The 72,089-nt window shown below is 37.7% G+C and overlaps 3 protein-coding genes and 1 pseudogene across 3 annotated transcripts; all 4 read left to right on the top strand.

Annotated features, from left to right (window-relative positions):
* The first annotated feature begins 9,462 nt into the window (after window positions 1-9,462).
* On the top strand, window positions 9,463-10,413 carry LOC123787619 (olfactory receptor 56A3-like). The gene has a single exon (XM_045790425.2). The coding sequence runs from the start codon at window positions 9,463-9,465 to the stop codon at window positions 10,411-10,413; it is 951 nt and encodes a 316-aa protein (XP_045646381.2).
* Window positions 10,414-27,907: 17,494 nt separating this feature from the next.
* Window positions 27,908-28,855, top strand: LOC123782776 (olfactory receptor 56A3-like; annotated as a pseudogene).
* Window positions 28,856-41,470: 12,615 nt separating this feature from the next.
* LOC123782734 (olfactory receptor 56A3-like) lies at window positions 41,471-48,991 on the top strand. Its single transcript, XM_045783016.2, has 2 exons — window positions 41,471-41,506; window positions 48,068-48,991. The coding sequence occupies exons 1-2, from the start codon at window positions 41,471-41,473 to the stop codon at window positions 48,989-48,991; spliced, it is 960 nt and encodes a 319-aa protein (XP_045638972.2).
* A 16,422-nt stretch (window positions 48,992-65,413) lies between these two features.
* LOC123782772 (olfactory receptor 56A3-like) lies at window positions 65,414-66,361 on the top strand. Its single transcript, XM_045783081.2, has one exon. It carries the CDS (start codon window positions 65,414-65,416, stop codon window positions 66,359-66,361), a length of 948 nt encoding a protein of 315 aa, XP_045639037.2.
* The last annotated feature ends 5,728 nt before the right edge of the window (window positions 66,362-72,089 follow it).

Genomic DNA, 72,089 nt, shown 5'->3' with positions numbered 1-72,089 from the left:
AGTCTCTTCAACAAATGATGTTGGGAAAACTGGACAGCAACATTCAGAAGAATGAAACTGGACCACTTTCTTACAGCACACACAAGAATAAGTTTAAAATGGATGAAAGACCTAAATGTGAGACTGAGGGGCCCCTGGGTGGCTCAGTCGGTTAAGTGGCTGCATTTGGCTCAGGTCATGATCCTGGGGTCCTGGGATCAAGCTTGCCTCAGGCTCCCTACTCCATGCCCTGTCTGCTTCTCCCTCTCTGTCTTCCCCTCCCCTTGCTTGTGCTCTCTCTCTCTCCTTCAAATAAATAAAATCTTTCCTAAAAATAATGAAAATTAAATAATATAAATATAAATAAATGTGAGACCTAAAACCATAAAAATACTAGACGAGAACATAGGCAGTAACCTCTTTGATATCAGCTATGCCAACTCTTTCTTGATAGGTTTCCTGAGTCAAGGGAAACGAATCAAAAATAAACTATTGAGACTTCATCAAAATGAAAAGCTTCTACACAGTGAAGAAAACAATCAACAAAACTCAAAGACAACTTAGGAATGGGAGCAAATATTTGCAAGAGAGATATCAGATGAAGGGTTAGTATCTAAAATATATAAAGAATTTAAAATACTCAACACCCCCAAAAAGAATAATTCGATTAAAAAGTGGGCAGAACACATGAATAGACATTTTTCTGAAAAAGTCATACAGTTGGCCAGCTGACAAATAAAAAGATGATCAACATCTCTGATTATCAGGGAAATAAGAATCAAACTACAACTCTACTGTATTTATTTTTACATCTCTGTATAAATGGACCCACCCAGTTCAAAACCATGTCATTCAAAATCTACCGTACTTAGAGAGAAATATATAGCATTAAAGCCTTTATTAGAAATACAAATTTTCAAATCAATGATCAAGTTCCACCATTAAAAGAACTAAAAAACAAAACTAATTTAAACTCCAAATAAGGGGAAGCATTCAATAATAGAACAGAAATCATGAATCAGAAAACAGATTACAACAGAAAAAATCCTTTAAAATATTTTACTTTGAGAAAAGTGATAAAATTTATAAGATGCTTAGATTTACCCAGACAGATTAGGGAAAGACAGAGAGGGTGGACGAGAGGGAGAGAAAATACAAATTATCAGCATCAGGAATGAGCTAGGCGAAACCACAAGAAATCCTATACATATTAAAAAGATAGCCATGGGTATTAAGGAGGGCATGTGACGTGATGAGCACTGGGTGTTATACTGAACTGATGAATCATTGAACATTATATCAAAAACCAAGAATGTACTATACCTTGGCTAATTGAATTTAAATAATTTTTAAAAAGATAGCCATGGATTTATTATGCCTAACTCTATTTCAATGAATTTTTCAATTGAGATGAAATAAACACATTCTTTGAAATGCAACTACCAAAGCTCACTAGAGAAGAAATAACCACCTGAATAGACCTACATCTATTAAAGAATCCATTGAGAGATGAATGGATAAAGAAGATGTGGTATACACACACACACACACACACACACACACACACACACAATGGAATATTACACAGCCATCAAAAAAGTGAAATCTTATCATTTGCAATGACGTGGATGCAACTATGGGTATTATGCTACACGAAATAAGTCAATCAGAGAAAGACAATTATCATATGATCTAACTGATATGCAGAATTTTAGAAACAAGGCAGAGGATCATAGGGGAAGAGAGGAAAAAATGAAACAAGACGAAACAAGAGAGGGAGGTGGGGGTATGGGTGGCTGGGTGATGGACACTGGGGAGGGTTGTGCTGTGGTGAGCACTGGGTGTTGTGTAAGACTGATGAATCACAGATCTCTACTCCTGAAACAAATAATACATTTTATGTTAATTTCAAAATTTTTAAAAATTAATTCATTAATACTTAAAAACCTTTTCAAAAAAAACCAAAAAAATAAATATAACAAGAACAACGACAACAAAACTCTAGGCCTACCAACTTCACTAGTAAATTCAAAGAAGTATCTAAGGAAGAAAGAAAGAAATACTACTCCACACAGAGTTTTCCACAGAAGTAAACGGGAGGAAATACTTCCCCACTCATATAATGAGGCCAACTTTCTCCTATACCAACACCAGACAAACACATTATATGAAAACTCGATGAAGAGATACCCTTCAAAGACAGATCCAAGAAATTAAACAAAATGTCGGCAAATTAAATTGAACAATACACAGAGAGTTTGCTACATCAAAGTGGGTAAGATCCAGTTTAGTTTAATGCAAGGTTGGTTTAACATCCAAAGAACAATTAGTCTCATTCATCACACTAACAAACAAACAATCAAAAGCCCATGTGATCACCTCAGTATACATAGAATAAGAATCTGACAAAATGCAGCCTGCCCCTCCCCCAAACGCTGAGTGTGCTAACAATGTCCGAGACCTTTCTGGATCTCAGAATATAACACAAACCCACATGAACCTTTGAAGTCAGAACTGGTTTGCTCCCTACCACTTAGACCAGCAGAGGATAAGCAATATAGAAAACTGGGTGAGGAGGAGAGACTTTAGTTGCTCCTGTATTTCTCCCGTGCTTTCCCTTGAGAATATCTTTACCAACCCTGAAGCTACTGAGTAGGAAAAAGAACTGCAGAGCACTCGTCATGGCCAGGTACTTGTAAGCACTGAGAAGGCCCCTTTTTGTCCCAGCTGGGATCCATGCAATCTCACTAATTTCACTGAGTAATTCCTGGACAAGAGTAATGCTGGAGCTGGGATAATGGGAGGTTGCCTTGAGGGGCTGGTGAGTGTAGGGTGTAGGAAACAAGAAATAATAAAGCCCAGATAGTAATAAACTTTCTCTGAGGTGATGATCACAAAACCTACCTGGAGGATTTGAAGCCTAGAACTTACCCTTTCTCCTTTCCCTTCCCCCACAAATATTTTATATAGCAGCTAATTCTTGTCCTAGGCACATATGCATACAGGATATAAAATAAGAAAATACTAACACTATGGAAAAAAAGGCAGTGAACTGAACAACCATATCACAACAATCAGAATTAATGGGCTAGAAAAAATAACAACTAAGGGTAAATTAATAATGCTTAGTATGTAAGCCAAACTAAGAATTTATTAGATAAACAAAAGCATTAATGTCTTCAGAGACTTCAAAAAGGGTATTGGAAATATCAAGTTGGACGTTCAGTTATAAAAAGGAACTAGTTGTTCTAAGAAATAAATGGTTTCTATAAAGCATCAGTGGATGAGCTGAATAGCTGAATAAATGCAGCTAAGTAGCATATGAATGAGCTGGATCAGGCCACGGAGATTCGTAGTCCTATTAGATAATTTTCAAAAGATACAGAAAGAAGGAGGAGGAAATGGATAAGAGATCATGGTAAGTATGCCACAATCTAAAGTTAGTCCAATAAGAGTCACATAGGGAAATAAATAACTACATAGAATGGGGATATACTTGAAGAAAGTGAAATGAAGACTACTCATAAATTTAAAAATCATTTAAGACTTTGGATTGAAATGTGTTCAAGAGAGACACACTATTTCTTGAAAATAAAGGCTCCCAGACATAATAGTATCAGAGGAAAACAGTCTATTCTGTAGACTTCGGTGGATTCCTACACAAACTCTGAGATTCTGATATTTGCTCTGGGTATTTTGAGGAGTTGACGTTGAAAATATAAGGTTGGAGTAAAAACAAAAGTAAATCCCAGTAGCAATTTCAGTATAAAAGCCAAACATCATGAAGGATAAAAATTAACAATATGTCTGGAGATCTTATGATGGCCACACATTCATTTAAACTCCTCTCATAAAAAATCCAAGTCTAGTGTCTCTCCTGCTGAATCTGTGGTGATAGCAGAGACTCACCTCTTACCAACAGAATATGGCACAAGTGATGCTGATTATAAAATATATATAGAAAATAAAAATCCAAATATTAAAAAAAATTTTAAATGTTTGGAACTGTAACCTGGTGATAAGTATTAAGGAGGGAACGTGTTGTGATGAGCACTGGATATTATATGCAACTAATTAATCCAGGAACACTACATCAAAAACTAATGATGTACAATGTGTTGGCTAATTGAACATAAAAATAAAAATAAATGTTTGGATAGAATTCAAATGAAAACTCATTCTGCCACGTAATGGTTACAAATTACAAAGCAATAGGAATAAAATAATGTGGGATTGCTTTAAGGAAAACCAAATACACCAGTGATGGAACAGAAATACAGCCATGTACGCATGATACTTGATACATAATAAAGCTGACAACTCAAATTAGTGGGAAAAAGGATCAATAACATATCTCCATATGCAGAAAAAAAGTTATTCAACACTATAAAAATACTTAGTAACCTCCACCACCAACAAAAAAATTCAGACCATGCCCTAGAACCTGGCACTGATGGGCCCCATGCTGCTGGCAGTACCCACACTGCGTGGATCATGGGGAGGTCTAGGCGACACCATGACAGTGCCCAAGGTAGTGCTGAGGAGTTAGGGGACGCAAAATAGAGGGTATTTATAAAAATCGCAACACACTATTTTGTATTTTCAAGCTGTGAACAAAGCAATACGTACTCACTTAATATCACTCCCTACTCTTGAAAATATCAACCACAAACAGATCTAAATACATCAGCATGAAAGATAATGCACTAAGTTTTACAAAAAATTAAAACAACAAAAACAAATAAACAAAAGCACCTTTGCAGTCTTTTGGAATGTTCCCTAAATAAGATCCACAGAAAAAAGCTATTCATAGAAAACTAGTTCGACTTATCAAATTAAAAGATGTCCATTGAATAATGGACACCAGACACTATAATTGAGAGTTTTATAACAGACGAGAGGAGATACTAGCAAAATCTAACCAACAAAGGACTCTAATACTGAAAATATGCACAGAGATTTTGCGAATATGCAAGAAAAACAAAAATTAATAGAAAAAGCAGGTAAAGGATGTCAACATGTAATTCACGGCATAAAAGTCACAAATGGTAAAACGGTATATGAACACTGCTCACTAACTGTGAGAAAATTAAATTTAAAATAATAACATATGGGCAACAGGGTGGTTCAGTTGGTTAAGCATCTGCCTTCGGCTCAGGTCATGACCCCAGGGTCCTGGGATCCAGTCCACATTGGGCTCCCTGCGCAGAAGGAAGTCTGCTTCTCCCTCCCTCTCTCTCTACCCTTTCCCCCTCGTCATGTCCTCTCTCTCTCAAATAAATTAAAAAATCTTTAAAAATATAATAATAATACCTACTATTTTACCTCCTTATAGTATTTTTTAAAGAGATAACAACAAATGGTGTAAGGAATGTGAAAAAAAGAAACTATAGGAATTTCTAGTGAGATTTTATAAAACTTTTGGAGAGAGGTTTGGTAATTTCTAGTGAAATTAAATATTTTTATATGCTTTGATTGAATAAAAAATCCTCCACGTATACCTAGTATAAGTCTACAAGGAGAAGTGTACAAGGATATTGACAGCAACAGTATTTTTGGTAACAATTAATTATGGGTCACTGGGGCCTAGACTGCTTAACATAAAGAGCAAACGCACATTATCGGAACTGAACAACACTCAAAAAAGAATGACATCGACTTGCGTGGAGCAACATGGATGGATGATTAAAAATTAGTAGTAAGTGTAAACAAAGAATAACATCAGATTTATAAACCAGTGACATTTGTACAACTTCAATTTCAAACCTTTTCTACAATAAACAAATACGTAATTAATAAGCACACTTAATAGTTTTCTATTATAAATTCATCTCCAAATCCTAAGCCCCCCAAAAAATCAGTATACTTAAGATTAATGAGAAACACATATTTTAAGAACACCAGAATTTTCACTTCCCTGAAGAAAGAAGAAATAGGAGCGATGTTGAGATATACAGAAGAAAGGTAAAAAGAGAGTAAAAGAAGGCCTTGGAAGAGACTGATGATGATGGCACAGCACAGGGAACATAGTTGACGGCATTGGAATAGATTTCTATGGTGACAGACAGTTGCTACATCTGTGGTGAGCAAGGATAATGCATAGACTTGTGCAATCACTACGTTGTACACCAGAAACTAACGTTAACAGTGTATATCAACTACATATAATAATTAATGAAAACAAATAAATAAAAAAATAAACTGATCATGTGTGTTCCCATTATTGGAGAGGTAAGAGTAATTCACATGAAGTTCAAATGAAATTATTTTTAAAAGAAACAAATTATGTTTCCTATTATGTATTTGAATATACAACCCATTTAAAACATCTTTCACTCCAAAAAATTTTCTATGAGAATTTCTCTCTAAAAACACATTGCATTTTCACAGCAATACTTTTTTAAGGTTCTCTTGTATTATTATCATTATAGTGCAGTGATAAGAGCCATGATGAGGTAACATTCAAGAGCATGGTTTGGGAGGGCGTATCGAACAATTATGTGCAGGAAGTCTATGAGAACATCTGAGTGAGCATATTGGACCCATGCAAGGCACTGAGTGTGCATGTGCACATGAGTGTGAACATGGATAGATGGATGTATCATGCCCACACCCAGGAGATTGACTGCCTACAAAAAACTCAGTCAATGTAGGACTGGATTAACAGAGCTCCTAAATTTAGAGAGAAAGAAAATCAATTTCTTCTCACACCTGCCTGCCTGCCTGTCTGTCCCAGGAGGGCATTGTAGGCCCAAGGAGGAGGGATGGAGAAGGTCCCAGAGGGCATAATCCCTGAGGTTCTGGAGTTATAACTATACCAAATACTTCAGGAGCTAACCAGAACTCCAATAGCAGTGGGGCCAGACGCCCTGCTCACATCTTCTGTAGGTGAGTCGGGTTAGAGGGTGTCTGAGAGGGAGCTATACCAAGATTAGCTGGAACATGGGTTAGACATTCCTCTTCAGGACAGATCTTGCTCTGTTCCATGCTTGAGTCAGTATGGCTAAAGTAGTCTGAACGTGGGGTAGTAGAGACTGCATCCTGTCTCAGGTCAGGCACATGTAACAACCTGTGCTCTGATACCTTGCCTTTTGCCCTCCTCTTGCCTTTTCTGATGTTTTGCTGGGTGGTGTCAGAGATGCAGAGAAGCAGAAATTTGTCCTCAGGATATTACTGAGCAGAGGGGGTTGGGGAAGTGCATCATCTGGAGCTCACATCAGAAAATTTGAGGGCTTCATCTGTGAATATGAACATTTAGGAGCTTTAAGGCAAAGAATCTGCCCACAAATGCTTGCATTATGGCATAGGAAAATTCCTATTTATCTACACAACTTCAGAGATGGAGGACACAGACCACAGTTGGAGGGTCCCCAAGACTCAGAGGGTAGTTCCTCAGATTTTAACCAAATGAAGAATTTCTAAAAGCTACTGCTGCCAAAAACAGAAAATTATGCACAGATCATAGAGGTATCTGTCACTGGTTGGTTCAGACCAATAATGTCTGAAACGATACTTGGGAGAGATGTTTCAGAATTGCGTCTGTACTTATGGAGTTAGGTGGTCCTTAACAACCCCCCTCTTCTTCAAACAGGGCTTCCATAGTGCTATGCTGGGGGCCTGTCCCGCAGCCTGGGAAAAAGCTTGTCCAGCAGGGTCTCTGCTTTTGTCACTGCCCTTCAATTTCACTGGCTTCTACATCCAGTCCCCACCTGGAACCAGTAGACATTAGCTCTAGTTTAGGTCTAGTACTGTCATTGGTTACCTCTGATTGCAATGCAAGAGTGAGAGGAGAGCAGAGGAAGGACATATATGATTTCAGATGCTCTACTTCTAGGGCTGAGTAGGTTGTTCAATGCTTGTTCAATAAATTATGGATTGAAAAGCATGTAGGAGCACCCAGATAAATTGAGAGAAAGGAAGAGTCAGAGAGTGGAAAGAAAAGATAAAAAATCCTCCTAAGTTGGCTTCAGAAATTTCATCCTAGTGCTAGAAATAATTATCCCAAATATCTTCAGGCGACAAAGAGAACATGTTCCTTCCTCTATGGATACTCCATGGACACTCAAGTCTGAATTACCATTTCTACTATTTGGCAGTACCCTCCAAAGTTCATTTCAAGATTTTCCCACCTTCCATGCAATGAATTCCTAGTTCCTCCAAGGAATACTCTGACATCCCTGAAGAAGAGAAGATTTTTGCACATGGTGAAATTTGGAACTCTGACTTGTAAAAATTAAATGTCAAGAATTTTGCATAGAGTAAGATCAGAGGGTGCAATGATCAAGATCAAAAGACAAAATGTAAAGATGAAAGTGATATTTAGAGCGAGTATTTCAAATCTAGGACCATGTGGTTGTACATGCTGACGGACATGTGGCATGCTCTGGGCTAAGCAGATGATATCTCAAACATTCAACTGAATGCATCCAACAAGAAAAATTGAAAGAAAGGAAGAGTTTAATGAACATAGTGCCCAAGACAAGAGAAGGTCCTTTGGTCACCAACCCAAGACTGGATGCTATTTTTCTATGGGTTTTTATCTTCATGGCTTCCAGCACGTGCAGCATCTCCCAGGTCTTGTGAGCCACTCCACAAAAGCAAAGCATGATCACTAGACAGGAGGACCTGGATCATTATATCGAAGACAGAAAGGGGAACAGAAAGGGGATGAAAGGACTTTAGAGGTGGACTTCATCACTCTCACACTATTGCAATGAGTATAAACAACGGTCAATTTGTCAAGGACATGTATGGCTCCCATATATCTATGTGCATTTGCACATTCTACTTCCAGGTTTTTCCTTTCCTGAAGTTAAGAATCCTACATGTATGAAGATGTATTGGCAATCATTTGGCAGGATCCCTACCCACCAAATTAAAGTGACATTTTAGAAAATGAAAATGAACTAACGTTAAAGCCAGGGTATAATAATTTAACCTGTGATTAAAGCCAACTATAGCTGAAAACTCAGAACAGGGGAGTGTGGAGAACTAGGAACAAGTACCTGAGTTCTTACTTTGTGCCACACTCTGCTACTCATTTCTGCATGTTGTTATAGTTAAATTATCATGTGTTAGTCTAGTCAGTCATTAAAGAACAACATACAAAAAGGAAGAAACTTATACATACAAATTCAGAGACTTACCCGTCACAAAGCAGTTTTCCATGTAATTTTCCCCTTCTCTTTAGTTGTTGCAAAGACATAACAATTCTCATAAAAATAGAACTTAAACGAATAAAAAACGTATCAATGAACCATATCATCTCACTCCTCTATACTGCTTAGTGATAGGACTTTCTGAGCCGGATGGCACAAGGGATAAACACATGAATTCACATGGCTCTAGAGGACCTGCTAGGACTAATGGGTTTCACCCAAGGGAAGCAAATTCTTCTAAATTCATGTGTCTTCAGTCATGAGCTAATTTTTACCTTAATTTTACAGACCACTAAAAGAAAACTGTAGAAATATAGGACAAAAGATGACAACAAACCAAAATGGCAACATCTCCACTGACGTTTCAGACTTCCTCCTGAATTGTTTTGCCAGGTCCCCCAGCTGGCAACTTTCTATCTCCCTGCCCCTCAGCCTCCTCTTCCTCCTGGCCATGGGGGCCAATGGTATTCTTCTGATCACCATCTGGACGGAGGCCTCTCTGCATGAGCCCATGTACTACCTGCTCAGCATCCTCTCCCTGTTGGACATCGTGCTCTGCCTCACTGTCATCCCCAAGGTCCTGGCCATCTTTTGGTTTGACCTCAAGTCCATCGGCTTCTATGCCTGCTTCCTCCAGATGTACATCATGAACTGCTTCCATGCCATGGAGTCCTGCACATTCATGGTCATGGCCTATGACCGCTATGTGGCCATTTGCCACCCATTGAGGTACCCATCCATCATCACGGACCAATTTGTGGCCAAGGCCACTATTTTTATTTTGGCCAGGAATATTATTTCTACAGTGCCTATCCCCATTCTATCCTCACGACTCCATTACTGTGGAAGAAATGTCATTGAGAACTGCATCTGCGCCAATATGTCTGTCTCCAGGCTCTCCTGTGATGATGTCACCATCAATGGCCTCTACCAGTTTGCTGTTGGCTGGACACTGCTAGGATCTGACCTCATCCTCATCTTCCTCTCCTACAGCCTCATCCTTCAAGCTGTGCTGAGACTCAAGGCAGAGGGTGCCATGGCCAAGGCCCTGAGCACATGCGGTTCTCACTTCATCCTAATCCTCTTCTTCAGCACCATCCTTCTGGTTTTTGTGCTCACTCATGTGGTGAAGAAGAAGGTCTCCCCTGATGTGCCAGTCTTGCTCAATGTCCTCCACCATGTCATCCCTGCAGCCCTCAACCCCATTGTCTATGGAGTGCGAACTCAGGAGATCAAGCAAGGAATCGGGAGATTGCTGGACAGAGCGTGGTACTGAGGACAAGTGGGTATCTGCAGTCCTAATATAGGATGATTTTTGTGTCAAAAATGGGCGAATCGTCTGAAATTCATTTCTATGAGTTACAATCTTAAACTAAGTAAATTGGATATTGTTCTTCTTTAATAAAATGTGTCATTTTAGGTGTCTCTTTCTCTCACTTCTCCTTTAACAATATCCTTAACCTCTTTTGCTTTTCCCATATTAATATATCCAATTGGACAAAATACTGGCATTCCATCAAGCAGGTTCTAAAGTGAGAAGTTTATGTTCCTAAATATATAGTTGCTTATATGTCATGTCTTTACATTAGTGAATATAAAATTGGATATTTTTGGGTAGAGCTGTATCATATGTACCACATTTTTATTCTTATTTCCCCAGAAGGGAACATATTGGAGATAAATAAGGGAAAAATTTTAGTCCTGAATGATGGAAGGTTGTTACTGGTTTATAACTGGGTCTGCAATTGGGTGGTCATTAGGAAATGTGCACAACAAGAGAAATGGGGTTTTGCATGTATTTCTCATTTGTGCAAAACTTAGCAATGGGTTTGATTAGATTCAAGAGACTCCTAAATTCTCCTTCCCAGTAGATTTGAGGTTTGGTCATTTATCTTTGGATGCAGGCTGTCACACTTTATGGTATGCACATACAGCTCTGCTAATGAGTTTAAGATTGTTAAAGGATTATATTCTATGATCCAGTAATAATTATTTAAAACATTGAAACATAATATCTAAACATTGTTTTCATACTGATTAGACTGTCTCTTAGCACACTTTCTCCTAAGAATTCTTTTAGCTATTTAGAAACAAAAGTAGAATATAGTTGCTGTTAGGAGTTCAAATGAGAATAAGGAAGGAATAAGGTACCTACAGGCAGTAAGGTACCTGGCAATATAAGAAAGCACTGTATAGAGAGTTAAAGGTCTGAATTGTGAGAATTGCACAACAACAACAACAAAAAGGTATTCTTCTTGGAAAAGAGCTGAAGCCAAATTCTTTCATTGTGGCTGTAATTTTTCTCTTTTCTATGTTTTCCACATGCAGAAAAGGAAGGCAGTGTTTTAGAGTATGAATCATAATGTCTTTCTCCTAAAATGCTATATTATGAGTGCTTATGTCCTAGACACCAATGTGTGAAGAGTACAATAACAGAATGCTCATTGTTTGGCTTCTTACAGCTCATAACCCCCAAATCTTGCAGGAGCAGATTTGAAATAGAGCCATGTATAAACCTTGGCAGTCACAGAACCTAAGGAAAGATGTAAATAGAAAATTTACTCATGATAAGGCAGGAATATTAGTGCTAGGGGAAGCACTAGCTGTTAGTGTCAAAAGTTTCTCAACATGAAGATGATAATAATCATACTTTGTAAATCTTTAAACTTTTCTTAACACTACATGTACATATGAATATTTTAAGTTACATTTTGTGCTCTATTATTTTAATAAATTATATATTATGTGGAATGTTTAATAGTGAAAGTGTTATAATTAGTAAAACACAAGAGTAGGAAATTAGTCTCTTCAAACTAAATAGCCATATGCAGAAAATGTTAAAGCTGAGATTTTCTTGGGGAGAATTTTCAGTCTATTCACACATTACCCATATTTGGACCCTTCCTTCAATGACCTGAGAAAGTGAGACAGATATCTGAGACACAACTGACACTGGATACTGGGCCAAGAGAACAAAGCAGAGCACACATGAGAATGGTCATGACCCTTTAGGCCCACAATTAACATCATATTATCTGCAAAAGACGCATTTACATCTAATACAGACAAATCCTTGCTATGGTGCTAAGGTTGCAGTAGAGAGCAAGATAGGCAAGGTCCATGTGTATAAGTGCAAAGGGTCTGTGCCTGGGTGAGACAGAGGTCCAAGAAGCAAGGGGAAATCTCAATATGTAGGAAGAACATAGCCAAGGAGAAGCCAAGGTAGAGTTCTAAGAAAGTGTCCACTTGGCAGAAAGTCAGGACCCAAAGCTAGAATAGGATTTCAAAGCCTAGACAGAATATTGCAATAGGAACTTCACTTTGAGCCAAAGAAGTAACACGATTGTATAAACCGAAGATATTGGGGCTGAAAAACAGCAGGCCCTTCATTAAAAACACGCACAATCCAGAGGAAATGTATCACAGTGTAATCTAATAGAAATGATAGCTCAATACGAAGCCCTCGCATTCCAAAATATTAATCAAATAATTACTTTATTACTCCCCATGCCTAGATTAGGTGTCACATGGGGAAAACTGAGACAATTCACAGAACTGTGAATCTTTCTGCATCTGGTAGAACCAAAGAAAAGAGTAGCAATCTAACTCAGGACTCGGGACACACTGTCCTTTGTCAGAGTTTTCACACTTTCTGGTTATAAATGAAATATTTGTTTACATTTTCTGTAACAGTTTACATCTCTTTACATTTTCTTTCTATGTAATCATAATCTTGCTCAAATGTTCTGAGTTTCATTTTGTATATATTAACCTTTATTGTATATATATTTACATATACATATTTTGTATTATGAAGTCTCATATGAAGGTTACTGGCAATACCCTGTCATTCTAGTGAATGCTTTCATTCTTAAAAAAGATGTACGGCCTATACATGGGCTTTTATAGCAGATTTCACTGTGTGGGGTGGGGAGGAGAATGAAAGGCATAGACATGGAAACTCTTTAGACTAAAAAACAGAAAGAAAGAATGCTGAAAACAATGAAGAAGTGACCTGATGAGTGATGAGATAATGTTACCTAATCTAGTATTTGTGTACTTGGTAATTGAAGGCAGAGACAGAGACAAAGTACAGGAGCAAAACATACTGCCAATGTTTATAAAATATACAGAAATAAAATGCATGGAAAAATGGAAGATTATTAAGAAGCAGTGAAATAGAAGCAATGTTTCTATGAATTTGTATTTTACACATGGAATAAATAATAAAAGAAGATTGACCTTGATAATAGAAAGATGCATTTTTTAAACACTACTGCTTGTAACAGCAGAAATTTTCATTAAAGCCAAGCTTTTTAACGTCATATGGTCTTTGTTGCAACTGCTCTGACATATAGAGTAAAAGAAGCCATGAGTGGGTATTAATTAAATCGACATAGTAAATGTATATGGTTGAATCAGTGGCTCAGGAAGGGGTGGTAATTTTGTCCCCCAGGACACATTTGGCAATGTCTAGAGACATTTTTGCTCATTACAACTGTGGGGATAGAGGTGAGTTAGGGTGTATGGTGCTACTGACAACTAGTGACTGGGGGGCCAGGAATGCAGTTAAATATCCCACAATACATAGAACAGAATCACACACAAAAGAAAATTGTCTGAACAAACTGTCATTACAAGCTGAGATACTCTGGTCTAAATAATCCAAATAAAAAGCACCAATAGACATATGGGATTTGGAAAGAGAAAAAAAAACAATTCTCATCTATGTGCTGTTAACAAGAAATTCACTCTCAATATACAAACACAGTCAGGTCATCAACAAAGAGTGCTGGAATAACTGAACAGCCATCAGTAAAAGATTAAATGAATAGACAGATAAATGAAGACACAGTCCTTGTGCCTTTCACAAAAAAAAAAAAAAATTAACTCAAAATGGATCATGGATCTCAATGTAAAAGGCCAAATTATAAATGTCCTAGAAAGTAACATAGGAGAAAACCTAGATGTCCTTGGGTATGATGGTGCCTTTTTAAAACAACAACAAAGACAAAATCCACACAAGAAAGTACTGAGATGAAAACCTCCTGGATGCCTGGTGGCTCAGTCAGTTAAGCATCCAACTCTTGATTTCAGTTCAGGTTATGATCTCAGGGTCCTGAGAGAAAGCCTTGGGAGATCTGCAGCCTGTATCCACTTCGGCTTCACCTGTCCTGCCTGATAACCCTCTCAACAGAATGCCTTAGCACCATCCCAAACCATGCCCATATCAGCCGTGGCCATTCCACAGTATAGCTCCAGCATGGTGTCCTCCTCAATTCCCAGTCTTCACTACCAGCCACAGTTCCAGCCAGCCACTGAAAGTAACCAAGCACACATGGGCTACACAAAAGATGACCGTGCCCAGGACTATTCCTTCAAGTTTAAGAGAAGTCTCTGTTCCACCTAATTCATAGAAACAAACACCAAAGTCAAAGAAAATTGGGACACAGAGGAAAAAGCTACAGAAGAAAGAACAAGATAAAACTTCAGAAAAAGAACTGATTGAAAGAGAGTAAAGCAGTGTGCCTGATAAGGAGTATAAAGTAATGACCATAATGTTGCACACAGGCCTAGAGAGAAGAGCGGAAGAACTCAGTGCGACCCTCATCACAGAAATTTAAAATATTTTAAAAAAAAAACCCGAGTTGAAGAATACAATAGCTGAGGTGAAAAATACATGAGGGAATCAACAGCAGATTAGAGGATGTATAAGAAAGGATCGGCAATCTTGAAGACAGGGTAATGGAAAACACCCAAGCTGAAGAGGAATAGAAAAAGAAAATTTAAAAAACGAGGCTAGGTTAAGGGATCTCTTGCACAACATCAGGCAAATAAACATTCACATTATAGGGGTCCCAGAATAAGAAGAGAGAAAAAGGGGCAGATAGCTTATTTAGAGAAATAATCCCTGAAATTTACTCCTAAACTAGGGAAGGTAATAGAGATCCAGGTGCAAGGAAGCACAGAGAGCTCCAAACAAGATGTACCCAAGGAGGTTCACACCACAACACATAATTAAAATATCAACGGTTAAAGATGAAGAGAGAATATTAAAAGCAGCAAAAGAGAAACAAAATGTCATGTGCAACAGAAATCCCGTGATTATCAGCTGATTTCTCAGCAGAAACATTGCAGACCAGCACAGGGTTATGATATAGTCAAAGTACTCATATATTCAAAGGAAAAAAACCGTGCAGTGAACCATATTCTATCTGACAAGGTTATCAACTTCATACAGACTGCTATATACTTAGAACGTTTTATTTGAACCTTATGGTAACCACAAACCCAATAGCTATTAAGAAATTAAAAAAAGAAAGAAAGAAAGAAAGAAAGAAAGAAAGAAAGAAAGAAAGAGCCTAACATAACACTACAAAAAAATCATCAATTAGAAAGGAAGAGAGCATGAGACAGAGACAAAAACAAACCAAAACAAACAAACAAACAAAAAATACCAACCAGAGAAGAACCATATAAGCAACAACAAAAAATTAACAAAATGGCCCTTAGTACAAACCTTTCAATATTTATTTTTAGAGTGAATGGTCTAAATACTACAATCGAAAGAAATAAGGTGGCAGAATGGATTAAAAGACAAGACCTATATCTATATGCTGCCTACAAGAGACACACTTCAGACCTAAAGACACATGTAGACTGAAAGTCAAGGAATGAAAAACACTTACCATATAAATGGAAGCCAAGAAAAAGCCAGGGTTGCAATACTCATATCAGATAAAATAGACTTTAAAACAAAGACTCTTAACAAGAGACAAAGAAGAGATTACATAATGATAAAGGGATCAATTCAAGAAGAAGATATAACAGTTGTAAATACCTATATACTCAACAACAAAGCACCTAAATACATAAAGCAAATATTAATGAACAAAGGGAGATATTGATTGTGATACAATTATAGTATGCGACCTTAATACCCCACTTAAATCAATGGATAGCAACATGCTTTAACCCACAAAACAAGTGTCAATACATTTAAGAGGACTGAAATCATATAATCGCCAACAAAAATGGTATGAACTTAGAAATACATTACAAGAAAAAACCTGGGAAAATACACAAACAACTAGAGGTTTACTATGCAACTAAACAATCAATGAGTTAACTAACAAGTAAGAAATCAAAAAATACATGGAGTCAAATGAAAATGAAACTACAATGGCCCAAAATCTTTGGGACACAATGAAAGCAGTTTTAATAGGGAAATACAGAGCAATACATGCCTACCTCAAGAAACAGAGCTCAAACAATAAAATTTTACTCCTAAAGGAACTGGAAAAAGAACAAAGAGAGCAGAAGATCAGTACAAAAAAGAAAATAATAAAGATCAGAACAGAAATAAATGACATAGAGAATTTAAAAATCAAAGGTCACTGAAATCAAGAGCTCCGTTCTTGAAAAGATAAGCAAAGTTGATAAACTTTCAGCCACATTCATCAGGAAAAAAAGAGAAAGTACCCAAATAAGTAAATCAGAAATGAATGAAAGTGATAATTGACAACACAGAAATACAAAGTATTACAAGATATTGTACAAAGAATTACATGTCAACATATTGGACAATGTAGAAAAATGCAGAACTACTACAAAGATCCAATCGTCCAAACAAAATCAAGAAGTACAAAATCTGAACAGATTACTACGAATGAACTTGAATTGGTAGTCAAAAAACAACCAAAAAATTAAAGTCTGGGACCAGATGAATTCACGGGTGAATTCTAATAAAAAATTTAGGAAGAGTTAATATGTATTCTTCTCAAACTCTTCCAAAAACTAGAAGAGGAAGGAAAGCTCAAAAGTGCACTTAACAAAGCAGGCATTCTCCTGTTACCAAAACCCCATAAAGACACTACAGAAAAAGAGAACTATAGGCCAATAACGCTGGTGCACATAGACATAAGAATCCTCAGCAAAATACTAGCAAACCAAATCCAACAATACATTTTAAAAATCACTCAACACAATCAAGTGTGACTTATTCCCAGGATGCAAAGGTAGTTACGTAATCCCAAATCAATCAATACGATACACCACATCAATTTAAAAAAAGGATAAAAACCATTTGATCATTTCAGTAATGCAGAAAAAGCATTTGATGCAGTGTTTTATCCATTCATGATAAAAACCCTCACAGAGTAGGTTTGGAGGAAACGCAACTCAAAATAACAAAGGCCTTATCTGGAATACCCACAGTGATTATCATACCTAATGGGGACAAACAGAGACTTACCCCTGAGGTCTAGAACATCCTTGAGACTTCTTTCAACATAGCAGAGGAAATTCTAGCCGCAGCAATGAAACAAGAAAAGAAATAAAAGGCACCCAAATTGGTAAGAAAGAAGTAAATTTTTGTTATTTACAAATGACATGATACTATGTACAGATAACAAGAAATATTCCACCAAGAAAACTACAAGAACTGATAAGTGAATTCAGTCAAGTGGCAGGATACAAAATCAATGTACAGAAACCTGTTACATTCCTATGCACTAATAATGAAGCAACAGAAAGTGAAATTAAGAAAAAAAATCCCATTTATAATTGCACCAAAAACAATAAAATATCTAGCAATAAAGTGAGCCAAAGAGGTGAAAGACCTGTACTCTAAAAACTATAAAACACTGAGGAAAGAAATTCAAGATGACACAAAGAAATGGTAACAAACCCCATGCTCATGGATTGGAAGAACAAATATTGTAAAAATGTCCATTCTCTCCACAGCAATATATAGATTTAATGCAATCTCTATCAAAATACCAACAGCATTTTTTACAGAGCTAGAACAAACAAACCTAAATTTTATATGGAACAACAAAAGTCCCTGAATAGCCAAAACAACCTTGAAACAGAAAAGCGAACCTGGAGTCCCCACAAATCTGGATTTCAAGTTAACACTACAAAGGTTTAGTGGTCAAAATAGTGTGGTACTGGCACAAAAAATGGACACATAGAGAACTAGAACAGAATAGAAAACTCAGAAATGAACCTACAAGTATATGGTCATTAATCAACAAAGGAAGAAAGAAAATCCAACGGGAAAACGACAGTCTCTTCAACAAATGATGTTGGGAAAACTGGACAGCAACATTCAGAAGAATGAAACTGGACCACTTTCTTACAGCACACACAAGAATAAGTTTAAAATGGATGAAAGACCTAAATGTGAGACTGAGGGGCCCCTGGGTGGCTCAGTCGGTTAAGTGGCTGCATTTGGCTCAGGTCATGATCCTGGGGTCCTGGGATCAAGCTTGCCTCAGGCACCCTACTCCATGCCCTGTCTGCTTCTCCCTCTCTGTCTTCCCCTCCCCTTGCTTGTGCTCTCTCTCTCTCCTTCAAATAAATAAAATCTTTCCTAAAAATAATGAAAATTAAAAATTAAAAAATATAAATATAAATAAATGTGAGACCTAAAACCATAAAAATACTAGACGAGAACATAGGCAGTAACCTCTTTGATATCAGCTGTGCCAACTCTTTCTTGAGATCTTTCCTGAGTCAAGGGAAACAAAACAAAAATAAACTATTGAGACTTCATCAAAATGAAAAGCTTCTACACAGTGAAGAAAACAATCAACAAAACTCAAAGACAACTTAGGAATGGGAGCAAATATTTGCAAAAGAGATATCAGATGAAGGGTTAGTATCTAAAACATATAAAGAACTTAAAATACTCAACAGCTCCAAAAAGAATAATTTGATTAAAAAGTGGGCAGAACACATGAATAGACATTTTTCTAAAGAAGTCATACAGTTGGCCAGCTAACATATAAAAGATGATCAACATCTCTGATTATCAGGGAAATAAGAATCAAACTACAACTCTACTGTATTTATTTTTACATCTCTGTATAAATGGACCCACCCAGTTCAAAACCATGTCATTCAAAATCTACCGTACTTAGAAATATATAGCATTAAAGCCTTTATTAGAAATACAAATTTTCAAATCAATGATCAAGTTCTACCATTAAAAGAACTAAAAAACAAAACTAATTTAAACTCCAAATAAAGGGAAGCAATCAATATCAGAACAGAAATCATGAATCAGAAAACAGATTACAACAGAAAAAATCCTTTAAAATATTTTAAATTGAGAAAAGTGATAAAATTTATAAGATGCTCAGATTTACCCAGACAGATTAAGGAAAGACAGAGAGGGAGGGGAAGAGGGAGAGAAATACAAATTATCAGCAACAGGAATGAGCTAGGAGAAACCACAAGAGATCCTATACATATTAAAAAGTTAGCCAGGGGCATTAAGGAGGGCATGTGATGTGATGAGCACTGGGTGTTATACTGAACTGATGAATCATTGAACATTATATCAAAAACCAAGAATGTACTCTACCTTGGCTAATTGAATTTAAATAATTTTTAAAAAGATAGCCATGGATTTATTATGCATAACTTTATTTCAATGAATTTTTCAATTGAGATTAAATAAACACATTCTTTGAAATGCAACTACCAAAGCTCACTAGAGAAGAAATAACCACCTGAATAGACCTACATCTATTAAAGAATCCATTGAGAGATGAATGGATAAAAAAGATGTGGTATATATATATATATATACACACACACACACACACACACACACACACACACACACACACTGGAATATTACACAGCCATCAAAAAAATGAAATCTTATCATTTGCAATGACGTGGATGCAACTAGAGGGTATTATGCTACACGAAATAAGTCAATCAGAGAAAGACAATTATCATATGATCTCACTGATATGCAGAATTTTAGAAACAAGGCAGAGGATCATAGGGAAGAGAGGAAAAAAATGAAACAAGAGGAAACAAGAGAGGGAGGTAGGGGTATGGGTGGTTGGATGATGGACATTGGGGAGGGTATGTGCTGTGGTGAGCACTGAGTGCTGTGTAAGACTGATGAATCACAGACCTCTACTCCTGAAACAAATAATACATTTTATGTTAATTTAAAAAATTAAAAAAATTAATTCCTTAGTACTTAAAAACCTTTTCAAAAAAACCCAAAAAAAATAAATATAACAAGAACAACAACAACAAAACTCTAGGCCTACCAACTTCACTAGTAAATTCAAAGAAGTATCTAAGGAAGAAAGAAAGAAATACTACTCCACACAGAGTTTTCCACAGAAGTAAACGGGAGGAAATACTTCCCCACTCATATAATGAGGCCAACTTTCTCCTATACCAACACCAGACAAACACATTATATGAAAACTCGATGAAGAGATACCCTTCAAAGACAGATCCAAGAAATTAAACAAAATGTCAGCAAATTAAATTGAACAATACACAGAAAGTTTGCTACATCAAAGTGGGGAAGATCCAGTTTAGTTTAATGCAAGGTTGGTTTAACATCCAAAGAACAATTAGTCTCATTCATCATACTAACAAACAAACAATCAATCAAAAGCCCATGTGATCACCTCAATATACATAGAATAAGAATCTGACAAAATGCAGCCTGCCCCTCCCCCAAACGCTGAGTGTGCTAACAATGTCAGAGACCTTTCTGGATCTCAGAATATAGCACAAACCCACATGAACCTTTGAAGTCAGAACTGGTTTGCTCCCTACCACTTAGACCAGCAGAGGATAAGCAATATAGAAAACTGGGTGAGGAGGAGAGACTTTAGTTGCTCCTGTATTTCTCCCGTGCTTTCCCTTGAGAGCATCTTTACCAACCCTGAAGGTACTGAGTAGGAAAAAGAACTGCAGAGCACTCGTCATGGCCAGATACTTCTAAGCACCGAGAAGGCCCTTTTTGTCCCAGCTGGGATCCATGCAATCTCACTAATTTCACTGAGTAATTCCTGGACAAGAGTAATGCTGGAGCTCGGATAATGGCAAGTTGCCTTGAGGGGCTGGTGAGTGTAGGGTGTAGGAAACAAGAAATAATAAAGCCCAGATAGTAATAAACTTTCTCTGAGGTGATGATCACAAAACCTACCTGGAGGATTTGCAGCCTAGAACTTACCCTTTCTCCTTTTCCTACCCCCACAAATATTTTATATACCAGCTACTTCTTGTCCTAGGCACATATGCATACAGGATATAAGAAAATACTAACACTATGGAAAAAAGGGCAGTGAACTGAACAACCATATCACAACAATCAGAATTAATGGGCTAGAAAAAATAACAACTAAGGGTAAATTAATAATGCTTAGCATGTAAGCACAAAGTAAGTATTCATTAGATAAACAAAAGCATTAATGTCTTCAGAGACTTCAAAAAGGGTATTGGAAATATCAAGTTGGACGTTCAGTTATAAAAAGGAACTAGTTGTTCCAAGAAATAAATGGTTTCTATAAAGCATCAGTGGATGAGCTGAATAGCTGAATAAATGCAGCTAAGTAGCATATGAATGAGCTGGATCAGGCCACGGAGATTCGTAGTCCTATTAGATAATTTTCAAAAGATACAGAAAGAAGGAGGAAGAAATGGATAGGAGATCATGTGTAAGTATGCCACAATCTAAAGTTAGTCCAATAAGAGTCACATAGGGAAATAAATAAATAAATAAATAAATAAATAAATAAATAAATAAATAAAATGGGAATATACTTGAAGAAAGTGAAATGAAGACTACTCATAAATTTAAAAAATTTTAAGACTTTGGATTGAAATGAGTTCAAGAGAGACACACTATTTCTTGAAAATAAAGGCTCCCAGATATAATAGTATCAGAGGAAAACAGTCTATTCTATAGACTTCGGTGGATTCCTACACAAACTCTGAGATTCTGATATTTGCTCTGGGTATTTTGAGGAGTTGACGTTGAAAATATAAGGTTGGAGTAAAAACAAAAGTAAATCCCAGTAGTAATTTTAATATAAAAGCCAAACATCATGAAGCCAAAAATTAACAATATTCCTGGAGATCTTATGATGGCCACACATTCATTTAAACTCCTCTTATAAAGAAGCCAAGTCCAGTGTCTCTCCGGCTGAATCTGGGCTGATAACAGAGACTCACCTCTAACCAACAGAATATGGCATAAGTGATGCTGATTATAAAATATATGGTGGGGGAATGGGATAGGCCGGTGATGGGTAGTAAGGAGGGCATGTATTGCATGGTGCACTGGGTGTTATACGCAAGTAATGAATCATGGAAATTTACATCAAGAACAGGGGATGTGCTATATGGTGACTAACATAATATAATAAAAAACTGTTATTAAAAAAAATAAAATATATGTAGAAAATAAAAATCCAAATATTAAAAAAAAATTAAATGTTTCGAACTGTAACCGGGTGATAGGTATTAAGAGGGCAAGTGCTGTGATGAGCACTGGGTGTTATATGCAACTAATTAATCCTGGAACACTACATCAAAAACTAATGACATACAATGTGTTGGCTAATTGAACATAAAAATAAAAAAAAATTAATGTTTGGATAGAATTCAAATGAAAACTCATCCTGTCACGTAATGGTTACAAATTACAAAGTAATAGTAATACAATAATGTGGGATTGCTTTAAGAAAAGCCAAATACACCAATGATGGAACAGACGTGCTTCCATGTATGCATGATACTTGGTATATAATAAAGCTGACATCTCAAATTAGTGGGAAAAAAGATCAATAACATATCTACATATGCAGAAAAAAAATTATTCAACACTATAAAAATACTTAGTAACCTCCACCACCAACAAAAAAATTCAGACCATGCCCTGGAACCTGGCACTGATGGGCCCCATGCTGCTGGCAGTACCCACACTGCATGGATCATGGGGAGGTCTAGGAGACACCACGACTGTGCCCAAGATAGTGCTGAGGAGTTAGGGGACGCAAAATAGAGGGTATTTATAAAAATAGCAACACACTATTTTGTATTTTCAAGCTGTGAACAAAGCAATACGTACTCACTTAATATCACTCCCTACTCTTGAAAATATCAACCACAAACAGATCTAAATACATCAGCATGAAAGATAATGCACTAAGTTTTACAAAAAATTAAAACAACAAAAACAAATAAACAAAAGCACCTTTGCAGTCTCCCTAAATAAGATCCACAGAAAAAAGCTATTCGTAGAAAAACAGTTCGACTTATCAAATTAAAAGATGTCCATTGAATAATGGACACCAGACACTACAATTGAGAATTTTATAACAGAGGAGAGGAGATACTAGCAAAATCTAACCAACAAAGGACTCTAATATTTAAAATATGCACGGAGATTTTGCGAATATGCAAGAAAACCAAAAATTAATAGAAAAAGCAGGTAAAGGATGTCAACATGTAATTCACAGCATAAAAATCACAAATGGCAAAACAGTATATGAACACTGCTCACTTACTGTGAGAAAATTAAATTTAAAATAATAACATATGGGCAACAGGGTGGTTCAGTTGGTTAAGCATCTGCCTTCGGCTCAGGTCATGACCCCAGGGTCCTGGGATCGAGTCCACATTGGGCTCCCCGCTCAGAAGGAAGTCTGGTTCTCCCTCTCTCTCTCTACCCTTTCCCCCTGCTCATGTCCTCTCTCTCTCAAATAAATTAAAAATATATTTAAAATATAATAATAATACATACTATTTTACCTCCTTACAGTATTTTTTAAAGAGATAACATCAAATGGTATAAGGAATGTGAAAAAAAGAAACTATAGGAATTTCTAGTGAGATTTTATAAAGATTTTGGAGAGAGGTTTGGTAATTTCTAGTGAAATTACATATCTTTATGCTTTGATTGAATAAAAAATCCTCCACGTATACCTAGTATAAGTCTACAAGGAGAAGTGTACAAGGATATTGACAGCAACAGTATTTTTGGTAACAATTAATTATGGGTCACTGGTGCTAAGATTGCTTACATAAAGAGGAAAAATGCACATTATGGGAACTGAACAACACTCAAAAGAGAATGACATCGACTTGCATGGAGCAACATGGATGGATGATTAAAAATTAGTATTAAGTGTAAACAAAGAATAACATCAGATTTGTAAACCAGTGACATTTGTACAACTTCAATTTCGAACCTTTTCTACCATAAACAAACACATAATTAATAAGCACACTTAATGGTTTCCTATTATAAATTCATCTCCAAATCCTAAGCTCCCCCCAAGAAATGAGTATACTTAAGATTTATTAGAAAGATGTATTTTAAGAACACCAGGGTTTTCACTTCCCTGAAGAAAGAAGAAATAGTAGCGATGTTGAGATATACAGAAGAAAGACAGGTTAAAAGAGCGTAAAAGGCGGCCTTGGAAGAGACTGATGGTGATAGCACAGCAAAGGGAACATAGTTGACGGCATTGGAGTAGATTTGTACGGTGACAGACAGTTGGTACATCTGTGGTGAACAAGTATAATCATAGACTTGTCAAATCACTACGTTGTACACCAGAAACTAACATTAACAGTGTATATCAACTACATATAATAATATAATTAATGAAAACAAATAAATAAAAAATAAAGAAACTGATCATGCGTGCTCTCGTTATTGGAGAGGTAAGAATAATTCACATGAAGTTCAAAATGAAATTTTTTTAAAAGGAACAAATTATGATTCCTATTACGTAGTTGTGTATACAATCCATTTAAAACATCTTTCACTCCAAAAAATTTTCTATGAGAATTTCTCTCTAAAAACACATTGCATTTTCACAGGAATTATTTTTTGAAGGTTCTCTTGCATTATTATCATTATAATGCAGTGATAAGAGCCATGATGAGGTAACATTCAAGAGCATGGTTTGGGAGGGCGTATCGAACAATTATTTGCAGGAAGTCTATGAGAACTTCTGAGTGAGCATATCGGACCCATGCAAGGCACTGAGTGTGCATGTGCACAGGAGTGTGAACATGGATAGATGGATGTAACATGCCCACACCCAGGAGACTGACTGCGTACAAAACACTCAGTCAATGTAGGACTGCATTAACAGAGCTTCTTACCTTAGAGAGAAAGAAAATCATTTTCTTCTCACACCTGCCTGCCTGCCTGTCTGTCCCAGAAGGGCATTGTAGGCCCAAGGAGGAGGGATGAAGTTCCCAGAGGGCATAGTCCCTGAGGCTCTGGAGTTATAACTATACCAAAAATGTCAAGAGCTAACCAGAACTCCAATAGCAGTGGGGCCAGACGCCCGCTCACATCCTCTGTAGGTGAGTCTGGTTAGAAGGTGTCTGAGAGGCAGCTATACCAAGATTAGCCGGAACATGGGGTAGACATTCCTCTTAGGGCCAGATCTTGCTCTGTTCCATTCCCAAGTCAGTATGGCTAAAGTAGTCCGAACGTGGGGTAGTAGAGACTGCATCCTGTCTCAGGTCAGGCACATGTAACAAACAACCTGTGCTCTGATACCTTGGCTTTTGCCCTCCTCTTGCATTTTCTGATCTTTTATAGGGAGGTGTCAGAGATACAGAGAAGCAGAAATTTGTCCTCAGCAGATTACTGAGCAGAGGGGGTTGGGGAAGTGCATCATCTGGAACTCACGTCAGAAAATTTGAGGACTTCATCTGTGAATATGAACATTTAGGAGCTTTAAGGCAAAGAATCTGCCCACAAATGCTTGCATCATGGCATAGGAAAATTCCTATTTATCTACACAACTTCACAGTAGGACAGACCACAGTTGGAGGGTCCCCAAAACTCAGAGGGTAGTTCCTCAGATTTCAACCAAATGAAGAATTTCTAAAAGCTACTGCTGTGAAAAACAGAAAATTATGCACAGATCATAGAGGTATGTGTCACTGGTTGGTTCAGACCAATGATGCCGAAACGATACTTGGGAGAGATGTTTCACAATTGTCTGTACCTATGGAGTTAGGTGGTCCTTAACAACCCCTCCTCTTCTTCAAACAGGGTTTCCATAGTGCTATGCTGGGGGCCTGTCCAGCAGCCTGGGAGAAAGCTTGTCCAGCAGGGTCTCTGCTTTTGTCACTGCCCTTCAATTTCACTGGCTTCTACATCCAGTCCCCACCTGGAACCAGCAGACATTAGCTCTAGTCCTTAGGTCTAGTACTGACATTGGTTACCTCTGATTGCAATCCAAGAGTGAGAGGAGAGCGGAGGAAGGACATATATGATTTCAGATGCTCTACTTCTAGGCTGAGTAGGTTGTTCAGTGATTGTTGAAAATTATGGATTGAAAAGCTTGTAGGAACATCCAGATAAATGAGGAGAAAGGAAGAGTTAGTAAGTGGAAAGAACAGATTAAAAATCCTCCTATGATATCCTCAGAAATTTCATCCTAGTGCTAGAAATAATTATCTCAAACATCTTTGGGAGACAAAGAGAACATCCTTCTTCCTGTATGGATACTCGATGAACAATCAAGTCTGAATTGCCAATTCTTCCATTTGGCTGTACGCTCCAAAGTTCATTTCAAGATTTTCCCTCTTCCATGCAATGAGTTCCTAGTTCTTCCCAGGAATACTCTGAAAGGCCTGAAGAAGAGAAGATTGTTGGACATGGTGAGATTTGGGGCTCTGACTTGTAAAAATTAAATGTCAGAATTTTGCAGAGAGTAGGATCAGAGGGTGCAATGAGCAAGATCAAAAGACAAAACGTAAATGATGAAAGTGGGGCTTAGAGGGAGTATTTCAAATCTAGGAGCATGTGGTTGTACATGCTGAGGGCCATTGTGGCAAGGTCTGGGCTAAGCAGATGATATCTCAGACATTCAAGTGAATGTATCCAACAAGAAAAATTGAAAGAAAGGAAGAGTTTAATGAACATAGTGCCCAAGACAAGAGAAGGTCCTTTGGTCACCAACCCAAGACTGGATATTATTTTTCTATGGGTTTTTATCTTCATGACCTCCAGCACATGTAGCATCTCCCAGGCCTTGTGAGCTATTCCATAAAAGCAAAGCATAATCACTAGACAAGAGGACCTGGATCTTTATATTGAAGAGAGAAAGGGGAATAGAAAGGGGATGAAAGGACTTTAGAGTTGGACTTCAACACTCTCACACTATCGCAATCTCCTTTCAACTTGTCAATGACATGTATGGCTACCACATATCTATGTGCATTTGCACATTCTACTTACAGGTTTTTCCTTTCCTGAAGTTGAGAATCCTACATGTATGAAGATGTATTGGCAATTATTTGGAAGGATCCCGAACCACCAATTTAAAGTGACTTTTTAGACAAATGAAAATTAACTAATGTTAAAGCCAGAGTATATTTTTAACCTGTGATTAAAGCCAATTATAGGTGAAAACTCAGAACTGGTGGGGGGGGAGGGGCATGGAGAACTAGGAACATGTACCTGAGTTCCAACTTTGTGCCACACTCTGCTACTCATTTCTGCATGTTGTTATAGTTAAATTATCATGTGTTAGTCTAAGTGGCCATCATTAAAGAACAACATACAAAAAGGAAGAAACTTATATGTATGAATATAGAGGCTCATCGGTCACAAAGCAGTTTTCCAAGTAATTTTCCCCTTCTCTTTAGTTGCTGCAAAGACATAACAATTCTCCTTAAAAAAAAAAAGAAAGAAGAAGAAGAACTTGAATAAATCAAGAATGTATAAATGAACCATGTTACCTCACTCCTCTACACTGCTTAGTGATAGGACTTTCTGAGCAGGATGGCACAAGGGATAAACACATGAATTCACATGGCTCCAGAGGACCTGTTGGGACTAATGCGTTTCATCCAAGGGAAGCAAATTCTTCTAAATTCATGTGTCTTGAGTCAGTAGCTAATTTTTACCTTAATTTTACAGACCACTAAAAGAAAACCGTAGAAATATAGGACAAAAGATGACAACAAACCAAAATGGCAACTTCTCCACTGACGTTTCAGACTTCCTCCTGAATTGTTTTGCCAGGTCCCCCAGCTGGCAGCTTTCTATCTCCCTGCCCCTCAGCCTCCTCTTCCTCCTGGCCATGGGGGCCAGTGGTATTCTTCTGATCACCATCTGGACGGAGGCCTCTCTCCATGAGCCCATGTACTACCTGCTCAGCCTCCTCTCCCTGTTGGACATCGTGCTCTGCCTCACTGTCATCCCCAAGGTCCTGGCCATCTTTTGGTTTGACCTCAAGTCCATCGGCTTCTATGCCTGCTTCCTCCAGATGTTCATCATGAACTGCTTCCTTGCCATGGAGTCCTGCACATTCATGGTCATGGCCTATGACCGCTATGTGGCCATTTGCCACCCGCTGAGGTACCCATCCATCATCACGGACCAATTTGTGGCAAAGGCTGCTATTTTTATTTTGGCCAGGAATGTTATTTCTACATTGCCTATCCCCATTCTATCTTTACGACTCCATTACTGTGGGAGAAATGTCATTGAGAACTGCATCTGTGCCAATATGTCTGTCTCCAGGCTCTCCTGTGAGGATGTCACCATCAATCGCCTCTACCAGTTTGCTGGAGGCTGGACACTGCTAGGATCTGACCTCATCCTCATCTTCCTCTCCTACAGCCTCATCCTTCGGGCTGTGCTGAGACTCAAGGCAGAGGGTGCCATGGCCAAGGCCCTGAGCACATGTGGCTCCCACTTCATCCTTATCCTCTTCTTCAGCACCATTCTTCTTGTCATTGTGCTCACTCATGTGGTGAAGAAGAAGGTCTCCCCTGATGTGCCAGTCTTGCTCAATGTCCTCCACCATGTCATCCCTGCAGCCCTCAACCCCATTGTCTATGGAGTGTGAACTCAGGAGATCAAGCAAGGAATCCAGAGAATACTGAATAGGCGGTGGTAGTGAGGACAACTGGATCTCTGCATTCCTAGTAAAGGATGAGTTTGGAATCAATAACGATGGAGTGGGCTGAAGAACCCTGGAGATCAAGCAAGGAATCCAGACATTACTGAACAAAGTGTGGTAGTAAGGACAACTGGATCTCTGCATTCCTAAGATAGGATGAGTTTTGAATCAACAATGGGTGAGTGGGTGGAAATTCATATCTATGATTTTCAATCTCAAAATGGATAAATTGGATATTGTTTTTTCCTAAATAAAACTTAAATGTCATAATAATTTCCCCTCCATTTCTCCTTTAACAATATACTCAACCTCTTTTCCTTTTCCCATACATATTTTCCTGTTTCGACAAAATACTGGGGTTCCTTCATGCAGGTTCTAAAGTGAGAAATTTATGTTCCTAAATATATACCTATTAATATGTCATGACTTAAAATCAGTGAATATACAAGTGTGGATACTTTGGGTTAAAGTGGTGTAATTATTTAATGCTTTCTTATTCTGATTTCCACTGAAGGGAATATATTGAAGACAAAGAATATTAGCGAAATTTCAGTCCTGAACGATGGAAGTTTGCTGCTGGTCTGTAACTGGGTCTGCAATTGGGTGGACATTAGGAAATGGGCATGAGAAGAGGAGAGGATTTTTGCGTGCATTTCTCATTTGTGCAACAATTAGCAATGAGTTTGATTAGATTCAAGAGACTCCTAAATTCTCCTCCCCAATGGATTTGTGCTTAGGACACTTATCTTTGGATCCAGGCTGCCATCGTTCAGGGTTTGCACACATAGCTCTGCTGGTGAGTTAAAGATTTTTTAGGGGTTGTAATATATGATTCACTAATAATAACTAAATTTTGAAAAATGTAATCCCTGAACACTGTTTTCATATTAATTGGACCATTTCTAAGCATACGTTGTGTTCTGGGAATTCCGTTGGCTATTAAGCAAAAAATAGAATATTTGTGCTATTGGGAGCCCACAGTTTGATTAGGGGGAATAGAAATATGAGAGTGAGAAATGGAATAAGGTACCCTACTACCTGTAGGGCACCTGGCAATATAGGAAACCACTAGATGTATAAAGATCTGAACTGTAAGCCTTGGACAACTACCACAAAATAGGTGGGTTCTAGGGAACAAATGAGGTACTTTCATTGTGTTTCATATTACTTATCTACTATACCAAAGAACAGTGAATCTAATATTTTGTGCTTCAATAACAACTTATAAGTGTGTTTCCTTGTTTGACCATGGAAGGAAAACCTCTCAACGGTCCAATACTAATAGTCTCATCAAAATCTGGGTCTTACACCCTTCACTGGTTCGTCCTTGTACTACTTAACCTTTCATTCAGCAAACTCTGTCCATTTCCTTGTCTTCTCTATCTCACAGTGAAAAACAATAAATGGATATTTCATTCCTCTGCTCCTGGATATCACTGTGAGCTACATTTGAGTGATAAACATATGCTCATGTATTTAAGAAGCAATAGCTAAAAGCACATAATCAGCGTTTGAACTGGGAATAATATAGTTCCAAAAATAAAAACAGAAAGTCCAGATCCAATGAGGTTCATACTATAGATGTCCTTTTTCTTTGTTACTTCAAAAAGAATTCTCCAATATCTCATTCTCTCACATATTTCAACATAAGATAAAATGACTTGGTTTAAATGCAGGTAATACCAACAGGAAGGTCTTACAAGTAGGAAGATATAATATGCTAAGGTAAATTTAAGCTATAATCTCTTAGGGAAGATTAAAAGTCTACCAGTTTTAACACTATCATATATTAACATCTACTCATCAAGGGACCAAAAACCTTTAGGACTGATCTCTACCATGGTCACATTGTACAACAAACCCAAATCTCCCCAGTCAGCTGTTAGAAAACGAACAGGGAATGCCCCAAAAGGGCTACATCAGGGGATTTAAAGCGTGTACCACCCAAGACTGAGAAAATCTGACACAAGTCTTGTCTTCCAAATAGACTGGTAAGATCTTTATATTTAAAACATATATTTTTGAAAGCTTTGCAGTGACCTGTTGATATGCAACTTTTACACATTTATGGCTCCCATCAAAGCAGTATTAACACAAAAAAGCAGTATTGACAGGTTCATTTCGTAAACAAGGGGAACAGATTAGCGATGGCCTTATCCCAAAAATAACTGATACTAATAAGCATCTCCTCCAGAACAATGCTGTTCAATGTGAGCCACACAATTTTAAACGTTTTAGCAGTCACGTTAAAATATAAAAAGTTAAATTGATCCTAATAATGTACCTTACTGAATCCAATATATCTAAAACATAATTCCACCACATAATCAACATAGGAAAATTTAATAATAACATATTTTACATTCTTTTTCTGCACTAGGCCATCGAAATACAGTGTGTATTTTATATTTACAACATATTTCAGTCAGGACAATCACACTGCAGGTGCCCAGTAGCCACGTGTGGCTAGTAGGTGCTACACGGGTCGGATCCGCACTAGGTCTATGGCTTCAAAGGCAAATGAAAAATGGGTAGGAGAGCAATTGAATTGAGAAAAATTTATCCTTCCTGGAAAAGAGCTAAAGCCAAATTCTTTCTAAATGGCTGTGATTTTTCTTTCTTTTGTCTTTCCACATGGAGAAAAGGAAGATGGATAATAACGTCTTTGTCCTAAAATGCTACATGGCGTGAGTGCTTATGTCCTAGCACCAATGTGAGAAGAGTAAAATAAGAGAACGCTCATTTTTTGGCTTCTTATAACACACAGCCCTCAAATCCTACAGCGACAGATTTGCAATAGAGCCATGTATAAACCTTGGAAGTTATGGAACCTAAGGAAAGATGTAAATAGAGACTTTACTCATGATAAGGCAGGAATATTAGTGCTAGGGGAAGCACTGGATGTTAGTGTCAAAGGTTGCTCAAAAGGTAGATGATAATAATCATAGTCTGTAATTCATTAAACTGTTTTTAACACTACATGTACATATGAATATTTTAAGTTAGTTATTTTGTGCTCTATTATTTTAATAAATATATTTTATATGAAATGCTTAACAGTGAAAGTGTTGTAATTATTCAATAAAATATTACAGTAGGAAATAGGTCTCTTCAAACTAGACAGAAATATCCAGAAACTGTTAAAACTCAGATTTTCTTGGGGAGACTTTTCAGTTTACTCACACATTACCCATATTTGGACCCTTCCTTCAATGACCTGAGAAAGTGAAACAGATATCTGAGACACAACTGACACTGCATACTGGGCCCAGAAAACAAAGCAGAGCACATATGAGAATGGTCATGACCCTTTAGGTCCACAGTTAACACCATTTTGTCTGCAAAATATGCATTTACTCCTAATACAGACAAATCCTTGCTATGGTGCTAGGGTTGCAGTAGAGAGCAAGATAGGCAAGGTCCACGTTTATAAGTGCAAAGGGTCTGTACCTGGGTGAGAAAGAGGTCCAAGAAGCAAGGAGAAATATCAATATGTAGGAAGAACATAGCCAAGGAGAAGCCAAGGTCGAGTTCTAAGAAGGTGACCACTTGGCAGAAAGTCAGGACCTAAAGCTAGAATAGGATTTCAAAGCCTAGACAGAATATTGCAATAGGAACTTCAGTTTGAGCCAAAGAAGTAACACAATTGTATAAACTGAAGATATTGGGGCTGAAAAACAGGAGGCCCTTCATTAAAAACAGGCACAATCCAGAGGAAATGTATCACAGTGTAATCTAATAGAAATGATAGCTCAATACTAAGACCTCTGCATTCTAAAATATTAATCAAATAATTATGTTATTACTCCAGCATGCCTAGATTAGGTGTCACATGGGGGAAAACTGAGACAATTCACAGAACTGTGAATCTTTCTGCATCTGGTAGAACCCAGGAAAAGAGTAGCAATCTAACTCCAGGACTCGGGACACACTGTCCTTTGTCAGAGTTTTCAAACTTTCTGGTTATGAATGAAATATTTGTTTACATTTTCTGTAACAGTTTACATCTCTTTACATTTTCTTTATATGTAATTGTAAATCTTGCTCTAATGTTCTGAGTTTCATTTTGGATACATGAAGCTTTATTTTGTATATATTTACATATACATATTTTGTATATATGAAGTCTCATATGAAGGTTACTGGCAATGCTCTATCATTCTAGTGAATGCTTTCATTCTTAAAAAAGATGTACGGCCTATACATGGGCTTTTATAGCAGATTTCACCGTGTGGGGCGGGGAGGAGAATGAAAGGCATAGACATGGAATCTCTTTAAACTAAAAAACGGAAAGAAATAATGCTGAAAACAATGAAGAAGTGACCTGATGACTGATGACATAATGTTACCTAATCTAGTATTTGTGTACTTGGTAATTGAAGGCGGAGACAGAGACAAAGTACAGGAGCAAAACATACTGCCAACCTTTATAAAATATACAGAAATAAAATGCATGGTAAAAATGGAAGATTGATAAGAAGGGGTGAAATAGAAGCAAGTTTGTATGAATTTGTATTTTATACATGGAATAGAATAATATTAGAAATTTGACTGTGATAATAGAAAGATGCATTTTTTAAACACTACTGCTTGTAACAGCAGAAGTTTTCATTAAAAAGCCAAGCTTTTTAAGGTCATATGGTCTCTGTTGCAACTGCTCTGACATATAGAATAAAAGAAGCCATGAGTGGGTATTAATCACATCGACATAGCAAATGCATATGGTTAAATCACTGGCTCAGGAAGGGGTGGCAATTTTGGCCCCTGGGACACATTTGGCAATGTCTAGAGTCGTTTTTCTCATTACAACTGTGCGGATAGAGGTGAGTTAGAGTGTATGGTGCTACTGACAACTAGTGAGGAATGCTATTAAATATGCCACAATATATAGAACAGACTCACACACAAAAGAAAATTGTCTGAACTGTCATTACAAGCTGAGAAACTCTGGTCTAAATAATCCAAATAAAAAGCACAAATTGACATATGGGATTTGGAAGGAGGAAAAAAAAAAAAGCAAGTCTCATCTATATGCTAACAAGAAATTCACTTTCAATATAAAAGCACCAGCGGGTCATCAACAAAAAGTGCTGGAATAACTGGCCAGCCATCTGCAAATAAATAAATGAATGGATAGAAAAATCAAGACACAGTCTTTGCTCCTTTCAGAAAAAAATTAACTCAAAATGGAACATGGATCTCAATATAAAAGGCCAATTTATAGGGGCGCCTGGGTGGCGCAGTCGTTAAGCGTCTGCCTTCGGCTCAGGGCGTGATCCCGGCGTTCTGGGATCGAGCCCCACATCAGGCTCCTCTGCTGTGAGCCTGCTTCTTCCTCTCCCACTCCCCCTGCTTGTGTTACCTCTCTCGCTGGCTGTCTCTATCTCTGTCAAATAAATAAATAAAATTTAAAAAAAAAAAAAAGGCCAATTTATAAAGATCCTAGAGAGTAACATAGGAGAAAACCTAGATGGCCTTGGGTATGGTGATGCCTTTTTAGATACAACACCAAAGACACAATCTATGAAAGAAAGAACTTATAAACTGGACTTCATTAAAATTAAAACCTTCAGGGCACCTGGGTGGCTGAGTCACTTAAGGGTCCAACTCTTGATTTTAGCTCGGGTCATGATCTCATGGTCCTGAGATGGAGCCCTGCTACTGGACTCCAGGCTCGGGGAGTCTGCTTCATCCTTCTCCCTCTCCTTCTGCCTCTACCCCTGCTCATGTGCTCTTTTCCTCTCCCTCACTCTCCAATAAGGAAATAAATAAATCTTTAAAATATAATCTAATTACATTATATTCGCACTCAGAAAATCAATGTCCAGAGAATGAGAAGTTAAGCCATAAACTGGGAGAACAGAACACACACCTCAAGAACACACTGAACACACACCTCACCAAAGATGCACAGATGAAAAAAACAAACAACAAACAACAAAACATATGAAAAGCTGCTCTATGTCATAGGTCATCAGGGAAATGCAGGTTAAAACCACAATGAGATATCATCATACACTTATTAGAACGGCCAAAATCAAGAACACTGACAATGGTGCATGCTGGGAAGGATATGGAGCAACAGGAACTCTCATTCACTACTGGTAGGATTGGAAAATGCTACAGCCACATTAGAAATGATTTGGTGGTTTCTTACAGAACAAAACATGCTCTTACCATTTGATCCAGCAAATGCACTCCTTGGTTTTTACACAAAGAAGTTGAAAACGCATTTCTATACAAAAACCTACACAAGGATTCTTTATTCATAATTGCCAAAATGTACAAGCATCCAAGGTGTCCTTCAGTAGGTGAATGGGTAAATAAACTGAGATATATCCAATGGAATACTACTTAGGCCTAAAAAGAAATGAGCTATCAAACCATGAAAAGACATGGAGGAACTTTAAATGCATCTTATTGAGTGAAAGTAGGCGGTATGAAAAGGCTACATAATATATGATTCCATCCATATAACATTCTGGAGAAGGCAACACTACAAGACAATAAAAAGATCAGAGGATCCTGGATGAGGGAGGGGGGGTGATGGAGAGAGGAGTAGGCAGGGCACCGAGGATTTGGGGAGTAATGAAAATACTGCGTATGATATTATGATGATAGATATGTGCCATTATTCATCCTGTGCCTGCCTTGGTTCCAGACACCCCACCAGGACACCCCCTGTGCAGAGTTCCCTGGGACACCCCCACCCACACAAGGTTCAGATCCAGCCACTCCAACAGGGCATCCCTGTGTCCTGAGTAGCCCAGGACATCCTGGACTGTCTGCTTTAAATACAGCTGTCCTACCAGAGTGCCTTCAGTGTGCAAAGCCCCAAGACACACAAGCTTCCACCCACTCCACCTTCAGCTATCCTGCCAGGGTACCCATTGCACATAAAACTCCCCAGCTCATGCCCACTTAAGCTACAGTGGTCTGGCCTGGGCAGCCCCTGCACAGAACATCCCAGGACTTGACAAAACTCATAGCCCACCTTCAGACCCCAGCAACCCAGCAGCCCTGCCAGGGACCCCTCTGAATAGAGTTTTCCAATGCTCTGGTTTATACCCACTTCCACTTCAGCTATTCTGCCAAGGTACCCTCTTTGCATAGACACCAGGACCCACCCCACCCCAGCTTGCACCCACTTCAGCTGCAGCTGTTCTACCATGGTGCCCTCTTCATATAGAGCCCTGGGAACCCCGCAGCCTGCACCCACTTTGGCTTCACCTGTCCTGCCTGATTCCTTTCTGAACAGACAGCCTTAGGACCATCCCAAACCACGTCCACTTCAGCCGTGGCCATCCCACCATGAAGCTCCAGCATGGAGTCCTCCTCAATTCCCAGCCCACAACAGCCACAGCTCCTATCAGCCAGTAACCAAGCACACATGGGCCACACAGAAGATGACCCTACCTAGGGTTATTCCTTCCAGTTTAAGAGAAGTAGCTGTTTCACCTAATTCATAGAAACAAACACTGAAGTCAAAGAAAACTGGGACACAGAGGAAAACACTCCAGAAGAAAGAATAGGGTAAAACCTCAGAAAAACAACTGATTGAAGGGAGTAAAGCAGTGTGCCTGATAAAGAGTATAAAGTGATGGCCATAAAGCTGCACACAGGCCTTGAGAGGAGAGCGGGAGAACTCAGTGCGACCTTCAACACAGAAATAGAAAATACATATTTAAAAAAAAAACAATCAGAGGTGAAGAATACAGTAACTGATGTGAAAAATACACTGAGGGATTCAACAGTGGATTAGAGGATGTATAAGAAAGGATCAGCAGTCTGGAAGACAGGGTAATGGAAAGAAATCACCCAAGCTGACGAGGAAAAGAAAAAGAAATTTGAAAAAATGAGGATAGGTTAAAGGATCTCTTGAACAACATCAGCCAAACAAACAATCACATTATAGGGGTCCCAGAATAGGAAGGGAGAAAAGGGGGCAGAAAGCTTATTTGGAGAAGTAGCTAAAACTTCCCTAAGCTAGGGAAGGTAATAGAAACCCAGCGCAGGAAGCACGGAGAGCTCCAAACAAGACGAACCCAAAGAGGTTCACACCACAGCACATAGCAATTAAAATACCAAAGGATAAAGAAAAAGAGAATTTTAAAAGCAGCAAAAAAGAAACAAAAAGTTGTATACAACAGAAATCCCATAAGACTATCAGATGATTTCTCAGAGAAATGTTGCAGATCAGCACAGGGTTATGATATATATTCAAAGTACTCATATATTCAAAGGAAAAAACTTAACAATGAAACATATTCTATTTGACACGGTTATCAATTTAATACAGACAGCTATACACTTAGGATGTTTTAGTTGAACCTTATGGTAACCACAAACCCAAAACTTATTAAGAAATAGGAAAAAAAATAAATAAAGAGAAAGAAAGCCAAACATAGCACTACGGAAAATCATCAATTACAAAGGAGAGCACGAGGAGACAAAAACAAAACAAAACAAAACAAAAAAACAAAATGGCAATTACTACAAACCTATCAATAGTTACTTTAAATGTGAATGATCTAAATGCTACAATAAAAAGACATAAAGTGGCAGAATGGATTAAAAAAACAAGACCCATCTATATGCTGCCTACAGGAGACTCACTTCAGACCTAAAGACACATGCAGACTGAAAGTAAAGGACTGAAAAACATTTACCATACAAACGGAAGCCAAGAAAAAGCCAGGGCAGCAATACTTAGATAAAATGGACTTTAAAACAAAGACTGCAACAAGAGACAAAGAAGATATTACATAATGATAAAGGGATCAATCCAAGAAGAAGATATAACAGTTGTAAATATCTATATACTCAACAATGAAGCACCTAAATACATAAAGCAAATATTAATGAACAAAGGGAGATATTGTGATACAATTATAAATGTATAATTTATATGTATATATTTATATATTTATAAATTATATATTTAAATTATAAATTCATAAATATATATTTATATATTTATGTTTATATATTTATAATTTATAAATATAAAAATATAAATTATATATTTATAAATTATAAATGTATATTTATATATGTATAAATTTATACATATTTATATGTGTATAAATTATAAGTGTATAATTTATATTTATATATTTATAAATTTTATATTTTATAATATATATAAATTATAAATTTATGATATATTTATATATAAATATATTTATGAATATAAAAATATAAATTATATATTTATAAATTATAAATGTATAAATGCGACTTTAATACCCCACTTACATCAATGGATAGATCATTCAAGCAGAAAATCAATAAGGAAACAATGTCTTTGAAAGACACATTGGATCAGAAGGACATAGGAGATATATAATCCATCCAAAAACAACGGAATACACATTCTTCTCAAGTGTGCATGCATCATTATCCAGGATAGATCACACATTAGACCACAAAACAAGTCTGAATAAATTTAAGCAGATTGAGATCATATCAATTTCCAAGTAAAATGGTATGAACTTAGAAAACCATCACAAGTAAAAACACGGAAAAATACACAAATACTGAGAGGTTTGACATGCTATTAAACAATCAACGAGTTAACAAATAAAATAAGAAATAAAAAATACATGGATAAAGTAGATATGATACACACACACACACAAACACACATATATAAAACTAGATGACAGGGAGAAATTTTAGTTGCTCCTTTATTTCTCCCATGCTTTCCCTTGAGAGCATCTTTACCAACCCTGAAGCTACTGAGTAGGAAAAAGAACTGCAGAGCACTCGTCATGGCCAGGTACTTGTAAGCACTGAGAAGGCCCTTTTTGTCCCAGCTGGGATCCATGCAATCTCACCAATTTCACTGAATAATTCCTGGACAAGAGTAATGTTGGAGCTCGGATAATGGAACGTTACCTTGAGGGGCTGGTTTGCGTAGGGTGTAGGAAAGAAGAAATAATAAAGCCCAGAAAGTAATAAACTTTCTCTGAGGTGATGATCACAAAACCCACCTGGAGAACTTGCAGCCTAGAACTTGATCTTCTTCTCTTCCTCTATCCCCATGTATATTTTCTACAGGAGCTACTTATTGTCCCAGGGACATATGCATACAGGATATAAAATAAGAAAATAATAATAATATGGAAAAAAGGCAGTGAAGAGCCATATCATAACAATCAGAATTAATGGGCTAGAAAGAATAACAATTAAGGATAAATTAATAATGCTTAGCATGTAAGCACAATGCAAGTATTCATTAGATAAATAAAAGCATTAATAAATGTCTTCAGAGACTTAAAAACAGATATTGGAAATATGAAGTTGCTACATTCACTTATAATACAGAACTAACTCTTTTTGTAAAGATTTTATTTGTTTATTTATTTATTTATTTACTTACTTACTTAGAGAGAAAGAGAAGGTGTCAGTTAGGAGGGGCAGAGAGAGAGGGAGAGGGAGAATCTCAAGCAGACTCCCATCTGAGCATGGAGCCTGCTGCGGGGCTCGATCTCACAACCTCAAGATCATGACCTGAGCTGAAATGAACAGTTGGACGATTAACCAACTGAGACACCCAACTGAGATCCAAGAACTAATTGTTTTAAAAAATAAAATAGTTGAGGAGGGTACGTGTTGTGATGAGCCCTGGGTGTCATATGCAACTAATGAATCATTGAACACTACATCAAAAACGAATGATATGCTGGCTAACTGAACATAATAAAAAAATAAAAAAAATATTTATGTATCTTTGAGATTTCAAAGATATTTTCATGAAATGGGAAATGTTCACAATATAACGTTAAGGGAAACAAACTTGAATACAAAAATGCACACACACCATAAACCCGGTTTTTTAAATGTGCACATGTTGGTTAAGTTTTCCTGTAGGGCCACGGATTGTTACAGGTTTGCTTCACTCCAAGAAACTTGGAAGACAGTGCCCTGTAACAAATATATCTGGGGCTGTTTGTTTGTTTTGCTCAGATTTTCAAATTTTTATTTTTCTTTTTCTAGATTTTACTCAAATTCTAGCTACTTAACATACAGTATGAATTAGTTTCAGGTGTACAATTTAGTGATTCAACACTTACAAACAACACTCAGTGCTCATTCCAAGTGCCCTCCTTAATCCCCATCACCTATTTAACCCATCCCCCTAACCACCTCCTCTCAGTTTGTTCTCTTTAGTTAAGAGCCTGTTTTTTGGTTTTCCTCTCTTGTCCACCCTATGTCCATTTGCTGTGCTTCTTAAATTCCACATATGGGGGAAATGATATGCTATTTGTCTTTCTCTAACAGACTTATTTCACTTAGCGTAATACTGTCTAGCTCCTTCCATGTCATTGCAAATAGCAAGATTTCATTCTTATTGATGGCTGAATAATTTCTGTTATATATATATACCACATCTTCTTTATCCATTCATCAGGAAATGGACATTTGGACTCTTTCCATAATTTGGCTATTGTAGATAATGCTGCTATAAACATGGGGTGCATGTATCCCTTCAAATCAGTACCTTTGTATCCTTTGGGTAAATACCTAGTAGTGCAATTGCTGGATCATAGGGTAGCTCTGTTTTTAACTTTTTGAGGAACCTCATATCGTTTTCCAGAGTGGCTGCACCAGTTTGCATTCCCACCAACAATGTAAGAGAGTTTCCCTTTCTAAATAAAAATCTGTATACAAAAAAACCCTACACATGTTTGGATCAAATTCAAATGAAAACTCACCCTGCCATATTATAGTATATATTACAAAGCAATAGGAATAAAAATAATGTGGGATTGCTGTAAGTAAACTCAGTGATGGAACAGAAGCCAACAATGGAACAGAAACGCAGCCATATGTGCATGAACCTTTGTATATAATAAAATTGACATCTCAAATCAGTGGGAAAGGGATCAGTCATTTATCTCTATATGGAGAAAAATAAAGTTACTTAACACTGCATACAGAGGAATTTTTCAAAAATACTTAATATCCCAAACAGCACCTCCACCAACAAAACAAAAAAGTTTCAGACCATACACTGGAGCCTGGCACTGATGGACCCCACTCTGCTGGCAGTAACCCACACTTGATGTACATGGGGAGTTCTGGGATACACCATAAGAGTGCTCACAGCAGTGTTCAGATGCTGGGGGGTTCAGAGTAGAAGATATTTATAAAAGTGAGAAGACACTATTTCACATTTTTACAGTTGTTGGGACCATAGGAGTGCATACTAAATTAGTACCACCCCTTACTTTTGACAGTCTAAGCCACAAGCAGATATAAATACAGCAGTATGAAACATAAAGCACTAAGTTTTTAAAAAGTTAAAATGAGAACAAAAAAAAAGCACCTTTTGTGATCTTGTGGAATATTTCTTAAATAAGAACCCCAGAGAAAATTTTTTCATAGAAAAATAGAGTTTCACTTGATCAAATTGAAGAATTTTTACTGAATACTGGACAGCATACACTAAAATTCACAGTAAATGACAGATTAAAGGAGATAATAGCAATATCTAGCCAGAAAGGGGCTCTCATATTTAAAAATGCAAGATTTTGTAAATACACAAGAAAAACAAAAATTAATACCAAAACCAAAGGCAGGGAATGTCAACATAAAATTTACAGCATGGAAATCCCAAATGACTATACAAAAAAATCTCAGGTATAAGGAGACATTCTAATTAAAGTAATGAGATAACTATTTTATATCTACCAAGCTTTAAAAAAAAGCATTAAATGGTGTAAGAAATGTGAAAAATAAAGAAATTTTAGGGATTTCTAGGGATATTTTCTAAATATTTTGGAGAGAAATTTGATAATTACTAGTGAAATTAAATATTTTTATACCATAACTTAAAAAGAAGAAACTCCTGCACATACAGCTATTTTAGGTCTATAAAGAGAAATGTACAAGGATATGGACAGCAACATTATTTTTGGTAACAAAAAATTATGCATCACTGAAGTGTTGACTACTCACATAAAGAGGGAAAATGCACATACTCGAAATTGAACAGCTGTTAAAAATGAAGTGACTTACGCAGAGTAACATGGACAGACACTTAAAATTTAGTGTTGAGTAAAATCAAAGAATAACCTCACATTTATAAGCCAATACCATTTATATAAATTCAATATCCAAACCTATCTCCTACAAATGAACATTGCAGCTTAATAAGAACAATAGAGATTAATTAGAACAGCGTATTTTAAGAACACTGAAGCCTATACTTTTCTGAAGGGAAGAGAAATAGAAGCAATGTTGACATGTGCAGAAAAAAGAAAAAGAAAAAGAAACCCAAAGAAGGGGCACCTGGCGACCCTCGGTTAAGTGCCTGACTTCAACTCAAGTCATGATCTCAGGATCCTGGGAGAGAGTCCCTCAGGCTCCCTGCTCAGCAAGGAGTCTGCTTGTCCCTCATTTGCCCCACCCCCTGCTCATGATCTCTCTCTCCCTCCCTCTCAAATAAATGAATAAAATCTTTAAATAAATAATAAAGCAAAATAAGGTCTTTGTAGAAACTGATGATGATGGCACAGCATAGGGAATATGGGCAATGATATTGTAATAGCATTGAATGGTGACAGATGGTAGCTACACTGGTGAACACAGCATAATATATAAACTTGGCAAATCACTATGTTGGACACTTGAAACAAATATAACATCATGTGTCCAAGTAAATAAATAAAATCTTTAAAAAAAACTATCATGTGTCCACCATACTCATTCATAAACCATTCATAAAACCATTCATAAAAAAATAAAGAAACCAATGGCGCTTTTTCCCATAATGTGGGGATTTGACTAATTCACACAAAGTTCAAATGGAAATTAAAACTTTTTAAAGTGATGTGTCCTAGTATACAGTCGTATGCGCCTCACATTTTAAAACTCTTTAGTGCAACAAAAATTTTTGTAGGATTATCTCTCTGAAAAACAATATGCATTGTCTCAGGAATATTTGTTTCAAGTTTCTCTTGCATTATCATCATAATGCCATTATAAAAGTCATAAGTTAACGGCAATCAAGAGCCCTACAATGAGGACACTAACTGCCTACAGAATACATAGTCAACATAGGGCTGGATTACCAGAGCTCCTTGCTTTTAGAGAGAACAAAAATCACTTTCTTCTCACACCTGACTACTTATCTGTCCTAAGAGGACCTCTTGGGCCCAAGGAATTAGAGAAGGAGAAGTTCCCAGAGCGTAAAGTCCCTGAGGCTCTGGAGTTATAACTACCCCAGATAACTTCAGGAACTAACCAGAACTCCAGGGGACCCCATGCTTCAATCCTCTGTAGGTGAGTCTGGGTAGAGGGTAGCTGAGAGGCAGCTATACTGCTATTAGCCAGAACGGGGTGAGGTGGAGGGATGGGGGGAATCTTTCTTTTCAGTCCAGGTCTGTACTTCTTTCCATTCCTAAGTCAGTACAGCTGAAGTAGTCTGAAAATAGGGGAGTAGAGACTACATCCTGTCTCAGGTAAGGAGGCACATGTGACAACCTGTGCTCTGGGACCTTCCTTTCCCCCTCCTCTTGCCTTTTCAGATCTTTTGCTGGGTGGTACCAGAGATGCAGAGAAGCAGGAATTTGTCCATAGGAGATAAATGGGGGGGAGCCTGGAAAGTGCTACATCTGCAGCTTAGTTTAGATGATTTGGGGTGTTCGACTGTACATATTGAAATGTAGGGACTTTGGGGCAAAGATTCTGCACACAAATGTTTGAATCATGGTGTAGGAATTAAATTTAATCTAAATAACTTAAGATGTTGAGGACAGAGACAAGTGGGGGTCAGTGAGAGTACAAGAGTAGGTCCTCAGATTAAGCTCAATCTGAAGAATTTCTAAAAGCTACTCCCACCAAAAACAGAAAATCATGCACAGATCCTAGAGTTATCTGTCATAGATTGGTTCAGATCAATGATGGTTAAAAATGATACTTGGGAGAGATATCTCACAAATCTGCATGTATTTATAGTGTTAGGCAGTCCTTAACAACCCCTCCACTTCTTCAAACAGGGCTTCCATACTTCTATGCTGGGGTCCTGTCCTGCAGCCTGGGAAAAAGTTTGTCCAGCAGGGTCTCTGCTTTTGTCATTGCCCTTCAACTTCCTAGGCTTCTTCATCCTGTCCCTACCTGGAACCAGAAGTCATTAGCTCTAGGTCCTCAGCCCTAGTGATGCTGTTGCCTAGCTCTGATTGCAATCCAAGATTGAAAGAGGAGGGGAAGAAGGACATATACAGTCTCAGTGGCTTTACTTCTAGGGCTGAGTAGGTATTTCAAAGCTTATTGGAAGAATTGTAGATTGAAGAACATGTAGGAACGTTCCAGGAAAAAGAGGAGAAAGGAAGAGTCGGTGAGTGGAAAGAAGAGATAAAATAATCCCTTTAAGTTGTACTCAGAAACATTATCCTGGCACTAGAAATAATTATCCCAAAGTTCTTCAGGAGACAAAGAGAACATATTTCTTGCTCAATTCTTCTCCATGTACACTAATGTCTGAATTCCCATTTCTTCCATGTGGCTGTACCCTCCCAAGGTCATTTCAAGATTTCCCCTATTTCCATTCAATGACTCTCTAATTCTCTCCAAGAATACTTTGAATACCCTGGAGAAGGAAAGCTTCTCGGAGATGGTGAGATTTGGGGCTATGACATGTAAGAATTAAACGTAAAAACTTTGCAGAGTAGGATCAGAGGATGTGATAAGCAAATGCAAATGACAAAACCTAAATGATGAAAGTGGGTTTTAGATGGAATATTTGGAATTTGGCAGTCTGCTTTTGAACATGTTGAGGGTGATGGTGGCAAGGTCTGGGTCGGCCAGGTGCTATTATTTTACGCCGCAAACATACAAGTGAAAGTACTCAAATAGAATGAGAGAGGGAAAGACCGAGTTGAATGAACATGATGCCCAGGACGTACAGAAGGTCCTTTGGTCAACAACTCATGACTGGATGTCATTTTTCTCTGGGTTTTAATCTTCATGACCTACTGCACGTCCAGAATCTCCCAGTCTTTGTAAGACAAACAAGGCAAAGAATAGACGAGATGCTGACTTGGGGAGTGGAGGGTATACAGTTTTGTGACAGAAGGATAAATCAGAGAATATGCCCATGGAAATTGTTTTACAATCTTAATTGAAACCATGACTGGGTTGCTTCCTAGGGGGAAATAATAATAAGATAAACAAAATAAAGGGAAAGAAAGAAGAAAATTGGATTTTGATAAGTGGAAGCAGGAGTCAGAGTGGTAAATGTAATAAAAAGAAAAATTCCAGATTTTTGAGAACTGTTCAAGGACTGTATGAGCATGGAAGGAGGGGAGAAGGAAAAAGAGAGAAACCTAAAAATATATAGTATAAAATGACATTTAAGATATGCATTGCTGGGGCGCCTGGGTGGCACAGCGGTTAAGCGTCTGCCTTCAGCTCAGGGCGTGATCCCGGCGTTCTGGGATCGAGCCCCACATCAGGCTCCTCCACTATGAGCCTGCTTCTTCCTCTCCCACTCCCCCTGCTTGTGTTCCCTCTCTCGCTGGCTGTCTCTATCTCTGTCAAATAAATAAATAAAATCTTTAAAAAAAAAAAAAGATATGCATTGCTACATCACTGTGGTAACACAGGACATGGGTATATTCATATATTCACTGGCTTTGGATCTAAATTTTATTTCTTCCACACTCGAACCCTACTAATTAAACAGTGGAAATATAACACCACTGAATCTCAATCTACCCATTTCAAAAGATATATTGTTAAAATGATCAACTTAAGGGGCACCTGGGTGGCTCAATTTGTTAAACATCTGCCTTCAACTCAAGTCATGATCCCGGGCTCCTGGCGTTGAGTCCTGCATTGGGCTCCCTGCTCTGCGGGGACCCTGCATCTCCCTCTGCTTCTGCCTCTCTGTGTGTGTCTCTCTCTCATGAATAAATAAGTAAAATCCTGAAAAAAATGGTCAACTTATCCTACCTACTTCAGAGTGCTATGAGTCACAAATGATATAATATGTTTAAACTTCATCCCCAAATTGCCAAAGTCACTACAAATGTATTCTATTAGCAAGAGAACAAGAATTGGGAGGCCATCTTGATCTCTTCTATATATCAGGTGGGAGCCATGCCTGGCACACGTCAGCTTCACAACCCTTGCCTGGGGAAGCAGAGGATCAGGAGTGAAGAGAGGAGTCCTGGAAGGGAATGCCATTTCTACCTCCTCTGAGAGCAAGCCCCAGACACAGGCAGGGTCTCTCTGATGGGGAAAATCTAACAGGAGGCAGCTGAGCAGGACTGGAACTGCAGTTAGGTAATAGAAAATCACAACTGGATACAAAAATACTATTCGAACCCCTCCAAGGGAAAAAAAAAAAGTGTTTCCAAAAGTATGAAAATATCATTCAGATCTGGGGTCACAGTTTTATTAAAACCCCCTTCCTTGGCACCCTACCCCCACTCCAATACTATTTCTCCTCCATCACAGTCTCTGGTCAAAAAAATTCATTGTATCATGGGTGAGGTTTGTTTTCTTTTAATAGGATTGATGGGGCACACACATTATCATACAATTATTCATGAGATCCAGAGTATCCTAGAAATTACTCCAACCCAACCCACTGCATAAGCAATAAGATCAGTGTGATGCAGTACTGGTGGACAAGACTGTGAGATATAAATTCCCTTGTTGGTAATGTGATATTATAACATATCTCCTTGAATGCCAAATAATTTGGTGGGAAAAAGCCGTAGGGTATTTGAGTATAGGTAGAGGAAATGGAAAAAAGTTCCCAAACTGATATGCAATTTATGTTATATAATGAACCTAAAGAATGATAAATATGGAAGTACTTAAACTCCTAATGAAAAAATGTTTCTAATCCCACAAAATAACACTTTAACAGAGGCCTTGGTGCATGTACACAGATTTAGCTACAATGGACTGCATGGTTTGAAGGACCCCAGAAAGACCTGACCCTTACCTTTCATAATTCAGAGGGGTGAGAACCTTAGAATCCTTCACCCTTCATGTAAAGGAGAAGACTGGTTCACTTTATTTACAATTCCTTTTTGCCAGCCTATATCCAACATCAGAGTGACTCAGCCAACCCTACGCTCTCCTCATAGTTTGTGCAAGACCCTATCATTTGTTCTTATTTTACTCGTCCCCTGAATGGTTTTACTTTTACCTCCCAAGAGTAAGGACAATTTCTTTTTCAGTGTTACCCAACAGAATGCCAGGGGAGGAGGTTAAGTGATAAGAAAACATGGCAACATTGAACTCTGCATAGTAGCAGGAGAATGTGTACCTGGATTGTTATATTGAAAATGGAAAAATAAAACAGAAAAGAGATGCAAAAACTTTAAATATAAGTCTTCATCACCCTCAGGCTATTGCAAGCAGAACAATCAAATTTTCATTTTGTCTAATGGCGGGTATGACTCTCACATACCTATGTGGAAGTGTTCCTTCTCCTCTTAAGGTTATGTCTTCCCAAAGTTAAGAATCCTACAAATATGAAGATGTATAGAGGGAGGTAATAGGATTATATGGCAGGATCCATACCTCCCTCATCAAATGACTGTTTAGAGATCATGAAGACTAACTAAATTTATTACCAGGGTATCATCTTTTAAGTCTATAATTAAAGCAAACTATAGCCAGAAACTCAGAATGGGCATGGCACACAGAACCAAGGAGATGAATTTGAGTCCCTTTTTGTGCTGGGCTCTGTTAGTTATCTGGGCATATTGCTATAGTTAAATTGTCATATGGCAGTCTATGTGGTTATTAAAAAACAAAACAAAACAAAACAAAGGAAGAAATTTACACATACAAATTTGGGGACAAAATTGTCAAAAAGTAGTTTACTAAGTAATTCCTTCTCTTTAGTTTCTGTGAAGCAGGAACAATTCTATTAAATATAAACCTTGAAAAAAACAAACATATATAAACAAACCATATTTCCCCAGTCCTGTATACTGCTTAAAGTGATAGGAATGTCCTAGAACCATGTCACAAAGAAAAAAAACAGATGAATTCATTTGGTTCTGGATGACCTGCTAGGACTCACCAGTTTCACCTAGGAGAGGCAAATTATTGTGAATTCATGTGTCTTGAGTCATACCTAATTTTTTACCCTAATTTTACAGATCACTAAAAGAAAGCTGTAGGAATATAAGACAAAAGATGACAGCACACCAAAATGGCACCATCTCCATTGAGGTTTCAGAGTTCCTCCTGAATTGTTTTGTCAGGTCGCCCAGTTGGAAGTTCTGGTTGTCCCTGCCCCTCAGCCTCCTCTTTCTACTGGCCATGGGAGCCAATGGTGTTCTCCTGGTCACCATCCGGCTGGAGGTCTCTCTGCATGAGCCCATGTACTACCTACTCAGCATCCTCTCCCTACTTGACATGGTGCTCTGCCTCACCGTTATCCCCAAGGTCCTGGTCATCTTCTGGTTTGACATCAAGTCCATCAACTTCTATGCCTGCTTCCTCCAAATGTACATCATGAATTGCTTCCTTGGCATGGAGTCCTGCACTTTCATGGTCATGGCCTATGACCGCTATGTGGCTATCTGCCACCCACTGAGGTACTCATCCATCATCACTGACCAATTTGTAGCCAAGGCCGCCATTTTTATTTTGGCCAGGAATGTACTTCTTACTATGTTCATTCCCATCCTCTCTTCCCGGCTCCATTATTGTGGAAAAAATATAATTGAGAACTGTATCTGTGCCAACCTCTCTGTGTCCAAGCTCTCCTGTGATAACATTGCCCTTAACAGAATTTACCAGTTAATTGTGGCCTGGACTCTTCTGGGCTCCGACCTCATCCTCATCTTCCTCTCCTATACCTTCATCCTAAGAGCAGTTCTTAGACTCAAGGCAAAAGGGGCAGCTGCCAAAGCTATGAACACATGTGGCTCTCACTTCATTCTCATTCTCTTCTTCAGCACCATCCTTCTTGTTTTTGTTTTTACCCACATTGCCAAGAAGAAAGTTTCCCCCGATATCCCCATCTTACTTAATGTCCTACACCATGTAATTCCTGCAGCTCTCAACCCCATTGTCTATGGGGTACGAACCCAGGAGATTAAAGTGGGGATTAGGAAATTACTGAGGAGGGTGGGAGAGAGCAGCAACTAATCGTGTTCTAGCTTGACTCTTCTCAACCATGAACACCCAAATCACAGTCGAAAGGCAGGGACATGGGGATAAAATTACAGTCCTAATCCTCTCTCTGGACATGCCTGAAGATATGAACTGCATGGTTTCCCTCTTACCCACAGTCATAACACACCTTTTACCTTCCATCAATTTCAGGAAGCGACTAAGGATACAGACGTAAAATTCTCGTCATGGTACCCAGACCAGGGGCTATGAAAGTTCATGAGCCGAGCATCACACTTCATTGTCTGCCCCTGATTAAATCCCATTTAGAGTCAGTGTGATGGAAAATCCATACTCACTTAAAGATGTGTGGCTGATGGGAAGTATCAGAACTTAAAGACAGTGCATGACTTTGGAGAAGTAAAACGAGATTAAAAAGCAACTGCTAAAAAATGTTGAAAATGACCATTGTGCTTTAACCTTTCCCTCAGGCACTCAAACATATTTATCGAAAATTATTTTATGTCTGGCACAGAGCTAGAAAATGGGACTCTAACATACATAAATCTTGATCCCATTACTCTAAAGCCTAGGGGAAAAGCCAAAAACATGTAAAAATCAACGTAAGAAGAGTTAGATTAAAACACATAAAGAAGCCCAGAAGAGAGAGGAATTTGTTTCTGTAGGTGGGATTCCTTTATGTATCTGACCTCCTCCTTCAGTCCCTCAGTCAGAACTGCCTCCCTCACAGCTTCTCAAAAACATGAACCACATTCCCGTCTCTGGGAATTTTGGCTTGTTGTTCCTCTGGCCACATAGCTCCTTCCCTCAGGTCCGTTGTGTCTCCCCGACCACAGTATTTAAAAATAGTACCCAACAATATTCCCCCAAAGCACAGATGATGTCCTAACACCTTGTCTGTTTCCCTGTTTTGCACAGCATTAATCACTATCTACTGACTGTACATTTTGCTTTTATTTGTTTAGTCAGCCCTACCTTTACTAAAATTTAAGCAGAAGGGCAAGAACTTTTGCCTGATGTGTTCACTGTTGTATTTGCAGTGCCCAAACAGTGCTAGTGGTATGGTAGAGACCATAAATGTTTAGAAGTTAATGACTGAATACACATTGAATCAATGATTGAATGTATGCTATTTCCTAGGAATATAATTCAAGCATGGTCCTTGTCCTCTGGGTTTTCATACTACTTATCAAGAGTGAGGGAGACCATACTTCGTGCAATATTCCATGGTCTGAGGATTGTACGGACTATTGCCAGGGGACAAATGGGGGCTTAGAGGTAAGACCAGAAGTGCATTTTTAGGGACTTTGGTTGAATACATCTGAGGCATCCAAGTTATAGTGTATAGTAAACCATTGCACGGATAAGTTCAGCCCTCAAATAAGATATATACTTGGGAACTCACTACATATCATTATTGAAACAATGGGAAAACAGATGGAAGGACCTAGAGAAAGAATATGAAATAAGAACAGAAGAAAATCCAGCAAACAGTCCTGAAAACCCCCATATCATTCTTACCTTCTGGTTTGTAGAGTGTAGCTTGGAGAGAACTCAAAGTAGTAGTGGTCAGGAAAAGGAAGGAAAAATAAAAGAGTCACAGAATAAAAAAACTTCAACATGAACTGTGTTCACTCAAGAGGCCACGGTCACCTTATTAAAGGCCCCCTGTAGAGTGTGGAGGGGCCCTATCTGTATAAGCAACTTAATGTGTAAAACGCATTGCAAAATAGATGGGCTCATGTGTGCCCATTATAAAAATATGGGTTTATCAATGAATGTTATAAACAGAGAAGAAATTGTACATATTTATTTATTATCCGCTCAGTGCACATAAGGTCGTTGTTGTGTCAAAACACCATCTCTTGACAAAAGAAGGGATGTAAAATATATTTGAAAAAACAATAGCTTTGAGTTTCCAATCTGATAAAAATTATAAACCCAGAATTACAAGAACCTCAATGAAACCCAAGAATAAGAAACATGAAGAAAAGTATACTAAGGTACATCATAACCCAATTGTTCAGAAGTAATGACAGAGAAAAAATTGTAAAAGCCAGAGAAAAATGACACATTACAAACCAAGGGAATAAATTAAGGGGCACCTCAGTGGCTCAGTCAATTGTGTGTCTGCCTTCAGCTCAGGTCATGATCCCAGGACGGTGGGATCAAGCATGGCACTGGGCTCCCTGATCACTGGAGATCCTCCTTCTCCCTCTCCCTCTGTCTCTCCCCTCCACCTGTGCACTCTCTCTCCCTCTCTCTCTCTCTCTCTTTCAAATAAATAAAATCTTTAAAAAAACAAGAGACTAAATTAAGCATGACAGCAGATTTCTTACAAAAACAATGCAAGTGAGAAAACATAGAGCATTATCTTTAAAGTACTGAAACAGAAAAAATTTAATGTACAATTCTATCTCCCTCAAATGCTTTTCAAAAGCAGATATGTGTTTTTTAATATATAAAAAGAGAAATAATATTCACCATCATACTCATACTACAAACAATGTTTGAAAAGTTTCAACAGAAAGAAGAAAAATAATATCTGATATAAATACAGACCTAGAAAAAGGTCTAAACACCATCAGAATTTGTTGCTACATGGGTCAATTGTAAGATTTTAAAATTATTTATAGTTATCTAAAAATTACTGTCTGTAACAAAAATAATAACAATGCAGAATGTGGCTTCTAAAATGTATGACAATAATAGCACAAAACAGAAAGGCAGAACTGGAACTGCACCATGGCAAACCATTACATTACATGTGAAATGATGTGTTACTACTTGAAGGTAGACTGGGATTGTTTAGAGATCATACTATAATCTCTAAAGTAAGCCCCCAAAATTCAATAGTTAATACTCATAAGAGAAAAGATAAGATGGAATTTTAAAAATACACACAGGTAATCTAAACGAAAAAAAAAATGAAGGGAAAAGAAACAGAACAAATGCCCAAATGACTGATTTAAAGTGAACTACAGAGGATGTGGAGAAAGGGGAACATTTTTCACTATTGGTGGGAATGCAAGCTGGTGCAACCACTCTGGAAAACCGTATGGAGGCTCCTCAATATGTTAACAATAGAGCTACCCTATGACTCAGCAATTGCACTACTGGGTATTTACCCCAAAGATACAGATGTAGTGAAATGAAGAGGCACCTGCACCACAATATTCATAGCAGCAATGTCCACAATAGCCAAACTGTGGAAGGAGCCAAGATGCCCTTCAGCAGATGAATGGATAAAGAAGATGTGGTTCATATATACAATGGAATATTACTCAGCCATCAGAATGGATGAATACCCACCATTTGCATCGAACTGGTTGGAACTGGAGGGTATTATGCTAAGTGAAATAAGTCAAGCAGAGAAAGACAATTATGGTTTCACTCATATATGGAACATAAGAAATAGCACAGAGGACCATAGGGGAAGGGAGGGAAAAATGAAGGGGGGGAAATCAGAGAGGGAGACAAACCATGAGGGACTCTGGACTCCAGGAAACCATCTGAGGGTTTCAGAGGTGAGGGGGGTGAGGGGTTGGGCTTGCCGGGTGATGGTTGTTAAGGAGGGCACGTGCTGGGATGAGCACTGGGTGTTATATGCAACTAATGAATCATTGAACACTACATCAAAAGCTAATGATGTACTATATAGTGGCTAACTGAACATAATATTAATTAATTAATTAAACCAAACTCTATCAATAAATCACATTACTATAAAGGAACTAATTACTCAATTAACAAGCAGAGCTTGTCAAATTGGGGGTGGGGGAGTCTCAACAACACACACCTGAAATATAAAGACAAATAGATTAAAAGTAAAGGCATAGAAATATATACCACATCAACACTAATCAAAAGAAAACTACAATGGCTACATTAACAGAAAAGATGAGTTTCTAAGCCAAGATGAACAATAGAATGTACATTCTTTCAAGTGCACACTGAACTTTTATAAAAAAAAAATCATATTCTGGGTCATAAAATAAATCCCCATGCACATAAAAGAACTCATACAAAGTATATTCTCTGACCACAGTGGAATTAAATTAGATATCAGTATCAAACATTTAAAACTAAACAATATGCTACAAGGGGGTAGATATAAGGAGGCTTTCCTAAAGTGGTAGAAGTATTCTGTATTCTAATTACAATGCTGGTTGTGAATCAATATAAGTCTTAATACTCCTAACAGTACATCAAAAAATTCAATTTTACTCTGTTAATTTTAGGTGCTAAGAATTTAAAAAATGTAACAAATGCTCAAAAAAATGTATCCACATGCAAAAAATAAATGTATAAATAACCCACGAGACAAAGAAGAAATCACAATGAAAAGTAGAAAGTATTTTGAACTCAGAAAAAAATTAAAATACATCAAAATTTTTGAAATGCTGCTAATCCAATATAGTTGATGCTTGAACAACATCGTCAAAACTCCACATATAACTTTCAACCCTCCAAAAACAACTAACAGACCACTATTCTCTGGAAGCCTTACCAATAATTTAGATAGGTGATTAATTCATATTTTGTATCTTATATGTACTATATACTATATTCTTACAACAAAATAAGCTTGAGAAAAGAAAATGTTAAAAAATTATAAGGGAGGGAAATATATATATATACACAATACTGTACTGTATTGATTAAAAAAAAAAAAAAAAAGTCCAGCAGTGCCTGGGTTGCTCAGTTAGTTAAATGGATGCCTTTGGCTCAGGTCATGATCCCAGAGTCCTGGGATTGAGCCTCATGTTGTGCTCCCTCCTCAGCAGGGAGTCTGCTTGTCCCTTTCCCTTTGCCCCTCCCTCCCATCCATGCTCTAAATAAATAAATAAATAAATAAATAAATAAATAAATAAAATCCTTAAAAAAAATAGTCCGTGTATAATTGAACCCACAGAGTTCAAGCCTGTGTTATTAAGGATCAGCTGTACTTAAAGAAAAATATATACCATTAAAGCCTTTATTAAAAATACAAGGTCTCGGGGCACCTGGTGGCTCAGCTGATTAAGCATCCAATTCATGATTTTGGCTGAGGTCATGATCGCAGGGTTGTGAGATTGAGCCCCACGTAAGGCTCCATGCAAGGCATGGAGCCTGCTTAAGATTCGCTCTCTTCCTCTCTCTCTGTCTCTCCCTGCCTCTCTCTCTAAAAAAATAACAAAAGAATGAAGGAACAAAAGAAAGGAAAAAAAGGAGAAAGAAAGAAACAAGGTCTCAAATCCATGACCAACTTCTACCATTAAAAGGAAAAAAAGAAAAACACAAGAATAAATTAAACCAAAATAAAGAAAAGAATAAATATCAGAAATCAATGAAATTAGAAACAAACACAATAGAGCAAATCATTAAAACCACAATATTTTACTTTCAGAAGAGTGAAAATATTATGATTCTAAGATTAAGCCAAACAAATTAGGGAAAGACAGAGAGGGAGGAGGGGTAAAGAGAGGAGGAGAGGGGGAGAATGGAGGGAGAGGGAAAGAAGACACAACTTATCAGTATTAGGAATGAGATAGATAGGTTACATCACTAGAGATCCTATACATATTAAAAAGATAGTAATGGATTATTATGTACATCTTTATGCTAACAAACATGTCAGTTGAGATGAAGTAAAGACATTCTTTGAAACACAAAACCTACCAAAGCTCACTTGAGAAGAAATGATCACCTAAACTGATCTATATCGATTAAAGACTTAAATTAGTAGTTAAAAACCTTTGCAAAAACAAACAAAGAAACAAAAACAAAAAAACTCCAGGCCTATGCCTCTGTCTACTTCTTTCTTCATTTCTCTTCTGTACAAAATGACAAAATAGAGTTCACCTCAAAATAAATAACAGGAAGTAATATACACTGCCAGGGATTTAATCAATATGGATATAAGTAAGATGTGTGAACTACAATTTAAAATAATGATTATAAAGATAATAGCTCAGCTTCAAAAAAGCATAGGAGACACTAGAGTATCCGTTACTGTAGAAATAAAAGAACTAAAATCTACTCAGGCCAAAATTAAGATGCTTTTACAGATATGCAGTCCCAAGCGGAGGCCATAAAAATGAGGGTGAAGGAAGCAGAAGAGTGAATCAGTGGTGTAAAAGATAAAATGATGGAAAATAATGAAGCTGAGAAGAAAAGGGAAAGAAAACTAGTGGATCATGAGGTAAACTTAGGGAACTCAGCAATTCCATGAAATGAAATAATATCCACATTGTAGGAGTCCAAGAAGATGAAGAGTGGGAAAAAGAGGTAGAAGGTTTCTTTTAACAAATTAAGGCTAAGAACTTCCCTAATCTGGGGAAGAAAACAGGCATTCAAGTCCAGGAAGCACAGAGAATGCCCCTCAATATAAACAAAAACAGGTCAACACCTCGACATATTATAGTGAAACTTGCAAATTAAAAGAAAAAGAGAAAATCCTGAAAGAAGCTCAGGACAAGAGGTCCTTAACCTACAAGGGTAGACATATAAGGCTGGCAGCAGACCTGTCCACAGAGACCTAGCAGACCAGAAAGGACAGGCATAATATATTCAACAAGTTAGATGGGGAAAATATGCAGCCAAGAATGCTTTATCCAGCAAGGCTGTTATTCAGAATAGAAGGAGAGATAGCGTTTCCAGGACAAACAAAAACTAAAGGAACTTGTGAACACTAAACCAGCCCTGCAAAAAATATTAAAGGGAATCCTTTGAGTGGCGAGAGAGCCCCAAAGTAACAAGGATCAAAAAGGAACAGAGACAATCTACAGGACAGCAACTTTATAGGTAATACAATGGCACTAAATAAATATTTTGCAATAGCTACTCTGAATGTAAATGGGCTAAATGCTCCAATCAAAAGACACAGTGTATCAGATTGGATAAAAAAGCAAGACCCATCCACATGCTATCTACAAGAGACCTATTTTACACCCAGACACCTTCTGATTGAAAGTGAGGGGGTGAAAACAATTGATCATGTTAATGGACATCAAAAGAAAGCTGGGGTAGCAAATCCTCATTTCAGACAAATTAGATTTTAAGTCAAAGACTGTAGTAAGCAATGAAGAAGGACACTATATTATACTTAAAGGGTCTATTCAACAAGATGATCCAACAATTATAAATATTTATGTTCCTAACTTGGGAGCAGCCAGTTATATCCGCCAATTAATAACCAAAGTAAAAAATAAAAGCGCATTGATGATAATAGAATAATAGTAAGGGACTTCAACACCCCACTCACAGCAACAGACAGATCAACTAAGCAAAGATCAACAAAGAAATGAGGGCTTTGAATGACACATTGGACCAGATGGACTTCACAGATTTTATCAGAGCATTCCATACTAAAGCAACAGAATACACATTCTTCTCAATTGCACATGGAACATTCTCCAGAATAGATCACATAATGGGTCACAAACTAGGTCTCAATCAATACCAAAAGACTGGGATTATTCCCTGCATATTTTCAGATCACAATGCTTTGAAACTCAGTCACAAGAGGAAATTTGGAAGGAACTCAAACATATGGAGGTTAAAGAGCATCCTACTAAAGAATGAAAGGGTCAACCAGGAAATTAAAGAATTTTAAAAATTCATAGAAACTAATGAAAATGAAAATACAACTGCTCAAAGCTTTGGGATACAGCAAAGGTGGTCCTAAGAGGGAAGTACATAGCAATACAAGCCTCTCTCAAAAATTAGAAAAATCTCAAATGTACAAGCTAACCTTATACTTAAAGGAGCTGGAGAAAGAACAGCAAATAAAGCCTAAACCAAGCAGAAGAAGAGAAATAATAAAGATTAGAGCAGAAATCAATGAAATAGAAACTAGAAGAGTAGAATAGATCAACAAAACCAGAAGCTGGTTCTTTGCAAGAATTAATAAGATCGGGGCGCCTGGGTGGCACAGCGGTTGGGCGTCTGCCTTCAGCTCAGGGCGTGATCCCGGCATTATGGGATCGAGCCCCACATCAGGCTCTTCCGCTGTGAGCCTGCTTCTTCCTCTCCCACTCCCCCTGCTTGTGTTCCCTCTCTCGCTGGCTGTCTCTATCTCTGTCGAATAAATAAAGTCTTTAAAAAAAAAAAAAGAATTAACAAGATCGATAAACCTCTGGCCAGACATATCCAAAAGGAAACTCAAAGGACCCACGTTAATAAAATCATGAACGAAAGGGGAGAGATCATGACCAATATCAAGGAAATACAGATAATTGTTAGAACATATTATGAGCAATTACATGCCAACAAATTAGTCAAGCCGAAAGAAATGGATGCATTCCTGGAAACTTATAAACTACCAAGACTGAATCAGGAAGAGGTAGAAAATCTGAGCGGACCCATAACCAGCAAAGAAATTGAATCAGTAATCAAAAGTCTCCCCAAAAGAGTCCAGGGCCAGAGGGCTTCCCAGGGGAATTCATCTAAACATTTAAAGAAGAATTAATACCTATTCTTCTGAAACTGTTCCAAAAAAACAGAAATGGAAGGAAAACTTCCAAACTCATTCTATGAGGCCAGCATTACCTTGATCCCAAAACCAAAGACCCCACTAAAAAGGAGAACTACAGACCAATATCACTGATGAACATGGATGCAAAAGTTCTCACCCAGATACTAGCTAATAGTATGTTGCTAAGAGTACCTTAAAAGTACTATTCACCATGACCAAGTGGGACATATTCCTGGGCTGCAGGGGTGGTTCAAAATCTGCAAATCAATCAATGTGATATGCCACATTGATTTTAAAAAAAAAGAAAGAACCATATGATCCGTTCAATAGATGTAGAAAAAGCATTTGACAAAACACAGCATCCTTTCTTGATAAAAAGCCTCCACCAGGTAGGGATAGAGAAAGACCCACAGTAAATCTCATCCTCAATGGGGAAAAACAGAGCTTTTCCCCTAAGGTCAGGAACAGGATAGGGATGTCCACTCTCACAACTGTTGTTTAACATAACACTAGAAGTCCTAGCTTCAGCAATCAGACAATAAAAAGAAATAAAAGGCTTCCAAATCTGTAAAGAAGAAGTCAAACTTTCACTCTACACAGACAACATGATATTCTATGTAGAAAATCCAAAGACTCCACCAAAAAATTGCTAGAACCTATGATACACGAATTCAGCACAGTTGCAGGATATAAAATCAATGCACAGAAGTCAGTTGCATTTCTATGCACTAACAATGAAGCAACAGGGATAAATATTAAGGAATCAATTCCATTTACAATTGCACCAAAAAAAACATAAGAAACCTAGGAATAAACCTAACCAAAGAGGGAAAGGATCTATACTCTAGAAACTACAGAACACATGAAAGAAATTGAGGAAGACACAAAGAAATGGAAAAATATTCCATGCTCATGGATTGGAAGAACAAATATTGTTAAAATGTCTATGCTACCCAAGGCAACCTCACATTCAATGCAATCCCTATCAAAATACCATCAGCATTTTTCACAGACCTGGAAAAATCCTAAAATTTGTATCACACCAGAAAAGACTCTAAAGATCCAAAGGAATATTGAAAAAGAAAACCACAGCTGGAGGCATCACAATTCTGGACTTCACGCTGTTTTACAAAGCTATAATCATCAAGACAGCATGGTACTGGAACAAAAACAGACATGTGGACCAATGGAACAGACTAGAGAACCCAGAAATGGACCCTCAACTCGATGGTCAACTAATCTTTGACAAGCAGGAAAGAATATTCAGTGGAAAAAGACAGTCTCTTTAATAAATGGTGTTGGGAAAATTGGACAGCCACATGCAGAAGAATGAAACTGGACCACTTTCTTAGACTCTACACAAAAAATAACTCAAAATGGATGAAAGACCTAAATATGAGACAGGAATCCATCAAAATCCTACAGGAGAACACAGGCAGCAACCTTTCTGACCCTGGCCACAGAAACTTCTTGCAGGATATGTCTCCAAAGGCAAGGTAAACAAAAGCAAAAATGAACTATTGAGACTTAATTAGGATAAAAAGCTTTTGAACAACAAAGGAAACAGTCAACAAAACTAACAGGCAACCTACGAAATAGGATAAGATATTAACAAATGACATATAAGATAAAGGGCTAGTATCCAAAATCTATAAAGAACTTATCAAACTTATCACCCAAAAAATAATCCAGTCAAGAAATGGTCAGGAGACATGAACAGACATTTCTCCAAAGAAGCCATGCAAATGACCAACAGACACATGACAAAATGCTTAATATCACTTGGCATCAGAGAAATACAAATCAAAACCACAATACGATACCACCCTACACCAGTCAGAATGGCTAAAACTAACAAGTCAGGAAACAACAGATGTTGGTGAGGATGTGGAGAAAGGGGAATCCTCTTACAGGTGGGAATGCAAACTGATGCAGCCACTCTGGAAGACAGAATGCAGGTGCCTCAAATAGTTAAAAATAGAGCTACGTATTACCCAGTAACTGCAGTATTAGGTATTTATCCAAAGGATACAAAGATAGTGATTGGAAGGGGCACATACACCCCAATGTTTATAGCAGCAATGTCCACAATAGCCAAAATATGGAAAGAGCCCAGATGTCCACCAACAGATGGATGGAGAAAGAAGTGTGGTATATATATATATGGAATGGAATACTACTTGGAATAAAATGGAATACTACTCAGCCATCAAAAAGAATAAAATCTTGGGGCACCTGGTGGCTCAGCATTAAGCGTCTGCCTTCTGCCCAGGGCATGATCCTAGGGTTCTAGGAGCCTGCTTCTTCCTCTCCCACTCCCCCTGACTGTGTTCCCTCTCTTGCTGGCTGTCTCTCTCTCTGTCAAATAAATAAAATCTTAAAAAAAAAAAAAAGAATGAAATCTTGCCATTTGCAATGGCATGGATAGAACTAGAGGGTATTATGCTAAGCAAAATAAGTCAGAGAAAGACAAGTACCATGTGATTTTACTCCTATGTGGAATTTAAGAAACAAAACAGATGAACATAGGGGAAAGAAAGGGAAAATAAGATAAAAACCAAGAGGGAAGCTAACCATAAAAGACTCTTAACTATAGGAAACAAGCAGGATTGCTGGAGTGGAGGTTGGAAGGAGGATGGGGTAACTGGGTGATGGACATTAAGGAGGGCACTTGATGTAATGAGCACTGGGCATTATATGCAACTGATGAATCACTAAATTCTACCCCCAAAACTAATAATACACTACATGTTATCTAAATTGAATTTCAATTAAAAACTGGGAAAAAAAGAGAAAGAAAAACAGAGTTTGACTTGATCACATTGAAAGATGTCCATTGAATACTGGACAGCAGACACTAAAATGGAGAGCTATATAACAGATTAGAGGAGATACTAGCAATATCTAGCCAACAATGGGGCTCTAATATTTAAATATGTAGGGATGGACACCTGGATGGCTCAGTCCATAGAGCATAGGACTCTTGATCTTTAGGTCATCATTTTGAGGATACATTGGATGAAGAGATTACTTAAACCAAAACATTAATAAGAAAAAACATAATAAAATAAAATATGCATGGAGATTTTGCAAATATGCAAGAAAAAACAAAAATTAATAGAAAAAGCAGGTAAAGGATGTCAACACATAAGTCACAGCTTGAAAACCACAAATGGTTAATGAGTATATGAACAATGTTCACTTATCAGGAGAAAATCAAATTAAAAATAATAAAATACTACTTTACATACATCTAGGTTTTAAAAAAAACATCAAATGGTGTAAGGAATGTGAAAAATAAATAAACTTTAGGAATTTCCAGTGATATTTTTAAATATTTTAGAGAGAAATTTGAGAATTCCTAGTGAAAATAAATATTTTTATGTTTTAACTGAAAAAAAAATCCTCCATATCTACCTGTTTTAGGTCGACAAAGAGAAGCACACAAGGATATTGACAGCAACATTATTTTTAGTGACAATTAATTACAGGTCACTTGAGTGTTGCCTACCTACATAAAGAGAGAATTGTACATAATGGGAACTGAGCAACAGCCAAAAAGAATGAAGTGGACTTTCACAGAGCAACATGGAAAGATGTTTAAGATTTAGAGTGAAAACAAAGAATAATATCAGATCAGGGTGGCTGGGTGGCTCAGTCCGTTAACTGTCTGACTTGATTTCAGCTCAGATCATGATCTCAGGATCCTAAGATCCAGCCTTATTGCTGTCAATATCCTTGAATGCTTCTCTTATTGACACCCAGTGTGGAGCCTGCTCAAGGTCTTCTCTCTCCCTCTGGCCCTCCCCTCCCCACTCCACTCCACCCCACACCACCACCCACTCTCTTGTGTGCACTCCCACAAAAAAAAAAAAAAAGAATAACATCAGATTTACAACCCAAGGACATTTGTATAAATTTAATTTCCAAGCTCTTCTCCCATAAGCACATGTAACTAAATAAGCATATTTAAGATTAACTAGAAAGACATAATTTAAGAACTCTAGAGTTTTCACTTTTCTGAAGGAAGCAGAAATAGGAGCAATATTGAGATACACAGAAGAAAGAAAAGTAAAAACACAGCAAAAGAAGTGCTTTCAAGACACAGATGACAATGGTACACCATAGGAAATATATTCAATGGTATTGTAATAGCTTTGTATGGTGACACGATGGCAGGTATACTTGTGGTGACTACAGGATAATGTACAGATTTGTTGAACCACTATGTTACACACCGGAAACTAATGGAACATTTCATGTCAATTACACACAAAAATTAATGAAAATAAATAAATAAACAAACTAACCAATTGTGCTTGCTCCCTTTACTTGAGGGGGTGTGAGGAATTCACATAAAATTCAAAATGATAGTAAAAAATAGAGGAACAAGTCATGTTTCCTAAATACAGGTGTATATACAATCCATTTAAAACATCTTTCACTACAGCAAATTTTCTATGGGATTTTTTTCTCTGAAAAACAGATTGCATTTACTCAGGAATATTTTTTTAAGGCTCTCTTGCATTATTATCATTATGATGCCATCATAAAAGTCATAATAAGTTAACATCAATCCTTTCAATAGAATGGTTTGGGAGTTACTTATCTAAGAATTATGTGCAGGAAGCCCATAAGAACTGAGTGAGGTTATGGGACCTGTGGAAGGCACCGACTATGCATGTACAAAGGAGTGTGAACATGGATGGGTGAATGTAAACACCCCTACACCCAGGAGATTAACTGCCTACAGAACACACAGTCAATCTTGGGCTGAATTACAAGAGCTCCTTGCTTTTAGAGAGAAAGAAAATCATTTTCTTCTCATACCTGCCTGCCTTGTGTTCCAGGAGGACTTTTTGGGCCCAAAGAATTAGGGATGGAGAGTTCCCAGAGGACAAAGTCCCTGAGGCTCTGCAGTTATAACTACCACAGATACTTCAGGAACTAACCAGAGCTCCAACGTCAGTGAACCCCGTGCTTCACATCCTCTGTAAGTGAGTCTGGGTAGAGGGTAGCTGAGAGGCAGCTATACCAATATTAGCCAGAACATGGGAGGCAGGGAGAAGGGGACCTTTCTCTTCAGTCAGATCTGTGCTCCTTTCCATTCCTGAGTCAGTAATGATGAATTAGTCTCACAAAGGAGTAATAGAGACTGCATCCGGTCTCAGGTCAGGAGGCACATGTGAGAACCTGTGCTCTGAGGCCTTCTCTTTTACAATCCTTTTTGCCTTTTACACTGGAGGAGATAATGCTAAGTGAAATAAGTCAAGCAGAGAAAGACATTTATCATATGGTTTCTCCCATCTATGGAACATAAGAACTAGGAAGATCGGTAGGGGAAGAAAGGGATAAAGAAAGGGGGGGTAATCAGAAGGGGGAATGAAACATGAGAGACTACAGATTATGAGAAACAAACTGAGGGCCTCAGAGGGGAGGGGGTGGGGGAATGGGATAGGCTGGTGATGGGTAGTAAGGAGGGCACGTATTGCATGGTGCACTGGGTGTTATACGCAACTGATGAATCATCGAACTTTACTTCGGAAACCGGGGATGTATTGTATGGTGACTAACATAATATAATAAAAAAAATTAAAAAAAAAAACAATCCTTTTTGCCTTTTAGGATCTTTTGCTGGGTGGTGCCAGAAATGCAGAGAAGCAGGGATTTGTCCATAGGAGATTAATGGGCAGACAGGGTTGGAGAAGTACACCATCTGGACATTCAACTAGAAAACACAGGGTTTTCATCTATGAAAATGAAAATTTAGGAGATCTGGGGCAAAGAATCTGTCCACAAATGCTTGAATCATGGTGTAGGAATTAAATTTAATCTATAACTTCAGAAATTGAGGACACAGACCACAGTTGAGGGTCAGTGAGAGTCAGAAAGTAGTTCCTCAGATTTCAGCTCAATCTAAAGAATTTCTAAAAGCTACTGCCACCAAAAACACAAAATAATGCACAGGTCATAGGATCATACAGGTATCTCTCCGTAGTTGGTCAGCTCAGTGATGTCTGAAACGATATTTGGGAGAGATTACTCACAAATCTGTGTGTGTTTATAGAGTTAGGCAGTCCTTAACGACCCCTCCACTTCTTCAAACAGGGCTTCCATACTGCTATGCTGGGGTCCTGTCCTGCAGCCTGGGAAGAAGCTTGTCCAGCAGGGTCTCTGCTTTTGTCATTGCCCTTCAACTTCCTAGGCTTCTTCATCCTGTCCCTACCTGGAACCAGTAGTCATTAGCTCTAGGTCCTCAGCCTAGTGATGCTATTGCCTAGCTCTGATTGCAATCCAAGATTGAAAGAGGAGGAGAAGAAGGACATACACAGTCTCAGACGCTTTACTTCTAGGGCTGAATAGGTATTTCAAAGCTTATTGGATGAACTGTAGATTAAAGAACATGTAGGAACATTCCAGAGAAAAGAGGAGAAAGAAAGAGTCAGTGAGTGGAAGGAACAGATAAAATAATCCCCTGAAGTTGTACTCAGAAATGTTATTCTGGTGCTAGAAATAATTACCCCAAAGTTCTTCAGGAGACAAAGAGAACATACTTCTTGCTCTATACTTCCCCATGGACACTAATGTCTGAATTCCCATTTCTACCATGTGGCTGTACCCTCCAGATTTTCACTCCTTCCATTCAATGAATCCCTAATTCTTTCTAAGAATACTCTGAAACCCCTGAAGTAGAAAAGCTTCTTGGAAATGGTAAGGTTTGGGTAGCTGACTTGTAAGGCCTAAATGTCAAAATTTTGCAATGAGTAGGATCAGAAGATGCAATGACCAAAGATAAAGGACAAAACCTAAACAATGAAATTGGTTTTTAGGGGAGTATTTCAATTTGGCAGCCTGAGGTCGTACATGTTGTGGGTCATTGCAGCAAGGTCTGGGCTGAGCAAGAAGTATTACTTTATGCTTCAAACTTAAAAGTGAATGTATCTAATGAAAAAAATTGTCAGATAGGCAGAGTTAAATGAATATAGTGCCTAAGACAGGAGAAGCTCCTTTGGTCAACGACTGGATGTTATTTTTCTATAGGTTTTTTCCTGCAATTGCAGTATCTCCAATACTTTGTGGGCCACTCCACCAAGGCAAAGCAAAGACCTACTAGACAGAAACTGGATCATTATATTGAAGATGCAAAGAAAAATAGAAAGAGGATAAGAACTTTAAAGGTAGTCTTCATCACCCTTACACTATTACAATCAGAACAATCAACTTCATCTTCTTCAATGACAGGTATCACTCTCACATACCTATGGGCAATTTCTTAAGTTCCTTTTAATATTGTTTCTTTCAGAAGTCAAGAATACTAAAAATATGAAGATGCATAAGGGAAGGAGCAATTATTTGCCAGAATCTATACTTACTGAATTAAACTTTTTAGACAAAATGAAAATTGAATAACTTTATTTTCAGAGTATCATTTTTTAAAGTTTAATTAAACCAAACTCAATTTGAAAACTCAGAATGGGGGTGGCATGGAGAACGAGGGACATGTATCTATCTGAGTCCCTATTTGTGCCAGGTTCCACTACTTATCTGTGCATATTGTTACAGGTAAATGATCACATGGTGGTCTGTGTGGTCATTAAAAAAAAACAAAAAGGAAGAAACTTATAAGTACAAGTTTAGAGACTCACCTCTCACAAAGGAGTTCTTAAGCAATTTTTTCTTCTCTTTACATTCTCCAAAAACATAACAGTTCTATTAAAAATAAAACTTGAACGAATCAAACATGTAAAAATAAACCATATTTCCTAAGTCCTCTATACACCTTAAAGTGATAGGAATGTCTCTGTAGCAGAGCACAAAGGATAGACAGATGGATTCACATGCTTTGGATGACCTGCTAGTATTCACAAATTTCACCTAAATGAAGCAAATTGTCTAAATTCATGTGTCTTCAGTCACGAGCTAATTTTTATCCTAATTTTACAGATCGCTAAAAGAAAGCTGTAGATATATGACAAAATATGACAGCACACCAAAATGGCAACATCTCCATTGAGGTTTCAGACTTCCTCTTGAATTGTTTTGTCAGGTCCCCCAGCTGGAAGTTCTGGTTGTCCCTGCCCCTCAGCCTCCTCTTCCTCCTGGCCATGGGAGCCAATAGTATTCTCCTTATCACCATTCGGCTGGAGGCCTCTCTGCATGAGCCTATGTACTACCTACTCAGCCTCCTCTCCCTCCTGGACATTGTTGTCTGCCTCACCGTCATTCCCAAGGTCCTGGCCATCTTTTGGTTCAACCTCAAGTCCATCAGCTTCTATGCCTGCTTCCTCCAGATGTTCATCATGAACTGCTTCCTTTCTATGGAGTCCTGTACATTCATGGTCATGGCCTATGACCGCTATGTGGCTATCTGCCACCCACTGAGGTACCCATCCCTCATCACGGACCAATTTGTAGCCAAGGCCGCCATTTTTATTTTGGCCAGAAATGGTATTTTAACAGTGCCTATCCCCATTCTATCATCCCGACTCAATTATTGTGGGAGAAATGTTATTGAGAACTGCATCTGCGCCAATATGTCTGTCTCCAGGCTCTCCTGTGATGATGTCACCATCAATCGCCTCTACCAGTTTGCTGTAGGCTGGACACTGCTAGGATCCGATCTCATCCTCATCTTCCTCTCCTACAGCCTCATCCTTCAAGCTGTGCTGAGACTCAAGGCAGAGGGTGCTGTGGCCAAGGCCCTAAGCACATGTGGTTCTCACTTCATCCTTATCCTCTTCTTCAGCACCATTCTTCTGGTCTTTGTGCTCACTCTTGTGGTGAAGGAGAAAGTCTCCCCTGATGTGCCAGTCTTGCTCAATGTTCTCCACCATGTCATCTTCTCAGCCCTCAACCCCATTGTTTATGGAGTGCGAACCCAGGAGATCAAGCAAGGAATCCAGAGATTACTAAAGAAAGTGTGGTAGTAAGGACAACTGGATATCTGCATTCCTAATATAGGATGAGTTTTGAATCAATAATGACAGAGTAGGTTGAAATTCATATCTATGAGTTATAATTCAAACTGTATAAATTGGATATTGTGTCTTCTTTAATAAAACTTAAGTTTCATTGTAGTTCCCTTTACTCTAACTTCTCCTTGAACAATATCCTTGACCTCTTCTGTTTTTTCCCATATACACGATCCTATTTTAACAAAATACTGGGGTCCTCGAGGCAGGTTTTAAAGTGAGAAATTAATGGTTTGGAATATATAGCGTTAATATGTCATGCCTTTACAATCATGAATATACAATTGTGGATATTTCTGGGTAGAGTTGTGTAAAGTGTAGTGCATTCTTATTCTTATTTTCACAGAAGGGAGCATATTGAAGCCAAAGACATGGGAGTAAAATTTCAATCCTGGAGGACAACATAGGCAACAACCTCTACGACATCGGCCAAAGCAACCTTTTTCATGATACATCCCCAAAGGCAAGAGAAACAAAAGATAAAATGAATTTATGGGACTTCATCAAGATTAAAAGTTTCTGCACAGCCAAGGAAACAGTCAGAAAAACTAAGAGGCAGCCCACGGAATGGGAGAAGATATTTGCAAATGACGCTACAGATAAAGGACTGGTATCCAAGATCTACAAAGAACTTCTCAAACTCAATACACGAGAAACAAATAAACAAATCAAAAAATGGGCAGAAGATATGAACAGACACTTTTCCAATGATGACATACAAATGAAAACAGCAATTGCTGGAGAGGATGTGGAGAAAGGGGATCCCTCCTACATTGTTCGTGGGAATGCAAGTTGGTACAGCCACTCTGGAAAGCAGTGTGGAGGTCCCTTAAAAAGTTAAAAATTGAGCTACCCTATGATCCAGCCATTGCACTACTGGGTGTTTACCCCAAAGATACAGACGTAGTGAAGAGAAGGGCCATATGCACCCCAATGTTCATAGCAGCAATGTCCACAATAGCTAAATCGTGGAAGGAGCCGAGATGCCCTTCAACAGATGACTGGATTAAGAAGTTGTGGTCCATATATACAATGGAATATTACTCAGCTATCAGAAAGAACGAGTTCTCAACATTTGCTACAACATGGACGGCACTGGAGGAGATAATGCTTAGTGAAATAAGTCAAGCAGAGAAAGACAACTATCATATGATTTCTCTCATCTATGGAACATAAGAACTAGAATGATCAGTAGGGGAAGAAAGGGATAAAGAAAGGGGGGGTAATCAGAAGGGGGAATGAAACATGAGAGACTATGGACTATGAGAAACAAACTGAGGGCTACAGAGGGGAGGGGGGCGGGGGAATGGGATAGACTGGTGATGGGTAGTAAGGAGGGCACATATTGCATGGTGCACTGGGTGTTATACACAACTAATGAATCATCGAGCCTTACATCGAAAACCGGGGATGTACTGTATGGTGACTAACATAATTTAATAAAAAATCATTATTAAAAAAAAAAAAAAAGAAGCTGTGGTCCATATATACAATGGAATATTACTCAGCTATCAGAAAGAACGAGTTCTCAACATTTGCTGCAACATGGATGGCACTGGAGATAATGCTAACTGAAATAAGTCAAGCAGAGAAAGACAATTATCATATGATTTCTCTCATCTATGGAACATAAGAACTAGAATGATCAGTAGGGGAAGAAAGGGATAAAGAAAGGGGGGTAATCAGAAGGGGGAGTGAAGCATGGGAGACTATGGACTCTGAGAAACAAACTGAGGGCTTCTGGGGGGGGGGATAGACCAGTGATGGGTAGTAAGGAGGGCACATATTGCATGGTGCACTGGGTGTTATACGCAATTAATGAATCATCGAACCTTGCATCAGAAACCAGGGATGTACTGTATGGTGACTAACATAATGTAATAAAAAAACATTAAAAAAAAATTTCAATCCTAAATGATGGTATGTTACTATTGGTGTGTAATTGGGTCTGCAATTGGGTGATCACTCAAAATGAGCATTGCAGGAAGAGAGGGGTTTTGCATGGATTTCTCATTCATGCAACAAGTCATGTGTTTCACTATATTTAAGAGACTCCTAAATTCTCCTCCCCAATGGATTTATGCTTTGGACATTTATCTTTTGAATCCAAGCTGTCATAATTTATGGTATGCCCACATAGTTCTGCTAATGAGTTAAAGATTGCAAAATTGTACTATGTGATCCAGTAATAATAATTAAAAGTTTTGAAAACATACCATCTAAATATCTAAACATTTTTTTCATATTAACTGGATAGTTTCTAAGCATACTTTGCATCCTGGGAACTTTGTTAGCTATTAAACACAAAAATAGATTGAATATTTTTGCTGTGAGAGCTCAAAGTTTGGTTAGGGAGAATATAAATATGAGTTCCAGGAATATATTATTCTTGATGGGAGAGAATGAAGAATGGAATAAGGCACCCGTAGGCAGTAGGATACCTGGCAAAATAAGAAAGCACTAGATAGAGGGTAAAGGTCCGAATTGTAAGTCTTGCACAACTACCAAAAAAGGGGTGGGTTCTTGGGAACAAATGAGGTGGTCTGATTGTGTTTCACGTTACTCATCTGCTACCCCTGAGAACAGTGAACAATTTGTTCTAGAAGATCCTTTCTAAATGTTAGCTCGTGTGCTTCATAACAACTTAGAAATGTGTTTCCTTGTTTTGACCATGGAAGAAAAATCTCTCAATACTCTAATACCAATATTCTCTCCAGAATATGGGTTTTTCAGCCTTGACTGATTCATCCTTGTACTACTTAACCTTTCATTCAGCAAACTCTGTCCATTTCTTTGTCTTCTCTATCTCACAGTGAAGAACAATAAATGGATATTTTATTCCTCTGCTCCTAGATATCACTGTCTGCTACTATTTTAAGAATACTACATCAAAAACTAAGGATATACTGTATGGTGACTAACATACCATAATAAAAAATTATTATAAAAAAAGAATAAACATGTACTCACATAATTAAGAAGTGATAGTTAAAAGCACATAGTCAACATTTTACTTGGAATAATATATTTCTCAAAAGTGAAAAAAGAACGTTGGGGCATCTGGTGTGCTCAGTCAGTTAAATATCTGCCTTCAGCTCAGGTCATGGTCCCAGGGTCCCAGGATCAAGCCCTGTGTCAGGCTCCACCTTAGCAGGGAGTCAGCTTCTCCCTCTCCCTTTCACACTACCCCTCCCCATGCTCGTGCTCTCTCTATCATATAACTAAATAAAATCTTTTAAAAAATAAAAATAGAATGTCCAGATCCAATGAGGTTCATACCATAGATGTGCTTTTCTTTGTTACTTCAAAAAGAATTCTCCAATATCTCATTCTCTCACATATTTCAACATAAGATAAAATGACTTGGTTTAAATGCAGGTAATACCAACAGGAAGGTCTTACAAGTAGGAAGATATAATATGCTAAGGTAAATTTAAGCTATAATCTCTTAGGGAAGATTAAAAGTCTACCAGTTTTAACACTATCATATATTAACATCTACTCATCAAGGGACCAAAAACCTTCAGGACTGATCTCTACCATGGTCACATTGTACAACAAACCCAAATCTCCCCAGTCAGCTGTTAGAAAACGAACAGGGAATGCCCCAAAAGGGCTACATCAGGGGATTTAAAGCGTGTACCACCCAAGACTGAGAAAATCTGACACAAGTCTTGTCTTCTAAATAGACTGGTAAGATCTTTGTATTTAAAACATATATTTTTGAAAGCTTTGCACTGACGTGTTGATATGCAACTTTTACACATTTATGGCTCCCATCAAAGCAGTATTAACACAAAAAAGCAGTATTAACAGGTTCATTTCGTAAACAAGGGGAACAGATTAGCCTTGGCCTTATCCCAAAAATAACTGATACTAATAAGAATCTCCTCCAGAACAATGCTGTTCAATGTGAGCCACACAATTTTAAACGTTTTAGTAGTCACGTTAAAATATAAAAAGTTAAATTGATCCTAATAATGTACCTTACTGAATCCAATATATCTAAAACATTATAATTCCACCACATAATCAATATAGGAAAATTTAATAATAACATATTTTACTTTCTTTTTCTGCACTAGGCCATCGAAATACAGTGTGTATTTTATATTTACAACATATTTCAGTCAGGACAATCACACTGCAGGTGCCCAGTAGCCACGTGTGGCTAGTAGGTGCTACACGGGTCGGATCCACACTAGGTCTATGGCTTCAAAGGCAAATGAAAAATGGGTAGGAGAGCAATTGAATTGAGAAAAATGTATCCTTCCTGGAAAAGAGCTAAAGCCAAATTCTTTCTAAATGGCTGTGATTTTTCTCTTTCTTATGTTTTTCCACATGGAGAAAAGAAAGATGGATAAAAAGAAAATGGATAATAACGTCTTTGTCCTAAAATGCTACATGACGTGAGTGCTTATGTCCTAGCACCAATGTGAGAAGAGTAAAATAAGAGAACGCTCATTTTTTGGCTTCTTACAACACACAGCCCTCAAATCCTACAGAGACAGATTTTAAATAGAGCCATGTATAAACCTTGGAAGTCATAGAACCTAAGGAAAGATGTAAATAGAGACTTTACTCATGATAAGGCAGGAATATTAGTGCTAGGGGAAGCACTGGATGTTAGTGTCAACGGTTGCTCAAAAGGTAGAAGATAACAATCATATTTTGTAATTCTTTAAATTTTTCTCAACAGTATTTACATTTACAAATGAATATTTTAAGTTAGTTATTTTGTGCTCTATTATTTTAATAAAATATATTTTATATGAAATGCTTAATATTAAAAGTGTTGTAATTATTCAATAAAATATTAGAGTAGGAAACAGGTCTCTTCAAACTAGACAGCCATACCCAGAAAATCTTAAAGCTCAGATTTTATTGGGGAGACTTTTCAGTCTATTCACACATTACCCATATTTGGACCCTTCCTTCAATGACCTGAGAAAGTGAAACAGATATCTGAGACACAACTGACACTGCATACTGGGCCAAGAGAACAATGTAGAGCACATATAAAGAATGGTCATGGCCCTTTAGGTCCACAGTTAGCACCATTTTGTCTGCAAAATATGCATTTACACCTAATACAGACAAATCCTTGCTATGGTGCTAGGGTTGCAGTAGAGAGCAAGATAGGCAAGGTCCATGTTTATAAGTGCAAAGGGTCTGTGCCTGGGTGAGAAAGAGGTCCAAGAAGCAAGGGGAAATCTCAATATGTAGGAAGAACATAGCCAAGGAGAAGCCAAGGTCGAGTTCTAAGAAGGTGACCACTTGGCAGAAAGTCAGGACCCAAAGCTAGAATAGGATTTCAAAGCCTAGACAGAATATTGCAATAGGAACTTCACTTTGAGCCAAAGAAGTAACACGATTGTATAAACTGAAGATATTGGGGCTGAAAAACAGCAGGCCCTTCATTAAAACAGGCACAATCCAGAGGAAATGTATCACAGTGTAATCTAATAGAAATGATAGCTCAATACTAAGCCCTCTGCATTCCAAAATATTAATCAAATAATTACGTTATTACTCCAGCATGCCTAGATTAGGTGTCACATGGGGGAAAACTGAGACAATTCACAGAACTGTGAATCTTTCTGCATCTGGTAGAACCCAGGAAAAGAGTAGCAATCTAACTCCAGGACTTCGGACACACTGTCCTTTGTCAGTGAGCGTTTTC

The sequence above is a fragment of the Ursus americanus genome, chromosome 16, assembly GCF_024610735.1.
Source record: "Ursus americanus isolate L20-20 chromosome 16, mUrsAme1.1.p, whole genome shotgun sequence".
NCBI lineage: Eukaryota > Metazoa > Chordata > Mammalia > Carnivora > Ursidae > Ursus > Ursus americanus.
Note: the sequence above shows the minus strand (reverse complement) of the source record. Positions and strands in the feature narration are given on the sequence as shown.

Coding starts and splice junctions, on each gene's coding strand:
- LOC123787619 (XM_045790425.2), top strand. CDS start 9,463: ATGACAACAAACCAAAATGGCAACATCTCCACTGACGTTTCAGACTTC.
- LOC123782734 (XM_045783016.2), top strand. CDS start 41,471: ATGGAAATCCCAAATGACTATACAAAAAAATCTCAG. Junction 41,507..48,067: donor ACTATACAAAAAAATCTCAG/GTATAAGGAGAC, acceptor ATCTCCATTGAG/GTTTCAGAGTTCCTCCTGAA.
- LOC123782772 (XM_045783081.2), top strand. CDS start 65,414: ATGACAGCACACCAAAATGGCAACATCTCCATTGAGGTTTCAGACTTC.